The 60,931-nt window shown below is 43.2% G+C and overlaps 3 protein-coding genes and 1 non-coding gene across 5 annotated transcripts; 3 read left to right on the top strand and 1 right to left on the bottom strand.

Moving 5' to 3' along the window:
- The first annotated feature begins 3,694 nt into the window (after positions 1-3,694).
- On the top strand, positions 3,695-21,380 carry CREG2 (cellular repressor of E1A stimulated genes 2). The gene is made up of 4 exons (XM_015850325.2): positions 3,695-4,246; positions 5,086-5,255; positions 15,664-15,777; positions 18,011-21,380. Exons 1-4 carry the CDS (start codon positions 3,857-3,859, stop codon positions 18,156-18,158), a joined length of 822 nt encoding a protein of 273 aa, XP_015705811.1. The 5' UTR covers positions 3,695-3,856; the 3' UTR covers positions 18,159-21,380.
- A 2,485-nt stretch (positions 21,381-23,865) lies between these two features.
- RNF149 (ring finger protein 149) lies at positions 23,866-45,516 on the top strand. Of its 2 annotated transcripts, XM_032441790.1 has the most exons (9): positions 23,866-24,561; positions 31,546-31,796; positions 33,321-33,389; positions 36,153-36,235; positions 36,695-36,791; positions 37,305-37,334; positions 39,555-39,750; positions 40,064-42,084; positions 44,893-45,516. In XM_032441790.1, exons 1-8 carry the CDS (start codon positions 24,102-24,104, stop codon positions 40,120-40,122), a joined length of 1,245 nt encoding a protein of 414 aa, XP_032297681.1. In that variant the 5' UTR covers positions 23,866-24,101; the 3' UTR covers positions 40,123-42,084; positions 44,893-45,516. The 2 variants fall into 2 exon arrangements, with proteins under 2 accessions (XP_032297681.1, XP_015705824.1); XM_015850338.2 differs by lacking the exon at positions 37,305-37,334 and having other exon boundaries at positions 23,869-24,561.
- LOC116652827 lies at positions 42,334-42,447 on the top strand. The gene has a single exon (XR_004306046.1). It is a non-coding gene; the product is annotated as a small nucleolar RNA SNORD89 (small nucleolar RNA).
- A 1,491-nt stretch (positions 45,517-47,007) lies between the features above and the next one.
- Positions 47,008-53,240, bottom strand: CNOT11 (CCR4-NOT transcription complex subunit 11). The gene is made up of 7 exons (XM_015850331.1): positions 52,757-53,240; positions 52,446-52,610; positions 49,848-50,000; positions 49,104-49,306; positions 48,275-48,477; positions 47,897-47,993; positions 47,008-47,353 (listed from the first exon to the last, which is right to left on the bottom strand). Exons 1-7 carry the CDS (start codon positions 53,166-53,168, stop codon positions 47,156-47,158), a joined length of 1,431 nt encoding a protein of 476 aa, XP_015705817.1. The 5' UTR covers positions 53,169-53,240; the 3' UTR covers positions 47,008-47,155.
- Between the last annotated feature and the right edge of the window lie 7,691 nt (positions 53,241-60,931).

Genomic DNA, 60,931 nt, shown 5'->3' with positions numbered 1-60,931 from the left:
TACGCTACAACCAGTTCAGTAATGAAAATCAGAGAGAGAAGACACAGGGAGACACACAAGATGATTTTACATATGTCATGGGCATGCTGGATAGATATTTTCACTGTTGGAATGCAGCATAATGAGCTGTCCTTCCATGTCACCTTAACTTCAAAAACAAACTGAGCTGGATGCAGAGTATGACCAAGGAATCCCTCAACCACTGATGGTCAGAAATTAGGAGATAACTAGTAGAAAACTAACTCAATATCTGCCCTGCTTCCTATGCTCTTTCACTGTTCTGCCCTTAGGGGCTTTTGTGTGACCTCTACGACATACGCAGTGCTTTTATCTGACAACAGATTAAGATTTGACTGGGTTTTGCTTTGTATAAGTGGACATGCCTATAAATAAATGTGTAATAAATAAATGTGACCTCAAGAATAGAGCAAGGCTGGTTAGATTGTGGGATGAGTAGTGCCAAAGCAGGAGCAAATGACTGAAAAACCCAAAATGGGGAGTAATATGACTTGTCAAGGTATCAGGGAGGGAAAGTAAAAGTGAAGGATGGAGAAAGCATAGGAAGAGCTTGGAGAGGAAAATCTTGCCAACTAAAGGACTTAAAACCCTTGGTTTCACCAGTCCACGTGCAAGATGCTGATAGTGGAAAGAAAAATAGAACCCAGTAAGAGCCCGTTAATGCTGTGCCTCAAGTGTCTGCAGATAGTGAGGGAGATGAAAAACTGAAACCTGCAGCTCAGAAGGGTTTCAGGAGCTGTGATAGAGTGGGCGAGTATTTCTGGCACTGATGTCCTTCGAATGGGTGGTAGCTCCCACATCAGCCATTACAGGCTCTCTCTCCATGGGTGTCATACTAACTCCATAGACTGATGAAAAATGCAGTTCCACAGGCATCTCCACCACCCACCACTTTGCTCATATTACCATCTCTGCAGACCCCTGAACTAGATATCCTGGAGATTCCCACTGCAAAGGAGTTTGTCTTCTGTGACTTTGGATCACCTTGCCATTCTCCCAGGCAGCCATCTGTCCCTGCTCCTACTAATCCCCCTTCAGCCAGAACCTGTGTATAAACCCTCAGCAGCTCAAACAGCACCCAGCAGCCAAGATGCTGTCTCCTAGATGGTATTTCAGCTGCATGACTTACTGCTCTGTGTTTCAAGGGTGTGTTTTGGATTTTTTCCCTTTAAATCCTTCACCTCACACAGCCTCTGCAGAACTCTTGGGCCTGGTGTCTCTCTGTAGCTCCCATCCTCCACTTCATCCTCTGCCAACAGCACCAACCTCCGTATCTTTTTCATCTTGTCCCACGGAGCATTTCTGTGGCTGTTATGCTCAGGGAAAAATCTGTTCATCGCACCTCCACCCGCATCTCATTGAAATTAGTGCTAAAAACTCAGTTCTGCTGTGAAACCCTGGAAAAATGAGAGGGAGGACTGGGAACAGAAATCAGAAGAGAATCTCCCAAGCTTGCCCTTGCATCATCATCAGCAATATGTGCCTGTGTCTTAGCAGATCTCTTCATGATCTTTTGGTTGCCACCTTTATTTTTCCTTTTCCTTCCCCATCTGTTTTTGATTCCCCCACCTCTCCTTCATGCTGAATATAAATTAAACTCCTCAGCAGAGACACCATGTTTTTCCACGTATTTTGAGCAATGCAGCATATACATATTGTGTAATTTGAAGCAAGAATACTGTTAAAAATCTTGAGAATGGAAAATATATTGCGAGCTGGTGACATCTCCCAAGGAAAATATTCTTATATTAAAAAACCAAATAGGGAGGGGAATGAGACAACACAAGATTTAAACAAACTGGCCTGATGGACAGCATTGCAGATTGAACTCCATCCAGCCATGTGCAAGTAGTTTGAACTAATAACTGTTGGAACAAACAAAGATGCTCTGAGTGAACTTCAATATGTAGCAGGGCAACTCAGAGAACACTGGACTGATCTTCACTCCTTATCATGGAGCTTCCAGTCGCTTTCTCTCAGCAAGAGTAGCAATTTTTCATCTAGAAAATCCTATTTTGTGTTTCCTCTCTTTGTTCGCTTGTTACCAAATTAAAATCCTATTAAATTGCACACCTGCAGTGGGTTTATCAGCAGAGCGCTGCGCTGTGGCTTTTAATCCAATTCCACGCCTCTGTACCACACAATATACTGCAAATCAGAGCAAAGAGGATGAGGGAACACTGCTCATAGCTCTACTGGCAAAAAAAGGAAAGCAAATACTTTGGTTTGCTAAAAAGGGGGGAAAAATAAGGAAATAGTTAACTGCTTCACTTAAATGAATAGTGAATGCTCATCTGAATAGTCCGTGTAATCCAGGGTATAGAAATCAAGTAAAACAATTGACTAAAATGATGAAAAATAAGAGCAAAGTGTTGACCATGCTTAAATTCATTGGCGAAACTTCCACTGATTTTAAGTAAGATGGGTTTTCAGAATGGAAAAGCAGCCTCTGTGAGGGAGGAGATGGGACTGAGATCATTTGTTTTGGGCAAGAATAGTTGATAGTAGCCACATGAAGGGTGAGAGCCAACAAGTTGCTGTGTCCTACCGTTACACCTCTGCCGTCCTACGAGGAAGCCCAGTGTGGATATCCTCCTGTTGGGTTGACTGATGTAAAGTAGTTTGAGTATCTGCACAAAAACCGATAGCAAACAGCCAAAGTCAGTCAATCAATAAAGCAGAATATTGGGCTGGAAATTAGAGAGAAGACTTCCTTGTTTAACAAAGTTGATTTAACAAAGACTATGAAGTTGTTTAACATGATGATTTACATGATTTACAGTTCCTCCAATCAAAATACTTACATGTTTCTTTCCTAACTCCCAGCTCTCCCGGGTCATTTGGAAGACAAAACAGCCAAAACTTCCATTCGGTTGCATCTTGTGGTCAGAAGAAAAGCATTTCCTACTCAAAGAGATGGACAGAATTTTTCTTTTCATTTTTGCCTCCCGTTCCCAGTTAATTTTCAGAGAAAATCAGCCTGACTTCCAGAAGTACTTTTTAAGCGTAGGCCATCCTTACTTTCTAAGACAACTTCAAGAAATAATACTTTCATTCTCTTCAATTCAAGACCTTTCTCTGTAAATACTAACTGCCAAACTGTGCTAGTGAGACAGCTATTGCAAGCTGTCACGTGTTTTGGTTATTAGTCTTAAATTAAATAAATCTTCAGAATGAAAAGGTGAAATGCGGGTGGTTTTCATTATTATTATTATTATTTCTTGGACTTCGGTCATCAGGGAAGCAGAAGGCCCTGCTTTGTCTTGAAAAACTCCTGCTTTGCTTCCCACTTGTGAAGGATACAAGAGTCGAAATCTCAGACCTAATTCTATTAACTGACGTGAAATAGGTTGCATATAATGTTATCGACTCGTTTGTGTCAGAAACTAAGCTGGTGGAATGTGCTCTACAAGCAGAGTATGAGCAAAGAATCTACACAGAGGAACCTGGAGCAAAACTATGTGTAAAGGTAAACTTAAAGAGTGAAATATATGCGGCGTTGAGGCATTTAAATAAACTCAGTATTCACATTTTAGCCTGATTTAGCCCTTGGTCAGCGATCATGGCTCTGGGCAGCATCTCCACACACATCCAGGGCGGCACGACTCGAGCTCTGTCCCCCCGCCGTGTGGGGCTGTCCGAACGCAGCCGTGATGGCGGCCGTCCCGCGCTCTCTCTCCCGCTCTCTCCCTCATCTCAGCGCCTTATCCCCGTTTCTCGCTGCTCTTTCGGGTCTCTCCGTGTCACAGACCGGCCCGGGGGCCGTTGTGGGAGGCCCCGAGGAGCCGCACTCGCAGCGATCGGCCGCGGGAGGGTGCTGCGGGCCGCGCCGCAGAAGATGTCTGCGCTGTGGTGCTGGTGGCTGCCGGCGCTGCTATGGGGAACCACGGGCGGCTACGTGGTGCTCAGCTCGGTGTCCTGGCCGCTGCCCGAGGAGGGGGGAGCGGCCGACGAGCTGCACAGCTCCTCCACTGAGGAGGCTCTGCCCGGTCTGCTGGAGGAGGCGGGCGGCCTCTGGAAGCAGAGCTTCCCGGCCTCGGCGTACCGGGAGGACGCGGCTCTGGGCTCCGGGGCAGCGGCGCGGCGCTCGGAGCAGGGGGCAGCCCCCTCCCGCATGTTCTCGTACCGCCGGCAGCCCGCAGCACCGCCGGGACGAGCCGCCATCGCCCGCCGCATCGCCCGACACGGAGCATGGGGCTTCGTGGCCTCCCGGGCCGCACACGGAAAGGTACCGCGGGGCGGGGGGGGGCGGGACGGTGTTGGGGGGGGTTCTGGCTTTAAAGTGTTCCCCTTGGTGTTCCCTGGCACTCAGACCCGCTGAGATAGCTTTGGCTGCCTTCTGAACTCGCCCGCAGCCTGCTTCACTTGGTCCTGACTTTGTATTGTCGTTTTAAACTTCAGAGAGCTGGGCTGAGACAGCGGGAGCCTATGTTAGTGTGAAGCAACACACGTTTAACACTGTATCGTTAATTACACGTATACAGCCGCACACAAAACCTCTGTCTGGTTCCACATCAGGCTGTCAGAAATTCCTTTGAGCCCTAAGACTTCAGCGCTGTTGGTTCATGCACTCGGCAGAACCCCTCGGTAGGACAGCTCCCATACGGACTGCAGTCACCTGGAGCATTGCATAAGGATGGGGGATAGGGACGGGGGCTGAACCACAGGGTGGTGGGCATAGAACAGGCTGCACAGGGCAGTGGGAATGGCCCTAAGTGCTGGAGTTCATGAGTGTTTGGACACCACTCTGAGATACAGGGCTTAGATTTGGGGTGGTGCTCTATGGAGCCAGGAGCTGGATGTTGATCCTCATGAGTCCCTTCTGACTCTGGATGTTCTATGACTGTGTAATATTACTGACAGCTGCTGTTTTTGTGTTCTCCCCCATATCTGAAGACACTAGAAAGTAGTAATTCAGTAAATATATGTCTCTTGATGACAGCAGAAGATGGGAGACTGAGTAGCTGGGGGTTGCTGTCCTTCCTGCTAGAGCCCCCTAGGAGATGAACAGCACTGGGAACTGTCTGTGTGCAGAGATGCTGACCATGACTTATTTGGGTTTTGCAGATCCAAGGAATGCCCTATGGGAACCTTTTGCCTATCAGTGACGGTCCTGTCAATAACAGCACTGGGATCCCTTTCTTTTATGTGACACTAAAAGATAACGCAGTGGCAGATCTCCTGAAGGATCCTGTAGCTTCACTGACCCTACCAGAATCAGATGGAAATTTCTGCAGGTAACAGAATTTTATCTGCCAAGTACCACCCTCAGTGAGAACAAATGCAGGCATATACCCTAATGATTCAGTGATTCTATTCAGGAACATTGTTTGCTGGGTGACATTGGTGGTAGGTGGATGGTTGGACTTGTTGATCCTAGATGTCTTTTCCAGTCCTAAGGATTCTATGATTCAATGACTTCAGCTTGGAGGTGTCTCCATGAAATCCAGGTGTTCAAGATCCAGTTATAACTCATAGTGATCTAGTCAATAATGTCTGCAGAGTTTCAAAGGCTGTTGAAGTCAGACTATCACAGAATCATTAAGGTTGGAAAAGACCTCTGAGATCACCCAGTCCAACCAGCAGCCCACCCCCACCATGCCCACTGCCCACATCCCTCAGTGCCACATCCACATGGTTCTTGAACACCTCCAGGGACGGTGACTGCACCACTTCCCTGGGCAGCCTGTGCCACTGCAGCACTGCTCCTTCTGAGAAGAAATCATTCCTAATAACCAACCTGAACCTCCCCTGGTGTGACTTAAGGCCTTACCTCTCATCTTACCATCCTGACACTCTACACGTGTATATCATCAGGTTCAACTGCCAACCCATCACAACCACGCTCACTAAACCATCATAGAATCACTGAATCACAGAATCACCAAGGTTGGAAAAGACCTACAAGATCATCCAGTCCAACCATCCACAAATCACCAACCAGCAATCACTATGTCCCTGAGTGCCATCTCTACTGCCACCTGACAGCTCTGGAAGCTCCACTGGCTGTGTTGTAGCTCCTCAGGACGGAGCTTGGTAAACAACAGTCTGTATTTGTCTCCAGAATATACTCTTTATTTTCTTAAGAGTTAGATGGTGGTGCAAATAATCTTTTCTTAGTCCTGAGCATTAACAGTCATTTCAGGCTAATGTCCCATTCCCAAGGAATGGAAGGCTGCCAGGAAACGACGGCTTCCTCTTGCAATGTAAAGCACCAATACATACTTTCCATCACAATATTTATTAAGGTAATTTATTATTAAGATAATTGATGTTTATTAAGGCTCCAGGAAGACCTCATTGCGTTCTTCCAGTGCTTAAAGGGAGCTTATAAACAGGAAGGAGACCAGCTTTTTACATGGGCAGATAGTGATAGGACAAGGGGAAATGGTTTTAAACTAAAAGAGGGGAGATTTAGATTAGATGTTAGGGGAAAATTCTTTACTTAGAGGGCAGTGAAGCACTAGCACAGCTGCCCAGAGAAGCTTTGTTGCCCTATTCATGGAGGTGCTCAAGGCCAGGTTGGGCAGCCTGAGCTGGTGGGGACTGGGTCTGGCTGGGCTTTGATGTCCTTTCCAACCCAAACCATTCTGTAATTGTATGATAATTCAGCTTTGAATGGTTGAAAAGGTCAACAGAGTGGTAGAGCTAAGACTCTATTACTCCACATTACTCTGTTGCCTAAAATTATTTCATTAAATATTTTGAATTAATCATTTCAAATTGTAATTAAATTTATCAGTTGTTTCATAAAAGGCTAATGGAGCTTATTCTTGCTTCCTAAGCTCTTTCACTCAATCAAATAATGAGCGGAATATCTAGATCAAGTACTTAAAAATGTACGGCCAGCTCCATGTCCCAGCAGCAACACAGATGCCCTATTTTCAGAGGCTCGATACTCAGAGGAGCTACCATTGATGTCAGCTGCTGGTGATGAGCACTTCTGAGAATTACACATGCATTTAGGCACTGGAGTGTGGCCTTTCATCCCTGACTTTAAACATCCACTTTTGAAAGTCTTTGCCTTTTATGTTTTAGCAGCGTTGCTGCTTGATTTACCTGCTTGGGAAGCACCAATTCATGATTCATGATTTATAAAAATATGAAATTCAGATACATCACAACCCTTCAAGTATATTTATTCACTGTCACCCTATCAAGTACCTATTAATTTCCCTAACTAACCACTGATCTGTTGTTCAGTGTGCTTGTGCTTTGTGCTGCAGCACTCTGGGCACTGCTAACCCCTATTCCAGGATGGCTGAAGCCTCTAATTGCCAGTGGCCACATTTATACACTTCTTGCCTCCTCTTTCTCTTGCATCAGCTCTGGGATTTGCCTGACCTTGAGTTCAAGCATAAATCTGAAGAAACTTGCAGTAGCTCACCGGGAGCCAGAGGAACACAAAGGAGAGTGGAGGAGAGAAGGTGGGAGAAAATAGGACACTCCCATTTTAGCATGTAACCATACTCTAAATATCGAGCTTGCTACTGAACAGAGTACAAGGATTCAGAGCCTAATCGCTGCTCCTTGCATTATTTATTTCGTCAGCCCTTTCAGTTTGTTTTTCATTATATCACTGTTGCAACACCATAGCCTTCTGCAGCATCCCAGCACCCCACAGGAAGGCTTCAGCAGCTTCTGCCAGGCTTCTCCTATAGGTACACTGTGTCTGCCAAGGTGTCCAGAGCAGTCGTGTGAGTAGCAGGGAGAATCCTTAGTGAAGGACTTTATGGGGTGACATAGCAGGCTTCTCTCTCCCCCTTGCTATCCCCCTGTTATCCTGAAAGACCTCATATTGTGCTAGATGTTAAGGCAGTATCTGTGAGATTTTCTTCAAAAAGGGAAGTACCCTTTATAGATGGTATTAACATCAGAAGTTCTCTCAGTCTAGGACATTATTAATTGTTTTGATTCCTAAATGATGATGCAAAATAGCTAAAGGAATAATGCTCTACTTGAGAAAGTTCACGTCCTTATATGCCAGCAATGAATTTGGCCTTGCAGCTTGTTTACATGTACAATTTTATTAGAATGTAACTATTAACCTACTCAAAGTTGTATGACTTAAAATAACTGAAAGCTGTTTGACGCTTATAGTCAGTGCTTGTAGGAGTGTTTGGTGCTCTCCTGGAGAATGCTGATGACCTATAGCATACAAAGAGAATCTCTGGCCTTTTGCAAGAAAACACTGCTGTGGTTCTGATAGTCTTCTTGAATCTAATGAGTATCAAGTGACTTGTGTGCTTGTACATCAGTTTGATATTAAATTTAGTCGTGGATTTCATTTGTTCTGGTTCAGAATATACTCAAGTCTCAAACCTTGACAATAATACCCTCTTTCTGGGTTGTGAGGGGATATAGTATAGAGTGGCCTTTTTGGATTTCCAGCCTCAGTACTTAATCATCTGGGAAGAAAGAATTAGACAGCTCAAACTAGTCACTGTGCTAGCTTTTAAAATGAAAGAAAGAGAGCTGTGATACATGGTATCACAGTTGCAATACATCGTGCTGTTGCAGCTATAGCCTGGATTCCTCAACTCTGACCTAGAGATTTCCATTTCCCAGAGGGACACAGTCTGTTCCTCTCTGCAGACGCTCTCTGATGGTCAGGCCGCAGGAGTGTTAGTTAGCGGTGACACTGTGTCTGATCTGATGGCAGATAAATGGATAATGGAGGCAAGAAAAATTAAATGGTTCAAGGCTATAAATAGACTACACAGGCATGCCTATTCTGCAGAAAAACTGAAAAGATCGAGTCTTATTCTTACAGATTTCAAAGGGAACAAGACTGGGCCCTATACTAAAGAATAGAGAGGCTATTGTTCTGAATAAATTTCCCAACACACAAGCTGCTCAGAGGATCTCTTTCCAAGTAAGATCCTGGACCTGCCTCATTACAGCTGCAGTCTGGAAAACGGGCAATTAATTTTAAACATGTGTTGTCTCCCTGACATCAGGTTCAGCACATTCAAGGGGACCAAATGCAGCTTTCTGAGACGAGGAACAGTTACATGACTGCCATGGGCTGGTTTTCACACAAGAGGAAAGGAAAGAGAAGGGATGAGCTGAGTCCATAGGTTTGTTTCCCTTTGCTGTTAGATTGAGGATGGTGTTTCAAATCCAAACTGGGAGTGATTCTGAGTGACCCAGATTCTTCTGCTGATTTATGATGTGCATCAGAGATGGCTCCTTCTGAGCCATTCCACCCATCTTCTGTTTCATCTTCTGCTTGAGGTACAACACTGGCATGAACTAAAGCATCTCCAGCATTTTTGGAGAGCAGCAGGCCACCAGAAGGACTGCTAGAGAGAGCACTTTGGTAGGTGAGAGTTCCTGTTTTTTGGCTGGTTGTTGGCTTACATGAATTGCTGATTTTATTCCTAAGGCAATCCTGAGAGAAAGACATACTGCCCTGGGTGACAGGCACAACCATTGAGGGGTCAGTTGGCAATGTGACATTTATCTGCCTCTCAGCACTGTCGTTGAATCCAAGGATGAACATAACAAAGCAATTTGGCATTGCACCTTTCACAAGGAGATATTATGCATAGAGAAGACGAAAGCTGAATCCAAGCATCCTTTAGTTTGTCAGAAGTTGAGAACAACCTCGTGGTGTTCTGTGGCACAGACACATTCCTAGTTCTGGTATTTATACTGGCCTTTTTCGAGTCATATGCAAATAATTATGTCAGGAGCTGTTCCTGAAAAAAAATATATCTGTATTTAAAAATTCAGGAAGACATCAAATTAGAAAGTCAAATATGAAACCTACTATCATCATGACCCAATGCACACAATATAGCTCCAAATTACTTTGTTGGTTTTTTTTTCTCCTGTATTCTTAAATAACCAGCTTCCCAAAATCCCTGTCTGCTACACCAACATGTGTTTCTATGACTGTGCTTACAGAAACAGTTGATGCTATGATTCTGTTTGTTTTCTGTGAATTGTCTGTGGTTAAACTATATAAAACCTTCCTGGCTTAACCATATAGTTCAACTAAAAGAATAATGGTTGTTACATTCAACAAAGACAAACAAAGTATCTGATATGATGTAAGAAATTACAATTAAAGCATTCTAGAAAGAATTCTCTTCTGGGAACAGACTTAAAACATTTAGACAGGTAGACTATGAGCACTAGATCATTAGGATGCAATGAAGCCATTGTACTCTTCAGCTTCCAAGCCTGACTTGAGGTCCATCATGAAAGACAGCTCTTCTGAAAGCTCAGGTCTTTTGAGTGTCTCTGCTGGCTCTCAAACATGGCTGATAAAGAAATTCTCGTCCAAGCCAGAGCAGAGTGAAACTGCCCTACCATATCCAGCTAAAGGCCAGCAACAGCTTTTCAGATTATGAAATTGCTTTCAGCAGAGATTTTCTTTGACGTTCATGCTGCGTGGATTAGCAGCACCAATGCACTCTTTATGCCTGGGAGACTCCATCAGTTAGTGACGAGCAAATGAAATGAATAAGGAGAATAACTTGCTTTTCAAAATTAATCAGATTTAATAATCAAAATTATGTGCACCCTAAAATAATTCCCAAGGGACGTAGCATTTCCTTTGTTTTTTTTCATGTAGATTTTAGAAGACAAAAAATTCTATGATGCCACAGTAGCTATTTGGGGCGAGGCAGATAGGGGTCCTGCACAGGAGGACAAAGTGCCTTCCTTGTGTGGATGGAAGCAGATGGGGATGAGCAGTGCCAGCAGCAGGTTCATCCTCAGCCAGTCCTAATGGCATAGATTTGTATGGATGCAGCTACCACTGCAGGACAGTCATGGCCCTTATGCCACACATGAGGTTCTCTAAAGTACCAGGAATGGGAATAGGAGCAGTAGAGCTTTCTTCTTGACTCCCCCTTTCTACAGTTGCAGAAAGCTTTTACAGCTTCTTCTCTCTTTTGTTCTGCTCAAGAAGTAGAGGTGTAAAGTTTCCTACTGGAAGGATGGAAAGTTCTGTCTCTTCAGGAGAGAGAAGTAGCTCCTCAGTGGGAAAAGCAAACTGGGGGAGAACAGAGAGATTCCCATCTACAGATCCCTGTTTCCTCCACCAGTCCCTGGAGCATCACTGAATACTCCCACCTTCCTACTGATTCCTTCTTGGGAACACTTGGTAGTCTTTCTCAAGTGCTTCCCAAACTCTTCTTTTGCTTTTACTGCTGATCTCTGCCAATCTGTTTTAACTTAGTAATGGACTGCAGAGGCCAAGGATAAGGGTAATACACAGGGAGACCATGTGCCAGGTCATAATCAGTCAAAGAAGGGATCTCAAATACAAAAAGGGATCCCTAACAAAGTCCCAATACCATCACCTTGTGAACCCATAGAATGACGTCAGCCTGAACCATACATTCATCAGATCTGCACTTAGCTAGTTTTGGTACAGGAACCTTCTAATTATAATCTACAAGGTGGCTTGTGCAGTAAACAATTTAATGAGTAGGTAGCACTCTTTGCCCTGAACCACTCTTGAACTGTGACTCAGAAAGTGCAGAAGCGGTATGCAGTAAAATAAGTGGGACGTGTTCATCAGCAGAATGCTTCCCATCATTATTGAGAAGCATATTCACTTGGACACTGGTTTGCCCATAGCTCAGCAGAGCTAGCTAAGAAGGAACTCTGAGGCTCAGCTGAATGGAAGTGAATGCAGCTCTCTCTCCAACTTCACGTGCTCAGAGAAGAGAACTGCCCAGGCTGGGTCTAACTCTGCATACCTCGTTTGTTCACCAGAAGCAGAGGAACAGAGAAAATCAATTCTTCTCTCTTCACAAATCAGATGAATAATTAAGAGAATGTCTCTTAATGCACCATGTTCTTATAAAGTGCATAAGCTGAATCCTCTTCCATTTTCATCTGGCTTCAGTTAATTTCTGCAAGAAGGTGTATATATTTTATATAAGCATAAATAAATAATCGCGTTCCTTATAGATTTGTCTTGTTCCACAAGTCGTTGCTTTCTCTTCCCTTCAGTTCTTGTCTTATCACAGCCTTCATGAAGCCCTCTCCAGGGCTGTAGAAGACCTGATTCTCTGTCCAGGACCTAAGAAGTCATCTATGGTTTCCTTGGCATGGGGACTGTGCTGTCAGCATGCCTTCCCTTCCTATGGCTCTGCCTCCCCCACAGCCCCCATCAGCAGTGCACAAATCTTATATAAAGCTGTTCTTGCACTCCTTGTCCTTGAGCCAACCAAGGCAAAAGGAACTCAATGACTGAGAGCTGAATGTGGATCTATTTAGATAGAAGGCAAGAAATAACCAGGGAATGTATGACTTCACATCTATTGATGTGAAGGAGGGGTACTTTAGTAAATATACCTTTAACTTTATCCTTAACATTCCTTCATTATCTTTAGTAAAATTATAAGCCATGTCACTGTATCCCCTTACTCTTAAGAAATAAAACCCATGTGTACATAAATTACAGCAGTAACAGCAGTGAAAATTCAAGACCCATTCACAATACAGTTAGAAGAGATTTAACTTTTAGGGTTTTATTATTCTTCAGAAACTATGAAAGTAATCACACATTACTAGGGAAATGCTATGCCAAAAGTGACGCAGAAACAGATTTATCTCCGAATTTGAAGAGCTCCTTTGACTGAAAAAAGTACTAATGTTAGTGGAAGATTAGAATACAAGGTCAGTGTTCTGAGACAGAAAACCTATGATAAGAGGCAGTGTTAAAAGCAAAGCCAGACAAGTAATAATACTAGATTCATATGTGTGGTTGTCCCTGTTCAGCACTTCTAAGCTTCATCGTGCATGTTTTTAACAAACAATTTGCCTCATTTCCCAGAAAAATAAACTTCTGCCTCTCCAGAACATTGCTCAGTTGTGCAAAATTCAGTCTGAATAACTTCTACTGCGAATGGTAGTATTGTGTGTGTCAGTGTAACACCCTGAGAAGAGAGAATAACATATAGAAAACTAAAGACAGAAGGAGGCAGGGAAAAATATACAGCAATAAAAAGATTCCAGATATAGATGCACAGTGTGTGGGTTTTGTCATCAGCCATATATGAAGAGTGCTGCTTTTCCTGTAAATCAGGCGAAAGACACATCTGACACCCTACCAGGCAAAGAAATCTCTTAAGAAAGGCAAGTATCATTCACTGCATACCAGCAACAACAAGTCAATTGTCAACTCAAAAATCAGCAAGTACTGAGAGTTAATGATTATTTGCACGAGAAGATCAAATAATTGCCATTTGAGAAGGTATCAAACCTCTTGCTGCTCCTACGTTCAGCCTTATTTATCACCTTGATCACTCTGTGAAATGAAGACATTCTTTAATATAATCCCTGAAAGCAGCTAACATTTTACCTAGGAGCTGTACCAGACAAAAGCAGTTGCAAATAGTTCTCCCCGCTTCCAGCTGTTTTATGGCACTGCTAGGCTATGGATAAAAATGGTTTTCATATCCAAAGTGTTATTTGCTTAAAGCAAATGTTTGAACTGCAGTTTTGCTAGTGAGAACTTCCATATTCTTAAGACTCAATGAGTTAAAAGTATAAAAATGCATATGGTGCCAAGGTGATAGGATGAGAAGTGATGGCTTCAAGTTGCACCAGGGGATGTTCAGGTTGGAAAGAGGGAAAAAGATTATATCAGGAAGAGTGGTGAGGCTATCACTGGAACAGTGGAAGTAGAACAGACTGCCCAGGGAAGTCTTGGAGTCCATGGAGGTGTTCAATAAATGTGTGGATGTACTGCAGAAAACAGGGCTGCTGTTTATGGATGTGAACATAAAGTCTGAGCTTGATTCTCGGTGGCTGACCTTCACAGAATCACAGAATTATCAAGGTTGGAAAAGACCTAGAAGATCATCTAGTCCAACCATTACCAATACTTCCCAGCTAAACCATATTCATCAACACAACATCCAGACGTTTCTTGAACACTCCCATGGTCGGTGACCTTCCTCCCACGTGTGGCAGAGGAAAAGGAGCGCAAGTGCAGTTTGTCCAGACATCGTTAAGCTGAACACCACCTTCAGAGAACAGCTGCTCCAGCTTGAACAGGATGCTGAAAAAACAGCCTAGAGATGATGCGACTGCAAACAGCTCTTTGGATCTTGGGCTACAGACTGTGCCAAGTGCTCACTGGGCATAGCTGAGTATCAATCAGCCTGTTGTATTTCCTTGCATATTTCTGTTTGTGGTCCTATCTATAAAAGCAGACACTTTATCCAGTAAGCTACGTAGTCTTTCATAACCATCTGTGGGGAATCTGCAGGTGTTAAATTAGCTGCAGGAGGATGCCCATATGTTTCCTGCATGTGATAGGCACATATTGAGAGTTACAACAAAAAAAGCCATTGCAGATTGCACACGGTTAAGGCTAAAGGGCTCAAGCCGAGATCTTTAAGTAAAACTGCACACAAATGAGATGTAATTTACTGCACTGCTTCAGATTAAAACGGAGAACAAGAAATGCAATTTTCATTTCCTAAAGGGCTAATGTTTGTGAGTGGGGACCCAGTCCTGGGCAATGCTGAGCAGTCTCAGTGTGCTGACAATGAGCCATGGAGATGTTCAGCACATTCAGGAGCAGGCCTTTGTAGTCATTTCATGAAACTTTTTAGCAATTTGTCAGTTTACATATGATTTATATCACTGTACCATAAAAGTCAGAGTCAGCGGTTGTGCCATAGATACTAATGGGAGTTATTTGTTATGACTGTATAGAAAGAGCCAAAAAGCAACAAGTACCTTCCCTGTCTCAGTTTGAAGGATTAATGCAGTTAGATATATTTTTTTAATAGACCTTCCTTGTCTCTCTTTCTCTCACTCTTTATTTTTTTATTCGTTCTGTGGTGAAGAGCAATGTAAAGCAGTTGAAAAATGGATAGAAATGAACAAGAATTGATTTTCTAGGACAGGCAGAAGGAAAAATGACACACAAATACAAGTATGCGTAGTTATTTTGTAGGCACAGCCATATGTCACCTCACTAATTCTTTTCAGAGTCCTGAATTAGAGTCTGCATGTATGTCTGGAAAACCTGCCACAGGGATCTCTTGGAAAGAGTCTACTGCAAAGATGGCGAAGGGCCTGGAGCATCTCCCCTATGAAGAAAGGCTAAGTGAACTGGGTCTGTTCTGGCTTGAGAAAAGAAGACTGAGAGGGGACCTGATCCAGGTCTATAAATATCTGAGGCGTGGGGAGCAAAGTGGCAAGGCTGGGCTCTTTTCAGCAGTGTGTGGAGACAATGTACAGTGAGGGTGACAGAGCACTGGAACAGGCTGCCCAGGGAGGTGGTGGAGTCTCCTTCTCTGGAGATATTCAAGACCCGCCTGGACGCCTACCTGTGTGACGTGGTGTAGGGAGCCTGCTTTGGCAGGGGGGTTGGACTCGATGGTCTCTAGAGGTCCCTTCCAGCCCCTACAGTTCTGTGATTCTGTGATTTTCACATTTTAAAAATATATTTATTAAGGCAGTTTTTAAAAGCATACACTAAGGCTAAGCAAATGTCTAGAGCGGAGATCTACATCAGGTGAGTATTCTGTCAACAGACCCCCCGAACAACTGAGGGCAGAAAAGACCTGCAAGGTGTGAGAAACTTTTGCAGTTCTTAATATTTATGTAAAAGCAAATAAAACAAGCTATTACACATGAGCATTTTTTCTCTGTGCACAGAAAAAACGTAGTTGATCCGGAGGATCCAAGGTGCGCCAGACTGACACTCACAGGACAGATGGTCACAGTGCCTCCAGAGGAAACGGAATTTGCCAAGCAAGCAATGTTTTCTAGGTCTGTATGTGATATGCATAGAGTGTAGTACAGTCTGCAAATTTGAGACAAATATGTAGATGTGGCCATTTGGTATGAAAAGCTGAGAAGTAACAAGCCCAATTTACTTTGGGGGCAACAAAGTATGCTGAGACTTTGCTGCTTTGAAACCACAAGCATAGCTTCACAACCTCCTTTTACCTACTGAGGCAAGTAATACGGAGACAGTTACTAAATGTTAGATATAAGTAGAACATGTGTTTTGTAATCATGTGGCTCTGAGGAGAGATTCCATGAGTACGGAGTGCATTTGTTAAGTGGGACACTGCATTTAGTAATTCTGCCTCAGCACAGCACAGGAATTGCTCCTAATCCTGACAGTAGCCAGAGCTCTGCTTCCTTCCAGGTACCAGACAGAAGCCTATATGCTTCTGTAAGGCCAAACCTAGTGGTTTGGAAACAAGATTATGGATTGTCGGCTTCTCATCTCCTGGAAACTCTGCAACCCGATAGCAAACAATTTGTCCTTCCCAGCACTGCAGTTCTTGACACCTCCAAATGAGCTACACTGGAGAATAAATGAGTGTGCTGTCAGGCTGGGCCTGAGAGAAATATAGGTCCTAAAAGACATAGCAAGTGGTTGCACAAAGAGACTGTGCATAAGAACTACTTCCAAAGCCATAATATTTACAGAACACAGGCTCCGGTCAACAAACACAAAGCACAACCCTGACACCATTCACCTCATATCCAGTGTGTGCCCCACACCCTCAAGTCTGGCCTGTTTTTATCAGTGTAACAGGTATTAAAAGCCCAAACCTCAGTTGGGACACACACCTACAACACAAGCTGTCCTCCAAGACTTGTCCTGCCCAGTACAGCAAGTACTGTGGGGAAACTGGGATGTGCTGACATCCAGCATGGCCCAGATGCAATGTTCTCTCTGGCCTGCTGGGAAGGATCTGGGTAAACAGGTTTTAACAGGGTGGCATGAACAACAGGGTCAATCTTGAGAGAATGAGGAAGCTGCAAGAGAAAAGCAGGCAGGACAACTTAATTCTAGGTCTAGGTAGTGGTGGTCCAGCATAGAAGAAGGGCACACCAAATGGATGTGATCATAGGATAACCAAATACGGTCCCCCATCATAAAGTCCAGTGCTGCAGACCAGTGCTTCTAAGCAGCCTTCGTTTTTTCAGATGCTCTGTAAGGAATAAACATATACACTGCAGCTGCTCAAAGGACTCCTTGGGGAAAACCCACAGGCAGCTGCCAAAATAGCTGGGTGGTCGTGGAGATGAATGTAGTTGACTTCAAGGAAGTGGGCTCTGCTGTTAAGCCAAATTTGGTCAACACCGTCAGAGTGCCCCGTCATCCCGGTGGTAATTAATGGATAAACAGAGAAGCTGCTCCAGGTGATTGCCTGGAGGTGATGCAGGTGGAGGGCTGAGCTGCACCCTCAGCAGAGCCATAAGCTTCTCCCAGAATTAGGCATTAAACCTTCCATACTATCCAATAGATCAGACACAGATAGCTGTGCTTAAATATGTGGTCTGGGTGCCTGTAGGACACCAGCAAATCTGCAACAAAATAATTTGCCTGTGGCTGCTCAGGAATTGGTATAGGTTGTAATAATCCCTGCAGCCTTTCCTTGGCCTGAGTGTGGATACTGCATCTCCAATGACCTGCACGTGGCCTCAAGCTTCCACCCTCCTTCCTTACAAAAAATATAGGCTCACCAAGGAAGGAAGTGGAATACTGAATAAAACCACAGCCGAAACCATACTCCATATATGCCTTTAAGGCCGTTGTTTCTGGTGGACCACCATCATCTGGAGCCAAAAGGAAAGGAGCATCTGGGAACAGCTCAGTGAAATAATAACACACCCAGAAGATGATAAGGTTGCTGCTTGTTTTTGCTCATAACCATGAAAAGAACAAAACAACAATAACAAAAACCACCTGAATTCTGTCAGCAACGCCCTTGAGATGCCCACAGACAGCTTAGGGGAGGCTGACTGGACAACAGGGAGTTACTGGAACCCCCTCATCATGTTTTAAGCTGTAGTTTTAGTCACATTGAGGCGTGGAACACCATAAACCTTATTTCAAGGCAGAGCAAAAAAAGATGAATGATGGTGACTGTCAGACTTTGAGTTTCCTTCTGACCAAGCACACTAGGCTGAAGAATAAAGCAGACAAGGCATATGATTTGGTGCATCTTTTAATATATATATATATTCTTTGTCCTTCCAGGCACCCAGTGATAAGAAAGTGGCCTCGTAGCTACGAATGGTTCTTCATGAAAATGAATATTGAGCACGTCTGGCTTCAGAGCTGGTATGGAGGTGTTTCTACCATTGCAGTAGAAGAGTATTTAAAAGCAGTTCCAAGTAAAGCTTGATTGAATGGGCTTTGAGGGAGAGATTGATAGTGTTTCCTTTCTGAACACTTTACAAATTTCACTCTGAATGGTTATTTTACAGTGATATATATACTTTATTTTCAAAAGGCTTCAAAATAGCTCTGTCTTACGTGGAGCAGGGTGAAAATAAGCCAACACAGACTTTCAAATTATAAAGGAGAGGTAGACAGCAGCCCTACCCTGCAATGTAGAAACACGTCATTTCAAACAGGCAATGTATCATCTTGAATGCTTTATGTGTTTGTTTAGAGTTTCAGTTTTTCTTTTCTTTACATGCAGTCACTCACTAACTATAATGTTCTGTTTCACATAGAAGGCAAACTTGCCTATTCAAAACCCTCCATGTATTGTGGAAGTATTATTGCTGCTCAGTCTCTCTATCTAGAAGCACTCTCTGCAAAACCTAATAACTGCACCTTTAGATACTGAAGTTGTTGAAGGATTGTGCTAAAACTGCTCTCGTTTGCTAACTTGTATTTTCCACATGCATTTTTTTCCTAGTTGCCCTAATTTGATATTTCACTCGGAAATTGAGTAGAAAGGCTCCAAAGACTATTTGTGAGGAATAAAATGCAAGCTGCTCAAACAACACAACTTCAGTAGAACTTGTTTTCTACTGACACAAAGCTGGTTATACATGTTAAGAGCCAAAACCAAACCAGGCTCACAGGGATTATCCCAATACAACCATAAACATTATCCTAAGAAGAACTGAAGGATTCTCAGCTAGTCTGTTTCTGTTATGAAAGACAAAAAGTCTATCAATAGCCCGCAGTCCCCAATTTTTTGTACCCCATCTCCAGCCACCGCTTTATTTTTTAACTTGTTTATGTAATGGGCTTCTGTAAAACCTCACCAACAAATCTAGGTGTGGAGCCAGTCCCTTAATTCCCATTTCTTCCCTAAGTTTTAAAGGGTTTGTTCATGGTTGGTTCGTTCGTTCGTTTATTTATTTATTTATTTATTTATTTATTTAAGAAGTCTGAAGAGAGATATTTCAGACCATAGAATGGCCTGGGTTGAAAAGGACCCTAATGATCATCCAATTTCAACCCCCCCTGCTATGTGCAGGGTTGCCAACCACTAGATCATCAAAATACTCAGTTTCCTAGCAATCTTATTCTGCAATTCCTAATGGTGTGATAGAGGAAAAGGTCCCGTGGCTAGCTGGTCACATCATGACACAGTTTGAAAAGGCTGCTTTCCTTGTTAGGTTAAGAAAGAGGCAGATTGAGATGGCTTTCTCTGTGTCTCTGGGAGGGAAGCAGAGCCCTTGGCACTAGTCCACACCGAGGCAGGCATGAGTAGTGTGAGTTTCTCAGTGAGTGACCTGAGTTTTTACAGGTTAATCCCTGGCCAGAGCTCCAAGGCTGCTCAGGGAGCTGTGACCACCTGGAAGCCAATTAAGTGTAGCTGAGCTTATTTTGGTTCAGGCATGAAGAACATAATTCTCTGAACAAATCTGGGCACTGTGCTGTTTTAACTTCCAGGGCTACTTAGATCTTGGCTTCAAGTCTGCAGGCATCACAAATGTTCCTAATATTCTGTAAGAACTGAAGGAAGATGTAGGGGAGAAACTTTCTTTAGACATTTGGTAAGCATTTTTTTTCTTGTCTTATTGCCAGCGAGTCTGCAGATCTCTTGCAGAGGTAATTACACAAGAGGAGGAAGTGTCCTGTCTGAATGTATTTCCCGTATTTTCTTGGCAGATGAGCAGCATCCTCCCATCTAAACTTGTCCCTGAATCTGGTGCTGTGTAGTCCCGAATCAGTACAAACGTATAGAATACCATTCAGTGAAATCATTCTTGATTCGAATAATTTTGCCACGGACATCTTTGTGCACTATGGAATTGACCCTTTGTCCACTAGGTTTAATGGGACTTTCAAAACAGAGGTCAGTAGGCAGAGTCCTTGGCTCTCAAAGGGAATCTCCACAGGTCCAAGCTACATATTCCTGTGCTTCCATCCTTATGCAGCTTGGTAACAGGGATGTATTATCCATTACTGACTAACGCTCTTGCCTTAAAGCAGTAAGGGAGTGTGTTTAGATACTTAGATAAAGAGTTTTACCTGTTTAAGAAGCGTGTGCTAGAAGAAAGGTTTTGAATTCATACTACTTTCTGTGTCCCTGCACAGTTAGATTAATTGGAGGCATATACCGTGTTATAAATTGACACATTCATCGGTGAGCTTTTCTATACCGACAAGCCTTGAGATTCTTGTCAGAAGCTCAAGACACAAAGCAGGAATGTCACGTAAAGTGACAAAAGAGCCTTCATAAAGAAACACTGCTGTAAATCACATCTCATGCTTTCTTCTTCCAAGGAATAGCTTCCATTAAAGTTCTTGAAAGTCTCCAGAAATTCATCAAAACTATCATGTGCAGATTTTTGAATGGAATTTTCCAGAGCACAAAAAGGGGAAGACACAGTCGGTGATTTGTTTAACCATGCTTTACATTATTAATTACACACTACTTCCATTTTTTTCCATAAAGAGGCAAATGTATCAACTGATATCGGCCGTCATAGGCCAAATGATGTTTGTAAAAGCTCTTAATTGAAAGAGTCTTATTAAGATAGAATAATGAGATCAGATTTCCTTGAGACTGTGAAGGGTCTCATCTTGCTTCAGCTTAAGTCAGTAGCAGAACTCCTATTTATTTGTTGTGCTTTGGTTATTAGATCAAAGAACTATTTTTAGAAGGCCTGGATAAGCTCTGGCAAATTTATTAAGTATTTCAGCTGGTTGATATGTAACTTATTGCCACGTGTCCTGTATTTTACTTATTTCTTTAGCTTCCCCAAAAACACTTGTTGTGCAACACCTATTATTTAAAACTTCAGCTGGGGTTTTGCAATATTTAAGAGATGCACTTAATCATGTCTGTGTTATTTGCTGAGAAAAAGGAAGACAAAGCTCTGAACCCTGTGCTCAAATGTTTTGCTAAATTGTGCACACATCATGCATGCACAGTATTTAAGCACAGCTAGTCTCAACTGCTGTTCTTATTTAACCAAAGAATACTCCATTACTGATGAAATTTTCATCACTTAGCTGGATGAAGTCCCGTATGTTTTATTTCTGGATGTGTACTGCAATCTGCAATGCATTTTGATTTCTAAAGATACTGAATGTTAACAAAACATTGAGGCCTATCGAGGACAAAATGCAAATAAAAACAGTTTTCAAAGAGGAACTGCAGTTAGTATATCCTTAAGTGTGTGGTATGCGCCCGAGTAGCTTATTATTATTATTATTATTATTATTATTATTATTATTATTATTATTATTATTATTATTATTATTATTATTATTATTATTGACAGCCATTCAAATTTCTATTTTTCTGTTTTCCCGAACCAAGCTAATTTCTTCCAAAGCACTTCTGGGAACAGAGAATCAGATCTGTCTCGGTGTAGCTTCCCATCTCTCTGGGGATGAAGCAGCTGGGCACCTTCTATCTCCCTTTCATCTTCTCAGTTCTATCAGCTCTGTTTTCAGCATGGCAATTAATTGTTATTATTAACAACATCCGTTGTTCCTTTCTGCCCAAGGAGACTGAGCCGGCACCTATCAGGTGTGCATTAATGGTGTTTTGGAAGATTCCTCAGTGCTATTTTTTTCCACTGCTAGCCTTACTCTTGTAAGTTCTTGTTACAGCTTGTTCTTTTCTGTCTGCTTCCCTCCGGCAAGATTTCTTAAGCCCAGGCTGACAATTTACCTTTTCATTCTGTTTTCCCGCACCATCTCCTTTCAACAAAATCCAAGCTCCTCCACTACAGTCTACTTCATTAAAAAAAGAAATAAAAGAGGCATAGGGAACAGCTTGTGCTTCCTATTTACACCTTACAATCTTTGTCCTGTCATTGGTTGGACTTCATTCTCTGTGAAGCTCGTGACAATAGTTTCCTAACCTGTACAAACCGCAATCAGCATCGTTTTCTTGTTTTCAATGACTCCATACTGTCCAAAGAACATTCCACACAGACGTTCCTTTCATTTTCACTTAATTTTATTTTACCTCCGTCCCATTTCTGGAGCAATGTCTATTTTGATTACACAAAGTACCTTTCACTTTTTTTTTTTTTATCCAGAAAATTCTCACATGAACTACACTTTTGGGTTCACTAAAAATACTGACATTTTTTTTTCAACCTGCTTTTTGCCAAACACCTTCTGGCTCCTTCCAAATTCTGCTGCGTGCTGTTGTTCAACACTGTCAGTCTCTACCTCCTCTGCTCTGCCACTAACTCCATTCACCATCTCCCATTTAATGTCCTCTGGCGTTTTCCCTCATTTTTTCCTTCATTAACTACTTTTGCAGTTCAGATTTATCCTCAACAGCCCCTTACTGTGCTCCATAGATCTGTCCTGACTGTCATCTTGACTTTGTTACTTTGATCTGGTTCTCACTATGCTCAGTGCCTTTGGAGAGAGTCCCAAAACTATACTGCCAAGTATTTGGGGAGAATGCTTGAGTTACTTTGAAGAATAGTTGAGGGTTTAAGTTTTGTGGGGTTTTTTTTGTGTTATTGTTTTTTGTTTTTTTTTAACTGGATTTATTTTACCACTGACTGTAAGCCAGAACATGGGGCACAAGGGCCTTGATGCAGACAGAGCAGAGCAGGCCTGCTGGCACTAAGGATTTACTGAGCTCAAGGCCTTTATCCCAGTACACCCTCCTCGGAAAGTAGGCCAGGTGCTGCCAGATCTACAGTTATGATTTAGGAAGAAGACAGAGATCTGTCAACACTGTTGGACAGCGTATGTAGCCAACTGTGATGACACAACTGTTGACTTTTCAAAGAAAACTGAATGTGTGAGATGGTTCAAAAAGGCTGGTGAAAAGGTGATCCACTTCAGTAGCTGGAACAGTACATAGAAGCCTTTGTAGAATCACTAAGGTTGGAAAAGACCTCTCAGATCACCCAATCCAACCAGCAGCCCACCCCCATGTACCCACTGCCCACATCCCTCAGTGCCACATCCACGTGGCTATTGAGCACCTCCAGGGTCGGTGACTGCACCACCTCCCTGTGCAGCCCGTGCCACTGCAGCACCGCTCTGTGTGAGGAGAAATTCTTCCTAACACCCAACCTGCAATACCCAGCAGGCTGACAAGGCGTTCCCAAACGTGCTATAGTGCTGAAGGAGGCTCAAGTACCTCTCTTATCTCAGCTTTTAGCTTTACTGACTGCCTTCCCCCCCCCTGCCCTGCCTCACACCGCGCTCTATTCCCGGCAGCCTCCAGCCGTACCTGCTGCCGTCCAACCCCGCTTCCTGCCCCACAACCCGCCTCTCCCTCGGGAGGACGCTTATTCTACCCTCGAACGTGGGTGAGGAAAAGGGTGGAGGCGCTGACTCACTCCATTCACGCATGTACCGCTGGGGCTCGACTGACTGGACTTCATTTTAAAAATAGATGGGGACAAGGGAAAACAACACCGGGGGACCCGCTGGTGCGGGGCGACGGCACTCGTAGGGCTATAGGGGCAGCTGTCAGCACACGAGGCTCCTCCATCCTCATACCTTCTGAGGGACGACGGGCAGATAGGACCCGACTGAAGGGGGATAGTTGAGACCCACCCGCCCCCTCCCACCGCCATTCCCGGGGTGGGCGGTGCGGTCCCGGCATCCCCCGGAGCGGGTCGGAAAGGCGCCTGCGCGGTCTCCAGGCCCGTCCTCCTCCTCGCCATTAGCGGCGCCGGTGTCTCGGCTCCGCCCGGGGCGGGGAGCGGGCGGCGGGCGGGCTCACCTGCGTGGCGGCGGGGCCAGAGCAGGAGCCGGGTGTGGAGCGAGGCGAGAGCGGGGCCTTCTTTTGTGTTGGTTTTTTTGCCCCTCCTCGTCTTCGTTCTCTCGCCTCTCCCGTGCGCTGCCCCCCTTTGAGCCGCCCCGGCGTGGCGGCGGCGGCCGGGCCATGGTGCGGCGTGCCCGGCTGGCGCTGGTGGCGGCGGCGCTGGTGGCTCTGGGGGCACCGGGCGGGCAGGGAGCCCGGGCTCTGGAGTGGTACACGGCGTGGGTGAGCACCAGCTACGTGGAGCCGCTCAGCAACCGCACGGTGCGGGGCAACACGGAGAGCGGCCGCTATGGGGACAGCTCGCCCAAGGAGAGCGCGCAGGGCCTGGTGGGCATCCCCCGCGGCGCCTCGCCCCGGCACATGGAGGGCTGCGCCGCCGACACCGACTACGACGTGCCGCTGCCCGCCGGAGGACGAGCGGCGCCCGACGGGGACCCGCCGCCCTGGATCGCACTGGTGGCCCGAGGCGGCTGTACGTTCAAGGACAAGATCACCAACGCGGCCAGGAAGCGGGCGACCGCCGTGGTCATCTACAACGAGGCTCGCTTCGGAAACAGCACCGTCTCCATGTCCCACCTCGGTGAGCGGGGAGGAGGCGGCTTTGTCTGAGCAGGCGAGGGGGGAAGCGGCCCTCGTGGTAACGCCGCGAAGAGCCGGTTGTATCCTCTGCTCCATCCCTTAAATCGCCGCTGAGAGCAGGGTTTGATGGGCCGTGGCTCTGTTAGCCCGCATCTCGCAGTCGGGGCAGGTGGGCTGTGCTACGGGATCCGCGGTGCTCAGGTGTACACAGCCACAGCCCTGAGAGGAGAGATGCCGGGGCCGGCTCTGCTCTCTGCTCGTCGTCCTCTCCTATGAGTGTCTGTGAGGTGTGGGAGGAAGGTAAACGTGCTTGGGGCTGAGGTGGGAAAACTGATGCTTAGAGAAAAATGTTGAGTTGGCTTGTCTGAGCGTGCTTATCTCTAGCCTGCGGAAAGGAGCCGTGCTGGCTGCAGATGTCAGAACTGGGATGGATGCTGCAGCCGGGGCTCAACCTGTGCCTGGAGTGCAGAGCTGGTTTAACAGATGTGACAAGATCAAATGCTTGAGTGAAAGAAAAAGATCCTCGAAGCTTTCCTATAAAAATCTGTTAGTGTTTGTAGGCTTCAGAGAAAGATAGAAAGGTGAAGCAAATCACATCAAAAGTATTGGCAACATGCATTTTGGTTGTGATGAGTTGGATGGTGCCCAGGCTGTCCTGGTGGTGAGGAGGGAGAGGACCAGGGATTTGGTTGAAATAAGGTGTTTCTGCAGAAAACAGTATTATTTGAATGTGGCAAGCTGAAAATTGCCTCATAGCATACTGGGGGAAAGGTAGCTCCTGCTGGCACAGCTAGGACTGTCATCACTGTTCCTTCACGCTTGCTTCATGCTTGGGTATGCCATGAAATCATTAAGGCTAGAAAAGACCTCTAAGATCATCTAATCCAACCATCAGCCACCACCACCATGCCCACGTATCCCTCAGTGTCACATCCACACATTTATTGAACACCTCCATGGACAGTAACTCCACCACCTCACTGGGCAGCCTGTGCTGCTGGCTCACTGCTCTTTCTGATGATAAATTTTTCCTAATATTCAACCTGAACCTCTCATTGTGCAACTTGAGGCCATTCCCTATTGTCCTGTTATTGCTACCTGAGAGAACAGGCTGTTCTCTCTTCTTGCACTGTTATAACCTCTTATGAATATTTGGGTTTGTTTTTTCTGTGAAATCTCGCTTATCTTGCCTTTTTCTTTATGTTTTTCTGTCATCTCTGTGCAGTGGAAGACCTTGTATTGACTTGCTAGTGTAGTTGCATCTGTCAGCAATATGAAGACAAATGCCTCCCTGACTGCTGCCGTTCTGTGAACATTTCTCTTTGTAGACTGTTGGAATTTTGCTGATAAAAGCTCTGTCTGTGTGAAGAATAGGCTTTAGTGTACTTAGATACGTTCCTCTGAACAGATTTGTGAGGTGACATATGAGGAAAATCCTACTAGTGAGCAGAGTGCATGGAATGCTGTGAGAAATCTGTGGTACTGCACGTGTATGAAGAACATCCACTTAGTGGATTTGCAGCTGTGGCACTGGAAAAGATGCAAGACAGAGCAGTCATTCTAGTCAATAGATGTGCGTGCAGGTGGTACATAGAGGACTGTTCTGATCTCGAAGGTTCATTTTTCTTCCCATTCTTCTGAAAATCCCAGCTTTTAAGATTCCTTGTGCGCATGTTGCCTGTGTGGTGGTGGCTGTTGCGTGTATTTAGGCTTACTCCAGCTTGTGTATAAAGGTTGTGGGTGAGGCCAAGCAGTGATTTGTGCTAGCTGGTGTCAAAGCATTTGACTAAAGACCAGAATTCCAAATAATCTGCTGATTTAGTTGTTTGTTTCATGGGTGCCCTTGTGTGCGTCACAAGAATGCAGTGAGCAGGGATTTCAGTTAGTAGGTTTGGAGCTTGGCAGCCAAGAGTTTGAGCATGTAGCCTTGCAGTCTTGGTCCTTTCCTCTAAAGGACCTTCTTCAGATATGGCTTATTACTGTGTTTCAGGCCTTATCTCTCTGACTCTGAGTTAAGCTCTTGAGAATGTTGCATGCCTTGTCTCCCTGAGGGAAGTAATAGTGAAACCACTTCACCTGTGTCTGAGGAGCTGCTTTTTTTTTTCCTGGTGGAAAGCATTGGTTTCACCTGGATGACTCAAGGAGTTTGTCAGTCCTTCATTTAGTGTATCAGAACAGTCTAAACTCCATCTTCAGGTTCACAGAAATGGAGTTTGCAGGCATTTTGAACTCTGTTTATTGTGGTGGAGGGGAACTTAATATAATGCAAAGGATTACAATTCCTTACAATTTCCGATAAGTATTGTATATAAATACTAGCTGGAGAAGCTGGGGAGGAGTCTGGAGTGGCAAGGTGTAGAATATTGTAGGGAGTAGGGCAATGAGCCGGGGTGTGCGCTGGCTTAGAAATAGGGAAGTGAATAGACCGATACTTTGTGCTGGGCATCCAGCCATTTGTGAATCCTCTCTCAAGCTCTGATTTTAGGATCCTGATCAGAATGTTAATAGGAGTAAAATATGAAGTATTGCTCTGCTTGACAGCTGTACTATTGTGTGGAGGAATAGGGACCGGCTGCAGTAGTTAAAGACAAGGCTGGAATGGAGCTCCATTGCTTGGCTTGTGGATTTAGGGGAAGCTTGAACGTAGCTGAAATCATACACTTAAGACGCTTTCCTTTGTGTAACTTATTTTTAATGAGGCTTTGCCAAAATACACCCAGCTAATTCTTTTCTTCATTGACGTGTTTTTTTACGCAGCTATATTGAACAAAATGGGTGTGAATGATTTTGTACCGACAATTCTAAAAGCTCTTGCCAGCTCCCAAGGGGCAGAGTTAAGATTATTTTGGCACATACTTGAACTCTTTGCCACGTTTCTTTCAGAGACCTGAGTGCTGCTTAGGATTCTCAAGTAGCACATAACTTCTTTATTAGCAGTGCTTGCTACTGAAGGCTTCAGTGCTGCTTTACTGAGTGGACTGAACTGAAATTGCTGGCTTACTTAACCTGGACGGCAGCTGTTGAGTTGGGCTTTTAAGTTGTTCAAAAGAAAGAAAAGGAATTTCAAAATGCTCGTGTTATTCTGTATGTAAAAATACAGACGTGTTGGAAGCCCATGTGGAAAGAGGGCATGAGCCTGTTTTGGTTGCTTGCTACTTGACTTTTCTGATTGTATACCTTGCTTCTTAAGGCATGTGACAACACACAAACCCAGGACCTGAGGAGGTGAGGTGGGGCTGGGTGATTGGGCACAAGCTCCTCATTGCTGCTGTAAGTGGCACTGGTAAAGATCAGAGACTTTGTTTTGCTGCCAGGAGCAAAACATATTCAGTGTTAATTGTGGCAGTGTAAGTTGGATAAATTAGCTCTAAGGGCTGAGCTCCCTCAAACCTTGAGAGCCTGCTGACATTTCTCACGAGGACAGAAACTGAGCACGGCTGTGGTCGGTTTCTGGATGATAGAAGATGATCTTTACGTTATGCGTGCTCATGAATGCAAGTGTGGTTGTGAGTTGACAGGACTAGGGGTAATGGGATGAAACTACAGCATGGGAATGTGTGGAAGAACTTTACAGTGAGGGTGACGGAGCACTGGAACAGGCTGCCCAGGGAGGTGGTGGAGTCTCCTTCTCTGGAGATATTCAAGACCTGCCTGGACACCTATCTGTGTGACGTGGTGTAGGGAGCCTGCTTTGGCAGGGGGGTTGGACTCCATGATCTCTGGAGGTCCCCTTCCAACCCCTACAATTCTGTGACTGTGTAGACTGTAATCACGGGTTTCTATATGTACGGCTTTCTCCTTGTGAGGACAGTGCTGGCTGCAAGTGGAGGCTGTAACAATATATGCAGTAAAACTGACCTTGGCTCAGTAGCAGGATACATACCTTCATCTCCACAGAGTTCCAAACGTGTCCTTATTTCCAGGTATCTCAAGGATTTCCCGGCACTCAGTTGAGATGATAATGGTTGGAAAAGAATACACCAGATTTAAAATCTACCTGACTCTGATGAAGCATGAAGCAAATATCTTAATCCAGGTTTATTGTAATGGGGTAAAAATGTGCTTGGTTGTTGCAGTAGAAACAAGTATAGAACAGCAACGCCAGCAGAGTGATTTTCTCAATGAGTGTTTGTGACTTTGAGGTTTTGAAGTGTGGTGGTTGTTGTTGTTTAAGGTCTGTGTTGTGTTGCAGTTGAAGCTGATGGAGTGACTCAACACCGTTTGTCTTTGAATTATGCTTTTCAGAACAGAAGTCTAAAATTAGAGTGAGGAGTGAGGTAAAGTCCTCAGTCCTGCAGGCTGCTCAGGGCAGCTGCCTCTCTGAGATTGCTTTTGTAATGGTGGATCTCAGGTTTTTTCCTTCCTTTCCGTACATCTCATGACCTTCAAGGCCATCATGTTTAACTGCGTGCATCTAAGCATGTTTCTCTCCAAGTCTTTAAAGCTGCTAAAATGCTTTCAGTGGGCAATTAATAAAATATGCAACAGTTATATTACACAGAATCACACAGAATTGTAGGGGTTGGAAGGGACCTCTAGAGATCATGGAGTCCAACCCCCCTGCCAAAGCAGGTTCCCTACACCACGTCACACAGGTAGGCGTGCAGGCGGGTCTTGAATATCTCCAGAGAAGGAGACTCCACCACCTCCCTGGGCAAATTAGTTTTAAAGCTGGAAGGTGTCACGGTACCTGGCAGCTGTTGTGCAGAAATACCCTGTTTTCCAATTGGAGAAAGTAACTGGTTGCTACTTGGTCATGCCCCTGGCAGAACAGAAGTAGGCATTGCTAAATGTTAATGGTTTTAAAGTACTTTGTGTGTGTGTGTGTCAGAAATTGTGTGGAGATCTATGCAGCAGGTTTAAACTGAGGTGTAGATTTGGGGCTTGAAGAGGAAATCTGCATTGGTTGAAAAATCCAGGCTGCTTCCAGCCTTCTATTCTTCAAGTCAGAGTGAAAATACATGAATGCTGGTGCCACCCATCCTGGTATTTGTGGACTCTTGCAATTAATTAACTGTATGCCTAAATCAGGAGATGAAATCTTGTGGGGAATGGTTCTTGGCTGCGTGGGATACGTTTCTAACTTAATGTGTTCTTTTATTGGTGCAGTGCAAGGTCACAAAGCAAGCAGAATATCACAGCCTTCTCTATGGGATTCATTCGTTTATCTGGTAATGTTTTTGTGCTAGTTTAGGGAGGAAAACAATAATTGTTGCTCAGTTCTGAGGGTGCTTGGACCTGCAGTATTGTACAAATAATCACAATGTTGGTTAGAGCTAATTAGGGAGCAAGTGGCTCCTGGATTTACACTATTTGTCTTAAACTTGACTGCTCTGCATCCCCTGGATACACCCAGTAGGCAAGACAGCACATGCTGGCAGCTGGGTGAATGCTGGCTGGGAGGGTGGCTGCTGGTGAGCAAATGCGGCACAGCTGAGCAGGGACATGAGCTGGGCCTTGTTCCAGCAGCACCTTTTTCTCAGACCTTTGAGAAACCCAGCTCTGTTTTGAAATGCTGCTCTTTTGCCAGGTCTGGAAGCGACTGGTGGGTGTGATGGTTCTTAACGGTGGGTGAACAAGTGGGGTGATTGCATAAGGTGGAGCTGGAAAAGGTTACCTGGCATTCAGACAAGGGGGTTATTCGGCTTGTGCTTGGAACTTGCAACATTTTGTCCACAGTTGCCCATCACTTCTTTGGGGGGGAGAGAGCTGCTACCTGCACTGTGAGCCCATTCCCTTTGGAGAGTTACTGAGGTGGCGGGGTTGCATGGGTGTCTCAGTCTCAGCTGGAAGATGTCCTAAACATTTAAGGCACATAACTCTTCATGGTAATAGGCAGCAGGTGAGTCCAAAATGGTTTGTCAAGTTTTCAAAATGCCTGCTGAACATAACGCCATACATTCAAAGAAACAAGGACTTGTCAGTAGCGCTACTAGTGCAGTTGGGAATGGAAAAGGCCTTTATGTCTTCAGTGGGAGGCTTAACTGCAAGTAGCAAGTCGGTAAGGTTGTGAAGCTGAAAGGGTAGCTATGATATTACAACTTTACATTTTCAGCTGGGGAAATGCTATTCTTTATTCTGTGACTTTTTCCCTGGCTCAAGATTCATTTTGATGTTTTTTTTCTCAGAGGCATGAGTTGAGTGCATGGCAAACTAGAGAGCCGTAATTTACCAAGGGCGTATAGTAAGAACTGTTCAAATAGAAACAGCATGGACCAGTGAAAAGGTGACATTCATAACAAGTATATTTGATTTCCATTTGTTTTGTAATACCGATCAGATGTTTCTGAGACAATACTGGAATCGCTTCCAGACGAGACTGAGTGAAACCCTTGTCACAAGGACTCTTTGTTCGTGCCATTTGGTCTTGAAAGTATCTTAGCTTGTTTGGCTGCAATATGGTGCTTAAAGTCTTTTTTTCTTTTTAAGTCCCATTAGATTGTGAATATTTAGTATCGAAGAATGGAATTGTGAATATTATCCAGTCTTTTTTGTTGTTGTCTTGCGTCCAGTCTAATTGTGCTGTGAATTCCAATTCAAACTTGACTGAATGTCTCTCGTTTTGTGGTAGTTTACATCCTGTCTACAGCTGCATTCCTACATTAATGAAGACCAACTGTTTTTGAGGTGTATGTTATAACCTTAGCATATTCAATATAAGATGTGTATTCTTTGCCACTGTTTTGCATGGCATCTACACCTTCTCTTGCTGTGTGGAATGAGGAGTGTAGGGCCTTGATAAAAGCAAAGTGCATTTTTAATACACTTAGTAGTGTCAACTCCCAAAGTTTATCTCACACTTGAGTTTCATAATGTAAGTAAAGGGTTCTCTATTATTAAACTTCACATAAATTCTTCTGTACTTAGAAAAAGAAATGAGGACACTTTGCTGTAATTTAACTCTCTGCTCTTAATTGAAGAGGCCCAAATTACTGTCAAACCAGAATGCCAACATTTTTACTGTTTTCTTTTTCCCCCCCGACAGGAACAGGAAATACAGTGGTGATAATGGTTGGTTATCCGAAAGGAATAGAGATATTGGAGCCAGTACGAAGAGGCATTCCTGTAAGAATGACCATTGGTGTCGGCACACGTCACGTGCAGGAATATATCAGTGGCCAGTCGGTTGTGTTTGTTGCCATTGCCTTCATCACCATGATGATTATATCGCTTGCTTGGCTGATCTTCTACTACATACAACGTTTCCTGTATACAGGATCACAGTTTGGAAACCAGGTAATTGGAGATGCAGCTTAAAAGTACTTGCAGTCTTCTATCAAATCAGTTGCTTAACTTACTGTGTTTTATTGAAGCGTCTTTGAAGATCTGTTCCTTCTTGTTACTTTACTGTCATAGAATTGTAGAACTGTGTAGAATTAAATGAGGTCATCTAGCATTAGGCTGTTATGCCCCGTTCCCTACTTCATTCTCTTTTATGGCAACTGTTGAAAACAAATTTACGAAACTGAAGCTTTAAGTTGCTTTGAATCTCTTTGGTCAAAATATGATATTAGGAATATTGAGAGAATTTTGGAAATGGGAAGTCGCTCTTGCAACCTAAATCTTACTTGTTTGGCTTATTGACTTCAGCATCATTTAAACTTTGTTAATGATGACGTGGTATGAAGCAAACTACTCCACAGCTGCTAAGTGAGGCTGAGGAAGGGTGTCTTGTGACACACTGTAATATCAGTTCAGAAGAAAATCTTTGAACGCATTCTTGCTGCTGGAGGTGAAACAGGACAGTGCAGGAAACCTGAGCTGGTACAGAAGTTGGAAGAGGCTGCTTCTGGTTCAGTGCACTGTGAGGAAAGCTTCAGACTACTTTGTATTGTGGGGTTTGGAACATGATGATCCTTGGGGTCCCCTTCCAACCCAAGCTGTTCTATGGTTACTTGGGAGAAAAAAGGTACTTCAAATATGTATAAGGGATATAGGTTGTTGTGCTATCATTAAGAGAAAAACTGCTTTTTTTAATTATTGTATTTCATCAGTGGGAGTTCTTGCTAGATTGATCAAACTCTTAATTGGGAATGCTCAGTTTCACAGTTTCTAGCAGTAGCTATGTCTTTGTCTTAGAATACAGTACTGCTTTATCTGCTTGCTTCCCTTCCAAGCATAATTAGAGCTGTTACTGTATAGGAGTCCAGTATGTTGTCTCATGTCTGTGAAGCCTTTCTTGTCGTCTCCTTTACATAATGTGTCCTTTCAGTGTAAAGCTTTGGATAATGTGTTAGACAGTGTTTAACGAGGGAAGGCATTAATAGCTACAAGCAGCCTTTTGACCTGGTAGCCAGCTGTAGGCTACTCGGCAGGATTCCACCTACTCTCAAGCTTGTGTAAAACCTACAGCCTGCTCGCTTATTGCTTGGCCTAACAAGAAGGTCTGGTTAATTCTGTTGTTGCAGCTCTAAAGCATAAATTAACTTCAATTTTCCTGTGTGGGAAGGCCCTTAATGCAGGCAGCTACTGTACAAGGCTGTACATCTGTTTGATCTGCTTATTTCTGTGCCAGCTGAGGCCGTTGTTAGAGCAGTATGCCTATAGATAATGTTTACTATTGTGCCCCAAGAATGCAAGACTTGTAGTTCTTCAGCATCTGCTGGCTGGAAGTACTTTGTAAATAAATTATCTGGCCAGCATTGAATTTTCTGATGCATTCAGAAGGCTTAGTGTAATCCATGTGGAAAATATTTAAAAGCTTTGAAATGTAGCTCTTGATGCTCGAGTCTATGCTAATGCTTCACATCTTTATTCAAGGGACACAGGAAAGAAACCAAGAAAGCAATCAGCCAGCTTCAACTGCATACTGTGAAACGTGGAGACAAGGTAACTTGGTGGCTTTGGTTTTTGATGAATGATTTGAAGCATGTTGTAATGCCTTACTTGAGTTTAGTCTGTAATCATCCCAAAATAACTAAAGTGAGATTCTTACAATTTTAGGCTAATTTCATTGCTATTGCCTAGAAGACCAATTTTTAAATTGAAGAGTCAAAATTCATCTGCTTCTGAAATGGGAGGCTGGTTTGTTGCACTCAGTATCTAGTTACACAGAATGTTATAGTAGTATCAGCCCTCTTTCATCTCCTATAAAGATGAGGAAACTCTGATCTTGCCAACACTTGAAAACATCAGCAGATAGACTGCAAAATTCTTCCTAGGACCATCTGATTGCATAGTTTGTAGCTGTTAAAACCTTTTCATTGAAGAGAACGTCCCATTTTATCTTTCAGAGGGCCTTACAGATCTAAAAGCTCACTTCATCTTTTTCAACATACGATACGTGAGCTATAAAGACTTAAATACAAATGCAAAAGCTAAAACAGTTCTACTTAGAATAAGTGATTCTAAAAATTGAGTATAGCTTTCCTGAAGTTAATTTTGACAGCTTAAGACCTAAACTAATATCTCACAGAATAAACGAGGTTAGGAAAAAAAGAGGTTTTGAAAGAAACAATTTAGCTTCAGGCAGCTGCGAATTTAAAAGCGAAATTAACTTCTGAGATTTCTGCTGCCATACAGACGTTTCTTTCCCAGCCTTATTTGTTTTATTTGATCAGCTTTTACTTAAGGACTGACTTGTTTAGAGATGAAAACAAGAGTTCTCTTTAAATCCATGAATAAAATTAAGGTGAAAAAGGGCACTTAAGAACTTCAAAAGATGTGATGCAACAGAAGCTGTTTGGTTTAAGTTGTATGCTATGGAAAGTATGTCCTTTGTGTAGCAAAGTAGCTTGAGGTTAAAACAGTCTCAGAGCCTGCCTTTTTTTTTTCCTCTTGTGCATTCAGAGTGTTTGGTATTTTAAAAGTCTTTCTTTCAATTTAACTGTAAATGGCATAAAAAAATAATCTGCCAAGCTCTGAATGGAGAATGTACCTACTCCTTACAAAGTGAAATTAGACAGAAGGAAATATGGAACTGGATAACAGCTTACATGAAGTGTCAAAGTGTAACATCTGCATAGGAAGAAATGGATGTAGAAGAGTCATGATAGAGTAAACTCTATCATGAGGACCACAATGCAGCTGTTAATTGCTTTTAAGCTGATATTCAGTTGGCTTCTAGAAAGGATCATTTTGAGAGATTTTGCAGTGCATCAATTCATTCCTATTAATGTATCTGTGAGCAAAGTAAATAAAATAGGGGATTTTAACAAGGTTATTATGCAGTATGCTTGTAGCAGCTATTAGTGGTGTGTAGCTCAAGCAAAGTAAAAGGAAATTAGATTAAAATATCTAAATTAAAGATTTTTCTGCTTGATAAATAATATCATACCAATTGTCTTGATTCACCCGACTACCAGTGAATTTAGGTAACTTAGTGGTGCAGGTGTACCTTTGAACTAATGTAAATGTATCTGGAAACATGGACTTGCCTCTAGAGAAAAACAGTAACATTCATATTTCCAGTCATTCTGTCCTTATGACAGAAAGAGTGCAATTATTCTGTCTGTGACAGTTTTTTTATTGTCTCTTCTCTCGGAGTTGAAATATTTAACTAAAAATAGGTCAGCCTGCTAAAAATTGGTTGCTATCGTGTAGATCTTTCCTGAGAAGCTTATGGGATTATTGCGAAATGGACACTCATTTGGTTATGTGCTGCACGCTTGGGTTTTGTCTCTTGTGTAGAATAAGGAAAAACATTTATGATAGGGAAAATGTTCATCCTTAACTACTTATATATAAAACTAAAAAGATTTAGGAATTTGAGACATCATGTGAGGTAATAGCATGTAAAGGAGGGAGAAAGCTTGCCTAAAGTTGAAAGTTCCTTCATCATACTGATTCATTTGAATGTTTGTGGTAACTTTTAACTGTTTTGGACAGCAGTAAATGTGAAATATTTCAGTGGAGGATGAAAGGAGTTGGCCCGCTGTGTGTTCTTCTAATACTTACTTTTAAGCAACCCAGTTAACAGTGAACTATTTCTCTTGTCAGGGTGGTATCTATCATACCTGTACTTTAACCATAAGTAAGGCTTCAAGGAGGCAGTAAGGCCTGCTAAGAAAGTTTAGATAACCCCTAAAAAAAAGAGTAGGGATGGGGGGAATCCTGTTTTAACTCCTTGTGTTATATTCTTGGAGACTTAAAAATCATTACACAGTTTTACTTTTCCTCCTTTGACCTCCAAAGGATATTTTTTAGGATGTGGTAGAAGTAAAGTAAATATGGAAAAAGATGGTTCACAGTATTCACCCTCAAGAACCATTCTCTGATTAATCTCTTGCAAGTCTTGCGTTGGATTGAGAATTAGATCGGATGTTCATTGTGTTGACTTCTTTAAGAGTTTCTTGATTTTTGTGGTTTTTTTTTTTTATTGTAAATCATTCATGGAAGCCAGTCTCCAAGCCATTGTTTGAAGTCTAACCAATGCCATATAATAATATAATAACATATAACATATATAGTTATTTCAATTAGAAATTAGGGACCTGGCTTTTGGTATTTGGTACCACTTGATCAAATCACCTCATCTAGAATTAAATGAGGGACACATTTGTATTTGCTAAGCCAACTTATGCCACCTGTTGTGGAAACTCAGAAGTTTGTTCTATAACGACATGGATGTCATTTAAATGTTATTGTCTTCAGGGTCTAGATGTTGATGTGGAAAACTGTGCTGTGTGCATTGAGAACTATAAACTGAAAGATACTGTCCGAATTCTGCCATGCAAGTAAGTTAACGTTGTGTTTCTCTTCTCTCTGTGCTATGTTTTGTCTAATCAAAAATTGATGAGACTTTTGGAAACTCTTTGAAACTTACATTGGGGCTGAAACCCTGCCATTCCTATGGCCCATTACACATTGGAGGGTTCTGGGAGGCAGTAAAGAACTTCATATATATGGGAGGGAAAGAAACAATTGGGATAAGAGTAAAAATGAAATAGAACTGTAAGTTTGAATTGTACACAGTTGAAATGGTACTTCAGTGGTGTCTTTGTAATTAGCTATCTCTTATTTTAAAGATCCTTCTAGAGTTTATGGTTATATCTGTCCTAGTAAATTAAGCAGTACCTAAACATCAGGGTTATGGAGGATTTGGTTTACCTGTCTAGGCAGTGCTTTGCACATCTTGTGAAGAAGCAGAATGTGCTTTTCATAGTAAGTTCTAAAGGTGTTTGGGTTTTTTTCAGGCACATCTTCCATAGAACATGCATTGACCCTTGGCTTTTGGATCACCGAACTTGTCCAATGTGTAAACTAGATGTTATCAAAGCTTTGGGATACTGGGTATGTTGCACGCTTGTTTTAATCCTCAAGAAAAAAGTATAGTGCATTAAGCAAGTCTTCATATGTTCAGAATGAGAACAGTTATTATTTAACTATCTGGAGAAGCTGAGTACAGGTATAAGAGTGAATGAGAATATGAACTATAAGGGAATTTTGTAGATAGGAGCTTAAACAGAACATTGAACTGTTTGTGAACCCTCTGTGTACTCTGTGGTAATCATTTCTGTCATCAGCTGACAATAGTAATGAAGTTAAAGCAAAAATGAGGCAGTTTGCTCAAGCTACAGAAACCTAACTTAGTTCAGTAATTTCAAGTATGTTTTCAATCTTGTTGAGAGCTACAATTCAAAGTAAATCTTGTGTAATTTTCAAATGATTTGAGCACATATATATAAATTCCACATATACCCATTGTTTTATCCCTGTAAATGAGGCACTAAGAACCTTCCTAAAGACATTGATTGGAAATTGGTTAGATAGAGAAAATGATGTGCTCTCATTTCTTCCTGACAGCACCAGAAAAGAGAGATGAAGACACATGCGGTAGGTTACTTGGTCATTGTTGATAAATAGTCTTGAGTTCCATTAAGATGCCTTAGACACGAATGTACCTCTTCTCTTCTGCAGAGGCCTTCAGGAAGAGGGGTGTTGCTTGGATTCAGGGGCTTTTCTTTCATTGGCTAGGTCTGCATTATGACTAGCTTCTCTCATGTCATTACAGAGACTTAGAACGTATACGGTTGACTGACTTTTTTCTTTTGTGAAGGATGGCAATATTTCTGCTATGTAGTGTGTGTATATATACATATTACATTGTATGTGTATATACATGTACACCAGATTATGGTGGCTCTATATAGCAAGTCAGGCTTTATCCAAGAATTGCAATCTTCTCATGTGAAATAACTGCATTACTATTGTTAATAGTTTGATTTTTGCTTGCTTTCAAGTCTTGATGTTAACATAACTTGTGTTATGTGAAAGGTTATAACCTTTTGTATGTGGTTTCAAAGCCAAAACACTTCAGACTTCAGAACACTTCTGTTCCTTGAATTCCTGCTGTTGCAGGGGTACTGATACCAACACTAACCAAGAAGATTAATGACTTCTCTGCTTGTTAGATAAAAGTATTGGAAGCAGGTTGGATGAGGTGATATTAAACACAGAAGCCCAGTTTGCTTTTCAGGTGGAATGAAGGAAATGTCTTCCCAGCCATGCAAGTTGTGCTGGAATTAGCAGTGTGAAGATAGCATTCAGTTGTTTGGTCTTGACCCTCATCTAGGTTGTACCTACCTGATACACAGAGTGATGGTGCGAATGTTTTGCTGATGTGAGCAAAGAAGTGGGAAGAGCAGGGCAGCTCTTTCAGCACTGTGCTTCCTGACTTGTAACAACAGACGTGAATGTGCAGCTTTATTACAGAAGTCTCTTGAGCCATGTTAAGAGTCTGAAAGCTGAATTCAGTTTTATGGTAAACACTTGAGATGCTTGTGTATTTCTAAATGCCTATGGTAGAAAGAAGACAGGAAGTCCTGTTACTTACCTTGTGTTTTGTAAGCTGTGTACTTAGTGGACTAGTTATTACTACTTATGAAACAAGAGAACTGCAGTTCAGCATGTCTGACTTCCTGGTGTAGGTGAGCATTGTCAAATCTTCTGTCTTCAGCTTATTTAGCTGCTGAAGGTTTGAAAACAAAAAATCACTGATCTTTTCCCTGACACTGAGACCCTTTGGAGCTTAGTATCATGTGTGTCTCAACTTGTGTTCTAATGTAATTTTTCTACAGCTCCTTATGGTTCAGAATGCTATAAAGTTTGCTGTTCTAATAGCAAAGCAAGGAACGGCGTAGGATTTCTTAAGACAGGCCTTTGCTAATTTTTTGAGGAGGGAGAAAATGGTCATTCTGCAGTCCACAGAAGAGTTACTTATACTGTGCCGTACTTGTTTAACTAGTGTGATTAACTTATTAGCAATAACTTGAGCACTGGAACTGGCTGCGCAGGGAGGTGGTGGAGTCTCTTTCTCTGGAGATATTCAAGACCTGCCTGGACGCCTACCTGTGTGACGTGGTGTAGGGAGCCTGCTTTGGCAGGGGGTTGGATTCGATGATCTCTAGAGGTCCCTTCCAACCCCTACAATTCTTTGATTCTGTGAACTTAAGGTTCAATTTTAGGAACAGAATTGTGTGTGTAGGACTTTAATCCATCCTAAAAGTTATGAGAAGTAGCTTATGCTGTCCACCAGATGAAGTAAGATCCTTTGCTCGTGTTGTGTGTTTTATTCCTTCAAAGCGAGGAGCTGGCATTACTTCTCTTTTTCTCAGACCAGCGTTTAAAGTTAGGCCAGAGGAGGAGAGAAGCCTTTTCCTATGTCTGTTTACTTGCAACTTGCCAAACTACTATTATGAAAAACAGCAGTTTATATAATCTTCTGCATAATCAGTAGGTTTGCTCAGTGAGGACTTCATATGTGCCAGGTGTGCTCCTAACCAGACTGCATCAATAGTGTTGAAGTGTTGACATACTTCAGCTGGATGGGTTGACTCCTGCCATTGCCACTCGTAGTTTTCTGAGTTTTCTGGGAATCTGACATTGACATTTGAAGTAGACGCTGCTAAGTACTATACCCATGAGCTGATAGGCAATGCTAGCTGGAAAGAAGACATTTTTCCCTCTAAGGTGAAGATATGAAGTGATTGTATGGAAGAATGTTGATGTGTAATGGTGGACAGAACTGTTAGTTAATGTATTTTAATTTTGAAGGGGGACCCTGAAGATGCACTTGAAGTTCCAATACCTGAATCAATAAGTGGCAGTGTTTCAGTTGGAAGTCTGAGTATTGCTTTACAAGAAGATGACAGAAACGAAGTAAGCGAACTGTCAGCTTCCTCCACCAGTGAATCTGTGTTGCAGTGTACCAGTTTAAAAGAGGATGCGGGTGAAACCACAGCATTACTTGGTAAGTAATAATTCAGTTGATCACTTTATAATCCTTGGTGCCGCTATTGGTACTGAAAGATGGCTTTCTCCAAATGATGGTAGTAGTCTTAGTACTGCACTGCAGTGCAGATTAAGCGTTGTTTGTACAACAATACAGGCAGGTAGATCCTGAGGCAGTCCTGCCAAGACTGGAGAAAAGATGTTTGGGGAGGGGGGAGATACAATCTTGAACCTTATATATATGTGGCTATTTAATTTGTTCTCAGAATTTAGATAAGGCAATTTAAAAGATGAACCTAGAAACACATTTTCTTTTAATTTCTGACTTGTAGATGTGGATGTCAGTAATAACCGGCATGGAGAACATCTATCTAATGGAAGTTCCCACTGAGCTGCTTCATGGAAGATACCTTGGACAGATTGTTGAAGAACTATTTTTTATTTAAGTAGTTTGGACTTTTGTCTGGTTAATGGAAAAATAACAATGTAAATTATTTTACCTTTCGAACTTTTCTAGCTGGTGTTCCAAAAGGGCTAATAACTAAAAAATTTTGTACACAAGAGGATTTTATAAAACTTCCTCTGGATGTCTCATCCTATAAAGAGATGCAATAACCCTTTTTCTGTAAGCATTATTACAATGTCATTGTGTTTTAGAGGGCTGTAACAAGATGAAGACAAGGCAGTGAGACAGTGTAGAATGTCTAATGTATACATATTTTGGAAGCACTACTCATGTTCAGCATGTATATATGGAGAACACTTACAAGACTACAACAATTAAAATGTTCTGAAAGTTCTGATCTGTTGTAATTGGAGATGAACGTTGTTAAAAAAGATGCAATCTAACCTTTGAAGGTATCAATGGGTATATTACATATCCACTTTGGTGATGAAAAAATTAGTAGTTGCAACTGTCATACGTATAATAAATACTAATTTGATCTTGTAATGTGTTCCACTGAGAGCAAAGGGAGACTCTTGTCTCACTAGCTTTTTATACTGAATTTGGCAGTAATAGGTTGTGCTAGGTGGTCTTCATGTGCTGAGCATGTAGACTTATTTAGGTATATGCACACTGGTTACCTCCTCTTTCAATCTTAAACTCAGTAGGACAGAGGTAAAGGGCTAACTATGGCTAAAATGTATTTATTAGTCTATTTATAAGACTTAATTCCTTCTTATTCCTGCTCCCATCTTTATGTGCAGATTGGAACTGTTTCTTAGGATCTACAGACACTTTTCCTTTGTGTAGAGATGCTAGAATTCTTCTCCTGGAGATTCCATAATAGGGGTTTTGACTGGGTTTGTCACTAGCTTTCATTCCTTTCTTTCAGATTAGCAGTATTGTGCCTTATAGTCAAACACCTGTGAAACCTGGAGCATCTGAGAGTAAAAAATAAACCCTGACATCTCCCAGTATGACCTCTTACTCAAATATTTATATACTCTTAAGCGATATAGGGAATTGCTAAACTGTTTTGTAAAGAAATATGTATATTTAAAACACTGCTTAATAAGGGTATTAATGAATCGCTTAGGATTTTAGCGTTGTCATGTTATAAATGTGCTACGTTCCTCATTTTTTTTGGGTGAAGCTGTTCTTACAGGTTGCTTAAAACGGTGTCTGTTACCAGACGTCTGGTTCAGAATGCATTTCGTTTTTAAAATGTACATTTGGAATGTTTTTTAAGAAAATATGCAATTCTTTTTTCTAACTTACATCGAGCTTCAGTAGAAGCAATAACTTTTCTTGAGTTTAGAACGAGTGTTCCAGAAATGAGAGATTTCATCTGGGGAAATACAGTCTGAACTTCTACTTTGCAGGGCAGATGTTTCATCCTAAATTTCCTTCCAAATGGTCCTGTTAACGCTTACTTACAGACAATAATCTGCCTCTTCCTTGTAGGAGTGTAATTTGTAGGTTTACTGGAAAATTATCAGGTTGTAGTTCTGATGTCACCAGCAGGTGCAAGTTTCTGTGATGCCTTTATCTTACAAGAAGCACATAAGAATGGAATATGACTGACCAAACATCTCCAAAACTGAACAAGTAAGAAAACAGCCCACGACTAAAACAAGCATCATACAGGGACGTTTGTCTCCAAAAGAAGCCTATCCACGTTTCCAGAACTGCCTTTTCAACTATCTCTTCAACGTTATAAACTAAGTCTTCTCCCTCTTCCTTAACACAAAATTGAACATTGTTGTTTTTTGTAGTAAATGTTGAGAGGGTTTAAACTCTAGCTCAAGGAGGAACCAAGAGGAATTACCAAGAGAAGTCTTGTTAATCTGTGGATCGTATCTTGCTGATATCTGCAGTGCAGTATTCATGCTGGAGGGGAGAACTGTGGTAAGTACTTTAACTTTTAACTAATTACTCTAAAACAAAAAGCTTTGGTTTAGAATTGAAGCTAGAATCTGGAAGGAGGGGTAGAGAACTTGCAGATTGACAAGTGCACTTAGGAAGTCTGAAGCCCTTATAACTTTTGCAGAGTGTACAAATATTAAAGGTTCCTGGAAAACATCTGCTGCTGTCACTATACCTGTTCCATGGCAAATGTCATGGGAGTCTGTGTGTGTAGTCTGTCATAGCTGTGCTGCTGAGGAATGATGACAATAAAAGGCCGAATTGCAGTGCCTCCAATAAGCAGTTTGCTCTCCTTGGAAGCACGATGACAAAGTTGTCTGAAGCGAATGTTGGTCTGACCTCAGAAAGCTTGTGTACTTCAGCCAGAATATTGATAGTGCAAAAATAAAGAACAGGAAGGAGTCAGTCTATGGAACTTAAAGTGGTTAGCAAGAGGCTTAGAAATGTATGGTTAGAACTGAAACAGACCATTTAGAGTAAGTGGGTGAAGGCAGCTCTAGGTTCATACAGGTACCCAGATTAAATATCTGTAATTTTACTTATGGTAGGGCAGGTGTTCTTTAACTTCTTCCCCCACCATTTGGAGAACCTATTATCAGCCTCTCTGTTGAGGCTATTTCCTGCCTAATGTATGAGCTAATGCTGTGTGTGTTGTGGGTTCTCATTCTAGCTGCTTGTTTTTCATAAAACATGCGAGGGCTGGGATCTGTCCCTTTGTTACGTTATGCTTTTAGACCTGTTGGCAACAAAAGAATGAACTGTAGGCATTTCAAATCTAAATGCATCTTAACTGTGAGTGAAATTACCAGTGGTACCAGTTTAACTAGACAGTTTGGATTTTTTCCTCTAACTACCTTTAATCGAGGCTTCATTCTTCTAAGGAAAAAATGGGCTTCAAGCAATGCTTGGATGAGGTTCTCTGCTGTAGTTGATTAGATAGCAGTAACTCCTTCTGCTGGCCCCTACTGCTGAGTGCATGAATGCCATGCAGTTGCCTGTTGCCAGCAATCAGTGCTAGATTAAGAGAATCACAGAATTATCATGGTTGGGAAAGACCTAGAAGATCATCTAGTCCAACCATTACCAATACTTCCCAGCTAAATCATATTCATCAACACAACATCCAAACGTTTCTTGAACACTCCCATGGTCGGTGACTCCACCACCTCCCTGGGCAGTGCATTCCAATGCCTGACTACCCTTTCTGAGAAGTAATTCTTCCTAATGTCCCGCCTGAATCTCCCCTGGCGCAGCTTAAAACCATTCCCTCTAGTTCTATCACTATAGCATGCTGAAGGAGTTGTGGGGTGGTTTAATCGCAGTGAGAATGTTTTTAAACTCTTTCTTACCTGTTGAACTGGGTGCTTGTATCTTCCTACCAAAGCTGGACTCTTACTGCTCTTAAGGAATTTCTTTCCTATTCAGGGATGTAATTGGGCATAGAGAAATACTGTTGCAGCAACCTTAGGGGGGAGTGTGCCAGGTATCTTTTATTGACCTCTTCTTGATTTAGGGGTGGTCTTCTGGTTTTCTGCCCAGCTTTCTGGGTTTTCTTTAAGGCAAGGCAGTAGCAGATGTGCAGAAGAGCCCAGCACACGTGTGTGGTGATGGCTGTCCCCTTCTATCCCTGTGCTTCAGTGGGCGCTTGAGACAAATGAAATTTAAGCTCATAAGTTTTGATAAGCTCCATCAGAAGCTTGTGTTGGTTTTACATGATTGTGCAAATAAATAGGATAGCATACTGAACTGCTCCATAAAAACAAACTTCTTTTGCCTAGCTAAGCCTAGACATCTGCTGTTAGCAGTACCAATCATTACTTGAGGTTAAGGAGAGTGTCAATCAATAAATGCAGTTATGCCATAAATACGTGGCTTTGGTACGTGTTAGCATCCTAGTGTTCAGTAAAACTGAGAATTTTTGCTCAGAAGAGCTATAAGAGCTTGATCATCTTCTGAATGAAGAGGTCATGTGTAGTTGTTGGAGGTTGGATGTCATTGGTTGGAGTTGGTAATTTCCTTAGTCTGAAGTTACTTAGTTAACTCAGGGATATGATTTATTGTAGGGTTTTTAGAGTTAGGATTCTGGTTAGGCTGTGGTTGGACTTGATGATCTTCAAGGTCTTTTCCAACCTGGGTGATTCTATGATTCTATGAAGTTGATGTCCAAAGCACTGGGTACCGAATGCGGAATTTCTGTGCTGGACAAATCCGCTGATGTTGTTAAGGAAGTGCTGACTACAAGGAGAGGTACTGAAACATAGTAGAGGAGCATAGCTGTCCTTATCTCATCAGGTTAACCTGGGGGGAATGGTGTTCTTGATGTTGGCAGCTTGACAACAAACTGTTCTCTTCCTCATGTTTCACTTCAGCCACCAGTCTGGGTGAGACTTGACAAGATGCCTCAAACCAATTGAACAGCTTGCTGATACCAGAACAGAAGAGTGGCCTTTACCAGTTTTCCTTTTATGCATCAACTGTTCACTTGCTTCTGGCTGTCACATTCAAATTTAGGAGTGTGATAAACTAACTCGGCTTAAATGGTAGAAAAATAGATCAATCCAAGTGGTATTTTGACAGGCTAGGAAGCTTCATATCCTTACTGTGTAATAGGATGAGGTGTGAGGGTTAAGGGAATGAGCCACTGGGATGGAGGAGGAGGGCAGGGCAACTTCTCTTTGGGTTGAGATGTACTTTTATAGTAGGGCCACGCAGAAATGAAACTTAGAAGTGGCAGCAGTAATTTTTCTGTCCTTGATGCTGCTCATTACTAGTTGTTCTTTTCTCTCACAGGTGATATGTGAAGATTCGGGAATTGGAACTGTAGCATAAACATGCACAAATCAAGCTGGTGGCTTTTGTTTTTGTTCAGTATGGGTCCTAATCTCTCTCCTCGGATATCCCGCTGCATTGCGAAACTCGATTTGAGAAAGTTTAAAAGTAGAATGTCTCTACGATTGCATGTGTTTGTGTGGAGAATGCATTGCCTGGAAGCTGTTTGTTATACTTCCATTGGAGCTGAAGCTACTTTTCACCATCTGAAACACGGTAACGATACTATCTTTTTAAATGAGCGTATCCTTCTGAATTGACAACAGCAAAATAATTTGAGTTTCCATCATTGCGTTAGTCTGAAGCTTAAGTCCAAAACTTTGAATTCACTTCTACCAGTAACACAAGTGCAGGTAACCACTTGAACTTGCTAGTGTTTGTCAACAGCTATTGACAATCAGCTGTTACGGTAACCTTGTACTAACTTGGTTGCGTACATTGATTGGATTAAGCACCAAAACAGTTGGGTTTTTTTCCATTGTGTATGTACAATTATAAGAATGTCAGGTTATGCATTGTTGATGTAACTTAATGGCTAAAAGCTCAAATTCCATAATAAATTATACAGACCTCTTAAAAAGCAAAGTTCTGAGCAACTTCAGAGTCTTCTTTATTATACATGTGCAAACAGAGCTGTGGTGGGTTGACCTTGGCTGGCTGCTGGAGGCCCACTGTGTTGTTCTCTTGCATCCTGTCCTGGACAAGAGGAGAATAAAATGGGGAGACTCCTTTCCAATCATAGCCATGGACAAAGAAAGCAGACTTGACTTTGGGAAGATTTTCCCTAACCAGGAACAGAGTTAGGGTTAGTGAGAAACAAAGGGAAATCTCCTTTCCTTTGCCTTTCTCAGCCTGTTTCAGTCCTTTCTCCTCCTTCTTCCACCTCCTGCCCTGAGCCCCCAAGGGGCAATGGGGACTGTGGTTTTTAAGGCTTCACTTTAGCTGCTCCTTCCTCACTTTTCCTTAAGTGTGGATTACTCCTACTGGATCCAGTCCTTCACTAAATAACAGTTCAAGAGATTTCCGCATTGTTTACTGATAATAAATGAAACACGGGGTGTGGGTTATGGGAGTTTTTAAGTATTTCTGGAAGGATAAAGGTGGGCCCAGCATCTGCACCTCAGCATGGAGAAATGCTGCTTTAAGTGGCCATCATATCTCTGAGTTACTAGCAGTCTAACCCTGTAGTGCCTTGAGAGAACTGCTTACAGAACATCTCACAAAGAGATTATGTTGTATAAAGTAGGAGATTGGGAAAAATCCCATCAATCCAAAGAATTTAGCAACAGGCAGTACTCAGGTAACACCAAAAGCCTTGATCTTATGTTATCAACCTTCTGCTTAGTAAGAAATCTGAGAAGCAGATTGAGATTACATTTATGGCTATCCTGTAACTACAAAAATGGCTTTTGTTTATCAGGCAGCATTAGATTAGGACTAAGCTCCCTTCTTATATTTTTTTTCCCCTCAGATCTGTGGGCTTAAATATCAGCAATTATTTTACCATCAATTTAAAATGAGACTTTAGTTGACCCTTTCCCTGCCTTCCTCAGCACTTAACCATGGTATTAATTTTAATTAATTTAAGCCCATCTTAATTTTGTTAGCCACAAAGCAAGTGCCTGTGCAGGTTCTGAAGTGAGAACAGCTTATGACTTTAGTTTTTAGTTTTAGATTCATTTTGTGGCAGAGAGAGTATATTGCATTGAGCATACAGCTCACACCTCAACACACTTTAATGCATTAAAGCTTATCCTTCATCTTATTCTAAACATCAAGACAGACTTTTCCTTACCTGCTGAGAACTACATGCCTTATTATAAGTTGTATCTGCTTTTCAGAAGGCCCTAACAGAGCAAAGAAAGGACATGAAGTTACTTATTTGGATACCAATTGCCTTCAGCTATTTGTGAACGGTTTTAGACACAGTGAGTAGCAGTATCTGAATTTAAGGTGGAAGGGGAAGTATTATTTACATCCTTCTGTAGGAATAGAGCTTCTAGTTCAGCACCTGAGTGCAACCCCTGGAATTTAAAACTGAACTGTGAAGTTGTAACATCCAAACTTAAGCACACACCTGAGAAAACAATTATTTATTGTTTAAACGCGTAAAATGCTATTTATAGTGTATTACATCATTAATCCAGTGATTTCTGTTTGAAATATACAATTAATTGGTACAGAATGCTGACAGGCTTTTTTCCCCTCCACTGACAGCACAGTCTTATTTAGAAGCTTTTGTCTCTGATGGGTTTTCCCCAGTGTCCAGGGTTTTCAGCAACCTGAAGAGGCCAGCAGCTTCTCGGATCCGGCTGAACTCAATGCAGAACGCTTGCACTTCTATGAACAAGTCCTGAACGTTGATAATTTTGTTTCTGATCAAAGACTGAAGAAAGACGCAAACAAGGCGTACCAGGCGGTTCTGAAACAGAAGAGAGATGGTTTCACAACCTTCATATGTATTTACAGCTAGTGCAGTTGTGTGTTGGCCCTCAGCAGTGCAACAGCCCCTTCACTTCAGGAGTAATTTTGGTACAGCAGTCCTCTTGTTCTCAAGCTCTGAACATGCTGCTCATGCTCTTCTACCTCTCCTATCACTACTGTATCTAAAAAAAGCAGGCTCCTCTGCTTTACAGTACTGTACTTCTTTATTATGTAACTTTATAAAGTCCTGAGAGAAGGGATGATAGCTTAAGATGCTGTCACAACCAGGGACATCTCAAACCATCTGAGAGCTACAGCAGGCACTCAAGAAAGAAACCAAAAAGCTTAAAGGAAAGTAATGGCTGCTTTGCACAAGCCTGATGAGGTTGCAGTCCTTCAGCATGGAGAAAAGAAAGCCAAGGGAGGAACTGGTCAAGACTCACCACACCTGGTGTGAGCTAAGCTTAACAAAGTCTAAGCATGTATTACACAGAGCAAGATATGGGACCTTTTTTCCTAACCCACTTAGTAGGGCACTCACCTGCATGTATTTGTCTTTAATCTGTTCACAAGTGGAGATACAGTTGGAGATGTAAAGATGAATAAATTCAGGAGGGAGATCAACTGCAGTAGTAAGCCTGTTCAAATTAAAGACATCAAATACTTCATGAAGCCATAAATTCAGCGATTCCATTGCAGAACAGAGTTAGACCTGTGATATTAATCTATTGCTGATCATGTTTCATTTTTAAACCCAACCCAGTACAGAAGCAGAGATGAATTTGGGCTTCAGTACATCTGACATTAACACAAACATTTGCTGTAAATTATAGAAGTGAATCAATATAATTTCAATCCTCCATACTGCCTGAGTACTGAGATTCTTCATATCATTTGGCTTATCCACTCATCCACTTACCGATTGACAACTTCCATTGAATGTAAGGACATGTCCATGTTGACCAAGACAGAAAAATACTCTGTTATCTGACTGGACTGCATCAGTTTGAGCAGCATTTCGATGGCTACTAAAGGATTGTTTTCAACGAGGTCTGGCAGTTTGGCAGGAGTGAGACCGATATGGTAAACAAGCTTGGGGTCCTTTTCCAGTTCTCCAAGGAGCTGTAGAAGGGAAAAGGAACTTGGTTATCAAGAGATTTCACACACAGAAAGGTATCAGTTCCGCTTGCTTACTGATCAGCTTTTAACTACATCCAGTCAACGCTATGAAGTTTAAAGACTTATCTTGTTCATATGTACTATAACCAAAAGCACAGAATCAGGTTGGAAAAGACCTAGAAGATCATCTAGTCCAACCATTACCAATACTTCCCAGCTAAATCATATTCATCAACACAACATCCAGACGTTTCTTGAACACTTGCATGGTCGGTGACTCCACCACCTCCCTGGGCAGTGCATTCCAATGCCTGACTACCCTTTCCGAAAAGTAATACTTCCTAATGTCCAGCCTCGATCTCCCCTGGCACAGCTTAAAACCATTCCCTCTAGTTCTATCACCAATTACCTGAGAGAAGAGGCCAACCCCCAGCTCACTACAACCTCCCTTCAGGAAGTTATTGAGAGTAAAAACGCACTGAGTTTTGAGAGCTTGGATTACTGGATGCTTACCCAATCATTACAGAAATCTGAATTAGAAAACTAGGATAATTTAAACTGAAAACATGTAGGTTTAATAGACAGCCTGCTCGAAAATCAATTTAAGCAGGAAATGGCACAATACTTACCTGTGTTTGCTGTGGGGAAGTCAAGGGACTTTTAAAAGCTTTTGCCATAATTCTTTTTATCTCAACTCCTGTGCTGTTTTTAACACACATTGACTTGTCCCACTGAATCGCGTGGTCTGGTTCTATGGGATTTAACCATGCCAATTCATCCTCACATATATGGAGCGGAGGTGGTGGACGAATGAACTCTGGCCGAAAGTGACCTAAAAAAGACAACAAAGTGAAATACATTGAGCTCCATTTTATTTCAGTACAAGGGTATCTCCAAGGTTCTCAACTTTTTAAGCTAGAGCAACAGTGGGAAGCACATGACGGTCTTATTTTCCTCCCAGGAAAGTATTTATTCCTCATTTTTAGTGATGCTGTTACATCAGCCTGTTTTTCCTCTTGAATTGGATCGCTACGTTACTGCTTCTTTCACTGATGAATGGTCTTTTTCTCTCCCATGCTACTGACTCTTTGATGTGTTACAGTAGAACTTAGTGCAAGGGGCTGCGAGTTGAGGAGCATCAGGTAACACATCTATCAGACTGAGGCAGACTCCAGGTTTTGAAAAGCCTGGAAATGGGAACATGACGGAGACTGATCTGGAGACAGTTTAATACAGTTCTGCACTGCTTCGTTCATCTTCATTCCCATTTCATACCTTGAAAACATTTTTGAGTCATACTATGCTTCATCTGGAGATGACTAACAACGTAGCACACCGTGAGGTTAAACAAAAAGATGTGAAAACGTACATACTTTCTATAGGAGGCTTTGGTCCGCTCACTAATGCTTCCGTGATCTGGGAGGCAACAGAGCTGTCAAAACCGGAGTTGGAAGAATCTGGGTCAGGATCACTGAGGATGCTGGGGAAGCTGGCCTTGCTCTGTGTCGGCAACTCAGACTGACGCTCTGCAAGAAGGACAGTCCACAGTATTAAAGCATGGAATTGAAAGAGATGACAAAATGCTAGAAGCTAAGCAAAAGCTTTTTTAGCTGCAATAAATCAAAACCCGAACAGATAACAACATGGAATTTAGTTCTGTACTTGCTACTATTGAGTCTACCAGATGATAGAAGGCAGCCAGCAGCAAGGATGAGGAAGTAGAAATGAATCTCAGACTTGACTTTAAGTAACTGATGCAATGTGATATTACAAGCAAATCAGTACATCCACATGATAGTCCTGAAAGAGTTCGCATAACTCTATCTACTTTTGCAATCATTTCTCAGAGCAGTGAAGAGAGAAACCTGCAGAGATACATTTACTTTCTGCAATGATAAGGGTCATACTAGAACTGAAGTCACCTATTCAGATTCAGCCAACACACTTCAGTGGCACCACGTAAGCTGCTTTTGCATAGGAGTTTAATTGATACAGGATTCTACAGTTACAGCTATAAAGTCCTGTAAGAGCATCCCTCTAAAGCCCAAATTACAGAGCATAAACAAGGTACATAGAAGTAATACTAAATTTAGCATATGAAGCTGAAGACGTGAAAGAGTGGTAAAATAAACTATTACAACCAATCAATATTTGCACTGTCAAATTTTAGGTGTTCTTCTGTCACAGTCTCTCGCTCTTCCATACCTGAAGGCTTAAGGGCTGACCTTCCATATTCTCTGTATTAGTGAGAACCATGTTTTCTATTACCTTGGTAAAAGCAAACCAACAAAAGCCCAACAACATGCAGGAAAGCCAAGAGCCTGCCATACAATGCCATCTTATGTTCCTTCCCTCCCCCTCCCAAGGAGGATATTAAGTAGCAGATAAAGTCTCAAGTAATCTGAAGGCCAAATTTGCTGGTCCCACACGAAATCAACACCATTTCTTATCCGGATGATTAATTAAGTGTAGTGCCCTCAGCTTCAGTACCCCATCCTTATCTCTTTTAACAAAGCACACTTTTTTGTGCAGCCATATAACCCTTTGCAGCTCCTCATCCGTATGAAACTCTATTTCAGATCCATGAGAGACGCTTACAGCAAAACTCCTGTAGGTAACAAAAGGACACAGACACAAAGCTCTGCCTACTGCTAGTTTATACTAGAAATGTCCATCTTCCAATTATGTCAGCCCATGCAAAACACTGGAATATATGCTCAAACTTTATACGCTGTTGGAAATTCCAGCTTGTGAGTTCTACCATTCAGCTCCTACAGGGATCAGCTGAGTCAACGTAAGAAGTTCTCTGAGAAGAAAACAAGGTGACATACTGGGTGTCCTTCATTGTCATCCGTAGTCTAAAACTTACACCTATATAGGTATAAAGTCATGGATTGGTTGTATACCCTCAAATCCCCTCATCTCAAATGACTAATGATGCTTAATTAGAACAAAAGTTTAAGATACATTCTTACATGTTCCCGAACATCTCCAGGGATGGTGACCCCACCACATCCCTGGGCAGCCCAGTGTAAGCAGAAGGAAGGGGTGAGCGCTGTTAGCTAGAACACGGTTGTATTTCAGAAGAGAACACAGCAACTTGAACCAGTATGTTCAAATTGAAGAAAACAATTCCTACGAATGCAATCACTTATGTTTTATCAGGCTCTCTTGATCTGGAGAATCAAGACGCTCTATTCCAGCAACTGACATTCAATAGAAGAGCCTACAAGAAAAGTTACCACAGTGAATCATAGAATCATAGAAAGGCCTGGGTTGCAAAGGACCACAGTGATCATCTGGTTTCAACCCCCTGCTATGTGCAGGGTCACCAACCACCAGACCAGGCTGCCCAGAGCCACATCCAGCCTGGCCTTCAATGCCTGCAGGGATGGGGCATCCACAGCCTCCTTGGGCAACCTGTTACAGTACGTCACCAACTGAACTGAAGTTTAGAAGCCAAGTACTGTATTGTGCAGAATAGAGTACCTAGGAAATAAACTGCTCGAGTTGGCAACTCATTCTAAGCAATATTTTCCATTTCAGATCAGCTCTAGATGCAACTTGTTGCTCCACACGATCAGAACAATCCTATTCCTGCCCAAGAATAAGCACTGAGTTCCTTATAGCCTAGTAAAGGCAGAACATTTAGTGTGAGCTAACACTGCAAAACCTGACCACAGTCCAACTTTTGCCACACAGACAGAAGCACCTCAAAGTCAAACAGCAATTAACATTTCACAGAATCACAGAATGACCCGGGTTGGAAGGGACCTCAAGGATCATGTAGTTCCAACCCCCCTGCCTGGCAGGGCCACCAAACATACACATTTACTAGATCAGGTTGCCCAGGGCCCCGTCCAACCTGGTCTTGAACACCTCCAAGGACGGGGCATCCACAACCTCCCTGGGCAGCCTGTTCCAGGGCCTAACCACTCTCCTATCACAGCACAGCCACATCTCCTCCTTACCCGCCAATGCCAGCTGTAGCCCGCTTATATCCACCGACTGGGCCATGTTGCCAACGTCCATGGCAGCGATCTGGCGCGGGGTCTTCTTGAACAGCTCCCTGGGGGGGGCCAGCATCAGCTGCGAGAGGAAGAACTTCTCGGGCGGGGTTATGGGCGGCAAGAAGCCTGCGGGGAGAGAGGGGAGCGGTAAGATTCCTGAGGCCATCACTACCCCGCGTGCTCCTTAAGCGTGGAGAGATCATCTCGTACAGTAACGTTACGGCAAAACGAGTGACCCTTCCCGCTGTCACAGCCCCGGCCGTTCCCGGCACCTGAGAGCGGGGTGCGCTCCGCCTCGTCGCCGCCGCGTTCGGGAGCGGGGTTGAGCAGGTGGGCGAAGACAGCGGCGAAGGGGTTTGCGGCGAGGGGCTCGGTGCGGTACATCTCCCATAGCAGGTACAGGGCGGTGAGGCGCTGCGCGGGGCTGGGCAGCAGGTCGGGCTGCTGCAGCAGCAGCACCAGCACGGAGCCCAGGCGGAAATGCTCGGCCTTGCCGAAGTAGTGGTGGAAGGCGCTGGAGAGGCCCTCGAAGGTGCTGCCGCCCGCCTCCTCCGACACGATGCCCAGCAGGCTCGTCAGCTCCTTCGGCGACAGGCTCATCCTGCCGCCCGCCGCTCCACCGCCGCCACCCGCTCCTCCCGCCTCACCGCCCGCCTCGGCCGGGCTGCCCCCGCCCCCGGGCATCCGCCTCACGGCGCACGGCCCCGCCGCTGCACAACACCGGAAGGCCGAGCGTTGAGGCGCCGGACGCGCTTTACGGCACGGCAGGGGATGGGCCGGGACATTGGGCCGGGACTGGCGGGGCGGGGCGGGGACGGAGCGCGACGGGCGTTGGGGCCAGTAGGGGGAGCGCAGCGCGTTCCACGCACACCGCCCTGTGGTGCTGTCATCTGATAGGACTAGGGGTAATGGGATGAAAGTACAGCATAGGAAGTTCGAACTTCTTTACAGTGAGGGTGATGGAGCACTGGAACAGGCTGCCCAGGGAGGTGGTGGAGTCTCCTTCTCTGGAGATATTCAAGACCCGCCTGGACGCCTACCTGTGTGACGTGGTGTAGGGAGCCTGCTTTGGCAGGGGGGTTGGACTCCATGACCTCTAGTGGTCCCTTCCAACCCCTACAATTCTGAGATTCTGTGACCTGAAACTGAGCAGCGGATTTTGTGCTTCTGGTGTGTGCAAGTTGTCTGGGTGCTCATCCACTCTCAAGTAGATCTGTGGTGCTTCTGCTCAGGTAGCAACAGAAATAGGCAGCAGGAGGGAGGTGAAAGAAAAAGGTGGCAAAGAAGTGATATTAAATTGACCTGCTTCACAGCAAGTGTTTGAGTTTCTTCTAGCGAAGAAGCTGAATCCTTCAGCTAGGAAATAACTTCCACTGGTGTATTTTTATCCCACATTTCACATGGGAAGAACACGATGGGAAGGAATTAAGTCACACCTTGAAGTCAAAGGGGAAATCAGAACACATCCAGATTGTTTTGTTTATTCTCACAAGGCTTTTCTCTTGTACACAGATTCCTTCCCTTAGTAATTTAAGTGACCCTGCCCATCTACAGTGTATTTTTAATAGCAACAAATCTAAAAGGGTTGGGGAAGTTAGGTTTCGTGTGAGCCTCTCCATATGCAGCTTTCTAGTGACCATTGCATGTTATCTTTCCTAGTTCAGCTCTTCAGTTCAAAACCTACCATGAGACAACAGAAACAGATTTATTACTCCTGGAGTAATCAACAATATTGGCGTGCTAACAATGCCTAAAAGCCTTCCTGAGCTTCACTTGTTCATCAGACCTCAAAGATGTCAAGCGATTCTTGGATGTATTTTGTAAAAACACCCCAGATACGATTTTACAATGGCTTCATATGTGCTGTTCCATGGTCATTCAGAAACAAACATGGTTGGTGATAAATTCTTGAGCTTCTGTGAACTGTAGTGACACTTGGGTATTTTAAGGCAGTTTTCAAGTGTCAGCCCATGTCAAGTCATTATTATTATTTTCCCCAGGGAGGTGGTTGAATCGCCATCCCTGGTTGTGTTTAAGAGCCATTTGGATGTGGTGCTCAGGGATATGAGTTAGCAGAGGGTTGTTAGAGTTAGGGTGCTGGTTAGGCTGTGGTTGGACTTGATGATCTTCAAGGTCTTTTCCAACCTGGGTAATTCTATGATTACTTGGATTCCTATGTGAACATCACTTGGAAACTCTTCACTCTGAACTTGAATTGGAGTATTCAGCTTTTATCGTCTGAGCTCTGCAATTGCACGCCTGACTCACTTGGCACTATTTCTGTTCCCTGGTTCGATGACTCCGACTTACGCTTTGTTTCTGTTTTCATCTCAAATCAATATCAGTTGGATCTTTGCAGGAGGGAGGGCTTTGTTTGTGCTTAAACCACTAATCTGAAATCTGCTTTCTGATAAAGTGTTTAATAATTCAGAGCTGATCAGAGCTGATGCTCGAGGAGGGGGGACTTTCAGCTTCTGTTTCTTCCTCTGCCTGTAGGGTGCTGAACTCAAATCCAGGCTATGGCTCTAGTAGGAGCAGGGGGGAATATTCATCTCTGTCTGAAGTTACTTTTCTTTGTTTATAGGAACTGAGGACTCCTGGAAGGAAAGGAGAAAAGCAGGATCTGATGGTTTTAGTGAGAAAGTGCTCAGTGAGGTGCAGGATGAGGGTTTGTGTTCTCATCCTGTGCCAGGAACAGTGCAAGCAATGGCGGTCAGGTATGAAAGCAGAACAACGTGTGTGTTTGGGGACTGGAAATGCGTTGTCCTTCTTGCCTGTTTAAACTCCCAGACATTGAGAGAGTCCCTCCTCATTCTTTCCCTTTAGAAAGAACAAGTATTGGGTGATTTTACTTTCCTCCAGCAACAGTGAAGCTCCACTGTTTTGTCTGTATCAGAGATTCGTCTCATTCATTTTGTAATGTTCCCATTTATTTCCTGTATCTACTGAACTCCTTACAGGGCTTTCATTCCATCTGCCTACCAAGTTTCTCTTGTGGCCGTCTCTAAGTGTGCTGCACTTCCTCAAAACATTCATCCCATCTCCCATTTTGCATTGAAAGCTTTTAAAATGCATTTTAATGATGCATCGCAGCAATATAACGAGCCTAATAGCATCCTATTGATTTTCATTTGCAATGTTGGCATTCGAACATTTCAATAGTGTTTTAAGAGTGTGTATATTTAATGCGATTCAAAGACGAGGCAAATGCAGTACAATATTTATCTACTAAAATAAACCTTCACTATCTCTTACCAGTTAAATCCTCCCTCCATCCTCCCCCATGCTGTTTGTTGCAATCAGCTGCATTAGAAGTATATTGTTTTCAGTGTCTTCAAACAAGCAAGCCATAATCCTCGGCACAAGGAAGTAAAAGGGAAAAACAACAGATCACTGTATCTGCACATATCTTTGTTTATCTGCTGTGGTCAAAGTGAAGATATTAATGACGCAGACCCAGTCAGTGCTGTTGGTGAATGCAGTGTTTTATCTTCACAGTGAAGAAAACTGCTCCAGGATACTCCGTAGATAGGAATTAGCTGAGTTATGGAACACACTAACTCGGGCTAAGAAAAACAAACAGCAAAATGAAACGGGAAGATAGACACATCACCATTCTCATTTGCTGAATAACTCAGTTGTTACACCCTGCAGAGAGCACTGCTTTCGGGGGGAGCTTCTGTATATTCAGTGAGCAGGATGCGAAGCAGCCATTCAGTTCACCCAAGTGTCACTTGCATGTATGGTCACTTGGAGGTGATGCTCAAACAGCAGCATTGACAAGCTGCACCAGCCACACACACACACCCCAGACGGCTGTGCTGCCATTCAATGGGACCTGGACGGACCTGTTCCCTTTTTGTGGATGTTGTGTTGGCAGTCATGTCTCACAGCAATCAGAGGTTTCTGGAGGATGTGGAACTACTTGGTTCCCTGTCCATTAAATACAGCTATAAAAGCACACCCCCAGTGTGGGACCAGCTGATAAAACAGCGAAATAGTCATTTTAGATCTCATAAACAAAAGGCATTTTCTATGCAGAAACAGGCCTTTCTGGGGGGAGTTTCCTCTGAAGTAGCTAGTCTTGGTAACAGTAATCTCTGGATGGTAAATCTGATCAAACACAGCAACTTCCATCTGTGAGAGCCTGCTGACTTCAGAGTGCACATAGGGTTTGATCCATGTTCACCAAAGAAGAAGTGTGTTCATTCTGTGGAGAGGTAAAAAATTGCCTAACAGGCAGGTTGGTTTGCAGGCCAACAGTTGACGCATCAGTAATGTGGCACTTGTGTGCAAGACCTTGCCTCTATTGCTGTGCTGTATGTCTACAAGTATCCTGGGTTTTCAAACTCATGCACCTCTGGCTCTTCCTTGTAATTTTCTTCTCAAAACCCGGTGCAAACTTCCTCTCCCATCCTGACTGTTTATAAGTACACATAGAAACAAATGTTTTGTAAAGATGTGAGAGACATTCTGCTTTATTCCCAGGAGCAAATAAAGCCTTTTTATTTTTAGCCTAGTTTCCTAAGGAAATGAGACTGATGCAATCGCATTGTCTATTTGTCAGTCTATCAAATCAGCCCCCTTGGCTCCTTCCCTCCCCCCATCATCTTCTGACCATTCATCTTCTTTAGCTGGACATGACCAAAAGGCAAAAGTATTTCAGAAGTGTTAAATGTGTGCACGCTCTATGACAGTCAGTGGCTGGGACAGAGACCTTATCCATTCCCTCCCTAGAGAAGTCAGCTGGCTGAACTCTGCTGATAGGCAGCAGCACCTTGATAGCAAGTCTACTTCTGTGCAGCTGTAACTCTGCTGTGATGTGTGTAACCCCCTCAAGTCTCAAGGATGGGAAGGGCTGCAGTGACAGCTCAGAGAATCATAGAATCATAGAATTACCCAGGTTGGAAAAGACCTTGAAGATCATCAAGTCCAACCACAGCCTAACCATAGTACCCTAACTCTAACAACCCTCTGCTAAATCATATCCCTGAGCACCACTAGGTGTTCCTAGAGGGGCTCTCCTGGGTACCTGGCAGTATTTCAGAGATAGGGAGAGAGCCACAGCACAGGGAAGAGAAGCAGCTGGGGTTGTTGGACTGTTGACTCACCCTCAGAGTGACTGAATTTTGAGGTGATGTTACAGGGAGCTTCTCAGCGGTGGCTGAAGGAACATGGTGGAAAAGAAATGCAAAGCCAGTGCTAGAGAAGGGTTCATCCCCATCTCCGTTAATACCTGGCAAGTGTTTTATAGGTAAATGCTGTTATGGTGAACAAAATGCACAAGAAAAACAGGGATAGGTTCACATCTAACCAGTTATTTTATAAAACCCTCGCAAGCACGTATGTTACCTCAAAAAAGAGAGTGTAACCTTGACTGATGTTCTTGCAGAAGCAGAGTGCTGTGTTAACACCAATGGCACGGAGCACACTGGCATCCAAACAAGTTGGGAGGCTGAGCCATTTTGCCTTCAGCAGCTGAAACCATTCTGTAAGCGTTTCACATATAATTAAACCATCTTTTCCCATCAGGTGATCTGACCTCAGCATATAACTACACAGGCCAGGACAAAAGATGGTAAGGTGGTTCAAATAATGGAACAGTGGGCAGAAACCTCCTATTTGTAAAAAGGCATTGCTTTGTCCAGAGGGGGAAACACTCGCTTTTCTCAGGATCCTTTTATTCATGAACTATGCATCCCATGCTTGTGTTCATAAATGTTTCCCTGCCATCAGCCACCATCTGCAGACCTATCCAGCCGTGCCCCTGGCTGCCAGTCATTCCCATGTTTCTCTCAGAGATCACAATAAGGACCCACGCATGCAGTCGGTGTAGCTGGAGAAGTGCACTCTCTCTCAGCCACCTACTATTTCGCTGGAGCCTGTGGTTTGGCATCAGCAACCACAGCACAGACATCCTACTATCACAGCATTAAAACTCATCTAATCGACATGACAGTGGTTCCCTCAGTCTGGCACAGCCATCTTGCAGGCAGCAGCAATGCCTCATTCACGCGCTGATCTCCCTCTCTGGTTCATTATAGCACTGGTGGGTCAGAGCAAGCTCTCCATAAGGCTCTGTAAAGGCAGCTCTCCTCGTGCACTAAGTGTAGCTGCCGCCCATCACTCCTACTCTAGATATTCCTTTAAATTCACAACTGTGGCACCAGAGACCTCAGCTGGCAAGGGCTGAGGCAAACAACAGCCGTCTCCGTTCTTCTATGTCAGCGTGACTTCTTTGCCAGGAACTATCACTGTCAAGTAAGGGTTAAGAAAATGCACTGCTGAAATGCCCTTCATGGGCAGAGCCTCCTGTGTGCATCCCACTGCGATAACATCACAGCCCAAAACAGGAACAGCGCACTCATTGGTGCGGGGTCTGTGTCTGGGCAGCAGCTGGAGAGGACACATGGGAGAAAATGCTGAACCAGAAGTGTTTTATTTTTGGTTGTTTAATAATGGGCCAGGAACGTTTGTGAAGAGGAGCTGAAGAAAGACAAACACATCTTTTCCGAGGGGCATTGAGACAGTCCCCTCAGTACTTCATGCTAGTGAGGCCTTGAAGCCCTCACCATCTTTCTAAGACTCCTGGCATAGACTTGCACACACAGGCATGAACCAAATTTTTTCAGTCCAGCTTGGCTCACCTTGGTGTCCACACTCATATTTCATCCACATGAGAGAGGAGGTCAGAAGCCTGCATGAAGTCCAGCCTTGCGAGCTACATCAGCTGGGCAGGGGAGAAGGAGGCATGTGACACAAAGGGGACCAACCATGCGAAGGCCACACAAGGGTTTGGGGAAGAGGTGTGAGGAGCCTGCCATGGGGATGGGGAGATCGGAGGCTGTTATGTGTTTTGCTGGTTCTGCCACTCACAAAACATTCTTCTAGGACATGTGAAAGGAATGTGAAGGTGCAAGACAGCAGGAATGAATAAATAATCAGAAATGCTCCGTGCTTTTCAATTCCGAGTGTTTTATAAACATTAACGAATCTTCATGAGCTGTTGGAGAGGTATTTAAGCCACATTCCATTTTTATAGATAAGGAGATGAAAGCTCTGGCTTAAGTCCAGAGTTTTCAACAGCACAAACTCTTTTAGGAGCTGCACTTGATGCTTAGCACCAGAACTCCAAAGGGTTTGATTGCACATTTGCCATCGCTGTCAGTGGGATACTGATTACTTCTACAAAACTAGGTTTTAACCTGCATGCTCAAAAGCAGCTTAGAATAGCTGCTGAAGGTTCAGGCTCCTTTGGCTTGTTGGGTTTCCCCAGTGTGTATAAGGAGACACTGCTTTGGGAGATAAATGGAATATTATTGCCACAGTGAAACATACTAAGATTAAGATTTTGTGGATTTAAGATCTACAAAAAGGACTGATTAAAACTTGAAGTGAGAAGACTTCCAAGTAACCCCGTTCATCCGCGCAAATGGGGAGGGAAGCGGAACATGTTTTTCTGCTTCTCCCATAAAGGGTAGGCAGATGGTTTGGGTGCATTTCCCTATGTGTGTGACGAATAGTTTATTCCTGAGAACTATATAAACCAGGAACGTACCTACCGTTACTGGCTTTGCTGAAGCGAGCAGAAGACTTCCTTTGAAACCACGTGAACTGGTAGTCCAGTAAATATATACGTGTATATATATAGCTGTGTAAAACACAATTTATAGCAGAATAGTTTAAGGAAGAAAAGTAGCTATTTTCATTGGCATCGGAGTTTCACCAGTCTTAAAGTTGTTTATCAGGTCCTGTGTTCACAATGACAAATCCCATGGAGCAGCAGTGAAGCATCAGATCCCGCTGGTACAGGCAAGATGGAGACCGCTATAGCTGTAAGCAGGACCAGGTACTTTTATGCCTTTCTGGGCTGTAACTGCTGTGTGCCTTGAGTCATCGCTGGCAGAGAAAAGGGCACAGCTATTTCAAGGCTTCAGAAAGGCTGTACTGACCACATGTGTGGATATTTGAAGGAAAAACACAGTAAGAACCTCAAGGAAATCTTCAGATCAACAAGGGTCCCTGGCTCCAAGTGCTGCGAAATGAAGTGTAAATTCTAATTCTAAACCATTGCTGAAGCTCTGAAGAGTTTTTCATCTTGAAAAGTGAATTAGTGTGGGGATTTTGGATCAGGAAGCAGCCTTGGAGGAAGTCGCTACTAAGTGGCTGCTGCACTTTAAGCTTCCTTTGAGGTTGCAGCGCCAGCAGCCGCACTCCAAGTGGTGTGTTGGCTCAGCAGTACCTCAAGGTATTGACCAAATACCTCAAGGTCACTTGCTTTCCCAGCTAAAACCTCACTGCTCTGCAGAAACTTGCAATTAGAGAAACAGCAGGTTGGAACCGCTGCTTATGGAGTATTGTCCTGCTCACCCCGGGCTTTTCCCCTTGTCACAGCTTACAGAGCCTTTACTGCTGATTCTTCTACCACTTACTTATTTCTACTGTTG

The sequence above is a fragment of the Coturnix japonica genome, chromosome 1, assembly GCF_001577835.2.
Source record: "Coturnix japonica isolate 7356 chromosome 1, Coturnix japonica 2.1, whole genome shotgun sequence".
NCBI lineage: Eukaryota > Metazoa > Chordata > Aves > Galliformes > Phasianidae > Coturnix > Coturnix japonica.
This window is presented reverse-complemented; position numbering and strand designations above follow the sequence as displayed.

Bases quoted from the DNA above. Each gene is read 5' to 3' on its own strand.
- CREG2 (XM_015850325.2), top strand. From the start codon at position 3,857: ATGTCTGCGCTGTGGTGCTGGTGGCTGCCGGCGCTGCTATGGGGAACC. The intron at 5,256-15,663 runs GTAACAGAATTT...CTCTGTGCACAG, and splicing joins TCAGATGGAAATTTCTGCAG to AAAAAACGTAGTTGATCCGG. The intron at 15,778-18,010 runs GTCTGTATGTGA...TTGTCCTTCCAG, and splicing joins AAGCAAGCAATGTTTTCTAG to GCACCCAGTGATAAGAAAGT.
- RNF149 (XM_032441790.1), top strand. From the start codon at position 24,102: ATGGTGCGGCGTGCCCGGCTGGCGCTGGTGGCGGCGGCGCTGGTGGCT. The intron at 24,562-31,545 runs GTGAGCGGGGAG...CCCCCCCGACAG, and splicing joins CGTCTCCATGTCCCACCTCG to GAACAGGAAATACAGTGGTG. The intron at 33,390-36,152 runs GTAACTTGGTGG...TATTGTCTTCAG, and splicing joins CTGTGAAACGTGGAGACAAG to GGTCTAGATGTTGATGTGGA.
- CNOT11 (XM_015850331.1), bottom strand. From the start codon at position 53,168: ATGCCCGGGGGCGGGGGCAGCCCGGCCGAGGCGGGCGGTGAGGCGGGA. The intron at 52,611-52,756 runs GTGCCGGGAACG...CTCTCCCCGCAG, and splicing joins GGAGCGCACCCCGCTCTCAG to GCTTCTTGCCGCCCATAACC. The intron at 48,478-49,103 runs GTAAGTATTGTG...TCCCTTCTACAG, and splicing joins CTTCCCCACAGCAAACACAG to CTCCTTGGAGAACTGGAAAA.